Source organism: Cucurbita maxima, unplaced genomic scaffold (assembly GCF_002738345.1).
Source record: "Cucurbita maxima cultivar Rimu unplaced genomic scaffold, Cmax_1.0 Cma_Scf00008, whole genome shotgun sequence".
Taxonomy (NCBI): domain Eukaryota; kingdom Viridiplantae; phylum Streptophyta; class Magnoliopsida; order Cucurbitales; family Cucurbitaceae; genus Cucurbita; species Cucurbita maxima.
Window position 1 is genome coordinate 4,995,190 of NW_019272024.1, and position 60,948 is coordinate 5,056,137.

Consider the following 60,948-nt stretch of genomic DNA (forward strand, 5'->3'; position numbering starts at 1 on the left):
ATTAGTTTTTCATTTTGACTAATAATGAAATTTTCATTCAAATTTAAAAGAAGTGATTTGATTGGTATGATCCACGGATTAATCTTATATGCATTATAAAGTATCAAAAATTCTGGAAAGAACCAAAGTTATTGATAATTCTTCTTAAAGACTTTCTTCCCACTAAGATCAGGAACTTGAGAAAAGAATGCCTTTATAAGGATGGAACTTTCTCATCTATTGCAGATTCTCTAGTCAGTTCGCTTCTAATGGATCTTCCTCTTTAGTATGTTCCCAGATCATCAGATAAAGGAATAAGAAGAGATAGCCATTGAATCATCAATGGGAGTAGGAAAAGAATCAAAATCTTAGGCTATTGGCATTGAATCCCAGGGTGCAGGAATAGAAGATAAGGATGCAGGAATTGATTCACCGGGAAAAAGAGATCCGAGCCCCATAAGTCTTAGAATGATTATGAGTTACGGTTTGATCTGTCTTAAATAAGACGGAAGTGAGCGGGAACTAAGAGTTCTAGCTTTCCGTTATCGTATGTAACTTCTAAATAGAAAGATAACTACTTTTCCACTTTTTCTCCAGACTTGAATGCAAAATAGATAGAAAGAAGAAAATGTAAGAAAGAAGGGCATGGCTTGTATTAGAATGAGTTACCTCTGGCTGCTGACTTCGTAGTTCTTTAATTCTTTAAACTGACTTCACTCACCTGTAACTTAATAATAGACTGAGGCATCTCTCGATTCAAGATAAGCTGACCGTCTGGCATTGATTCCCTAGCTTTTGAAGATATTCCCCGTATTTTGAACAAATGAAATATGGAAGAGAATTTGTTGGACAAGGTTTTCGCAACCTCTTAGTTACGGTTCTTTGTTCTCCTTGAAGAAGCAGTAGGGAAAGAGGACTGAACTATCAAATTGAGACAGTGAGACAGGAACGAATTCAGACTCTTTGCTTTCAACTGACAACTTCTTGACTTTTGACCCTGTAACTTATATTATAACCATACATAAATTATACTTAAAAAACTGAACTCTCTAAGGCAATTAACAGTCCATTAATTTGTATCTTGATTTTCAAAGGTCTAAAGAAGAGCAAGCCGTGAACAAAATTAGTTTTTTACTAAGAATGCAATATTGAAGCATTTTTCTCTTTTCAAATTCAAATCATTATCTAATCCTCAAACTATTTCTTTTTATTGACTTTATGATTCTTTCTTTCTAACTTGAGGTTTTTTGAATGAATCGGAAAGGACATGATTGTAACAACAATAAGTGAATCTCTGGCTATCTTTCCTTCTGTTGTGTGCTTGAAGCCCTTCTATGGCTTCTCAATCATCACTTTAAGAACGGATAACTCAAAATCATGACTTGATGCTTGACTATTGGCTTGCAGTTCATACTTCCAATGCAAGAAATTCCTTACTTGTGACTTCCTTCTCCTTCAAAGGACTTTTTGGCAAGAGAAAGAGAGAGTAATTCCATCTCACTCAGAATAGACCTGTAACTCAAATCTAAATCGAAAGACAGATTTCCGGAATCAAAAGAAAGCAAATTCAATCAGTCAGGCTTTCTAACTAAAGAGATCGAGTAATCTGTGCGGCTTGAACCAAAAGATTAAAGAAAACTCGAAAAACACAAAGAACCTTTACTGGCGCTCTTTCTCCTTCTCCAGAAGAAAGTCAATCTCCCATTTCCTGAGATTTTGAATGAAATCCTTGACTTCGGCTCGACTTAAGTCAATAAATAAATGAATTAGATCCCGCGCCTGAACTCACAACTTAAGGATAAGAATCTCTTCCAAGGCATTTCTTCAGTCAGACTGACTTTCAAACCTAATAACTTCCCATTGAACCAAAATAAATAGCAATACATGCTTAAGAGATGCATGAACCTATTCTTCATCACAACTTACAACAATTTCCACCTTGTCAAAAGATCTCAAGCAGATAACAATTTTGGCTGCGATCAGATCCAAGCAATGCCAATAAATCTGTTCTTTATGACAACTTACAACAATCTCTCTTTGTCAAAAAATCCCAAGCAGATAACAGTTTTGGCTACCATTAAGTAAACAAACTACTTCTTCCCTGTAACAGTGATCAGATCCAAGCAATGACAAAACTTTTCACAAGCAATCACCTTTCTTAACACATCCACGAGATTATCAGAAATTCCGATTTTCAATAAATGAATGTTCCATTCATTGATAATTGCTCGAATAAAATAAAATCGAACATCATTGTGCTTGGTACGAGCATGATGGACTTGGTTCTTCCACGACGATCTATATGAAAGGGCAGTTTTGTTGATGCATTCCTGTTGAGAATAAAGAAGAAGAGGGAACCTCTTTTGAACAGAAAAATTTGGCCACAAAGATCTTCGATTTTGTCGGAATTTGTTGATAACTCCGTACGAATTTACAATGGAAAAACTTTTGTTCGTTGTATGATCACTGAAGGAAGGGTTGGTCATAAATTTGGAGAGTTTGCTTCGACGCGGAAACAAAGATTTTCGACAAACAAATAGCACTCTAGGTGTCACAAAACACATCTAAATGTGTTTTGCAGTGCATAGCATATGCCACATATTTATGCTTTGCAAATACTTGACTGACTTGACATATTTGTTATTTTTTTTTATTGTAAAAGTAGAGACCGTAAATAAAATAAATTATAAGTTCATGGAGCCTCTTTGACACAATATCTACCCCTAAAAAATGTGAATAAATATGAAAATATTATTAGTCTAGTAAACAATACATAGTTAAAAATGAGAAATAGAATTGAGATCGAATATTCGATCTCAATATTCAATCTTCATTGAGAATTGAGATCGAATATTCAATATTCATTGATATTCACATATACAAGCTACCAACTCATACCTAATGAAAATATAAACTAACTAAAGTTGAGAATAAAATAAAATGGAAAAAATATAACTATTAATCTTTATATATTTTATAAATATTAACTCATTAAGAATATTTTAACTAATTCAAACTTTGCACTAAATTCTGACACTGTTCAAGGGATGCTCGAGGGAGAATGAAGAAGAATAAGAGATACTCTTTTGAAGAACAAAATTTGGTCATATAGATATTAGATTTCTGTGATAATTTATTGACGGGGTGAAACATGTTGCGACGAGTGACTTATGTTGTTCGAATTGATACTCTTATTTTGTACCGAGAAATTTCAAACTAAATCTAATTAGCCAAGTTATTTGGTAAATTATTTATTTGAAAGGTAAATGTTCCTTTAGAAAACAAAAAGTAAAATATTTGGTTGGATAAATTAAATTAATGGAGCAACCTGTTTTGTTTTCCAAAATTGATTGAAGTTGGAGATTTGTTCATTCCACTCCCCAAAATAGAAATCTCTTCGTCTTCTTCTTAATTCATTCCACTCCCCAAAATAGAAATCTCTTCGTCTTCTTCTTAATTTAATGCAAAAACTTACACCAAGGGAACCATAATCATCTTTACCACTATAAATATGTTGAAACATGTCCCAATAATTCGAAGGCAGATCAAATCTTTACAAGAATCCTTCCAATTGCAGGGTTTGTTGTTTTAAGCTAAACCCATTTGAGTGTTGATCTAGTTTGGTAGAGATGAATGTGTTTGTGAAAGCTTTGTGTGATGGCATGATTTTGGCTCTAGATGTTTTGTCATCGGACACGATTGGCATTGTGAAGGCTAAGATTGAAGCCAAGATAGGCGAACCAGCTGATACGCTGAGGCTCGTTTTCGCAGGAAAAATTCTGGACGATTGTCGAACGGTTGCGTATTATAACATCCGGAATGATTCTGCAATGCACTTGGTTTTTCGTGGTCATGGTGGATTTTAACTGTGTCGCATGTGTTTAGTTTCTTTTATTATTATTATTGAAGTGGAAAGCACAGTTCATATGATATCAATATAATGTAATTTGGTTTTGCTACCATTTACTTTTTTTTTTATTTAATTTTATCGGAATTAGTATAAATCGTGTTTAAAATAAAATATGATTCGTGTTTTTTTTATTTGATTTGAATTTTAAGTAATGTTTAAAGTAAGGTTTAAGCATACTAGCTTGAGAAATATGAAATTTTCAAATAGAACTTCTTTGATCTAGAACAATTGTTCAAGGGATGAGCCCACGTTTTCTATTTAATCTTGAAATAACTCAGGTCATTGTCTGTTTGGAGAGGTTTGTAGTTTGGCATGTGTGTCAAGTCAGTCAAGTATTTGCAAAGCATAAATATTGTTTCATATGCTATGCACTGCAAAGAGCGACGGTGTAGAGGATAATCTATATGTCACTAGCTTGATCCAATCTACAATGTTAAAGGGTCCTATGATATATGGGCTTAGCTTGCCCTTCATCCGATTTTCAGTATGTCTTTCATCGAGGTCACCTTCAAGCATAAGTTGTTGCCCGGCCTGAAACCCAAACTCCTATATCTCAAGTCAATGTAATTTTGTTATCTACCTAAGGTCGTGTGCATCACTGTTCTAATCGTTTGCTAGACCTCGTTAGTAACTTAATTGACTTTGGTTCTAATAGCTCGCCCTCACCCACCTCATCCTAATATACTAAAGGACATGAAAGATTTTTTATTTTAATTTTTTATATAGGGTTCCCAATACTGTTGACGCCTAGATCTTGTGTTTCTCATGTTCATCATCATATGCTTATAATAAGATTGTACCCTTAATATATGCCAACAGGTGTGGATATGGACACTATGATTTGTACCATACATGCGGTATAATTAAATCTAATGACAAACTCGACACTATGATGGCAAACAAATACAAGTTCCCATGTAAAATTTGATTTTAGTTAGAGATTTGTTCATTCCACTCCCCAAAAAAGAAATCTCCTCGTCTTCTTCCTAATTTAATGCAAAAACTTACACCAAGGGAACCCTAATGACGTTTACCACTATAAATATGTTGAAACATGTTCCAATAATTTGAAGCCACATCAAAGCTTTATAAGAATCCTTCAAATTGCAGGGTTTGTTATTTCAAGGTAAACCCATTTGAGTGTTGATTTAGTTTGGTAGAGATGGATATCTTTGTGAAAGCTTTGAGTGATGGCAGGGCTGCGTCTCTAGATGTTTTGTCGTCGGACTTGATTGCCAAGGTTAAAAAGGGGAGTGGGAGAGAAAGGTGAGGGATGAAGGCATGAAGGGATGATTATTTGAAGGATTTAGAGAGGAATGCATGCATGGGACGTGGAAGTTTGAAGCTTGCATAGGTTGGGTTTAATGGCTGTGGCGGTTTCCATAGTGCTTTCACGTTAACCATCCCCATGCAACCTCCTCTTGTGCCATTTGTCGGAGGACGTCTTTATCGTATTGGCAAAGAGGGACAATGAAGCAAAGTTGCAGACCTTGAAGGTTGAATTTGAGGCTATCCCCATTATGGACAGTGAGTCAAAGATGACTTTGCCATGAAATTGATGACAATCGTCACCGACATCCGTTCGTTAGGTAACAAGGTGGATGAGATCTCTGTTGTTAAGAAGTTTGTTCGAGCCGTCCCTCCGAGATTCATGTAGATTGTTATCTCCATTGAGCAGTTTGACGATCTCAAGAATATGTTAGTTGAGGAGGTCGTTGGTCGTCTTAAGGTTCATGAGGAGATATTTTGTGGCTACGATGACAGAGAGGAAGAGAAACACCTCATACTCACCCACCAAGAGTTAGCTTGAATAGAAAAAGAAAAAGAAAATGAAAAAAAAAAGGTGCAACAAATTCTTCTTTTTCAAGTACGAAAGAACGCAGTGGCCACAACAAGGAAAACAAAGGTTGTGGTCATATCGTTGCGGTGGCTGCGAACATGACAGAAGATGAGGCTTGTGACAATACCTCATAAACCTATGAAGATATCAACCCCCAGAAGGACAAGAGAATGATCAATTATTACTCTCGTGAAAAATACACATTTTGGGGCGGAGTTCCACAACAAGGGGCGAGATGAGAAGGAAAACCCCACATTCGCGCATGACAGGATGAGTAACGCCCTCATTGATGTTGGTCGAGAAGAAACCTAACCTCTTGATGCCCAATGAAGAGAAGGTTATATAGTGAACCTCTTCGTAGATACAGAAGATCAAGTAGAGACCAACATCTGGTACCTAGACAACGGAGCGAGCAACCATATAAGCAGGGATCAAGGAAAGTTCAAGGAGCATGATGAAAAGCTCAATGGAAATTCGAAGGTTGGTGACAAATTAATTATACCGATCCAAGACAAATGATCCATCTTGTTTCAATGCAATAATAGAGATCAATGTCTATCGGTAGTAAGAAAGGGAAGAGGAAACTAAGAGTGGGGAGAAGAAGAAACCTAAGAATAGAGCCAAGAAGGAACCAAAGGCTACTTTAATGAGCAAAGAGCAACCTACAAGTTAGTGTGTTTCTATCAACTTTATCATCTATCAACTTTATCATCTCAACCAAGGAGGCTCAGAGGAAGCCACAAACGCGTAAGAAAAAATGAGACACCGAACAATTCTCGCTCCCCTCTCGCATACGGTCCCTCTCATACACGCTCCCCTAATGCCCACGAAATGCCAAAGAGGTTCACAACCTTTAGCCTTAACTCACAAAACCCAACTGTAAGGAAAAGAGAGAGACGAAGAGCCACATACTTCACCGCCGACCAGAGAAAAACTAAAGATTTTCGTATGTACAGAAGAATAAGACGAATCTACATGGAGAGACGATGGAGAATGAAAACAGACGACGTTTAGAAGAGAGGGAGAAAGACGTCGGAAATTCGGGTGAAGAAGAAGAGATCCGATGGATCCGAATCCGGGTCGGTCATCCACCCGCAACCCATTAGCCAACCCAATCCGACAACCCAACCTCTCTACCCGCGACCCAAAAATAGTCATATACTCTACTTTGGTGGTAGAAATGCAATATTAGATTGCAATGTTGAACGCCAACAAACAGGTCCACCAGCCATAGTGAATAAATAACCAGTACTAGATCGTCGCTTATCCAAATCATCAACGTAGTTCGAATCCACATAGCTAACTAAGAATCCATTTGATAGCCTATCAATGCTCTTTTTCAGGATTATGTATATAATGGCTCACCATGCTTATCGTGTGTGAAAGATCAGGTCGAGTATGCATCTTAGCATATGTCAAAGTACCAATTGTATAAGGAACATTCTTCATATACCTTTCGTCATCATCATAACTTGGACACATAAAAGCACTAGGCTTGAAGTGAGCACCAAGTGACATGCCAATAGGTTTAGTTGAATTATTTCAATTAAATCTTGTTGAAACACTTTGCCTAGATATTGAGACTAATCAACCAAAATGTACCTCATCTTTGATCTCACTCTATCCCCATTCAAATTATTTTCTTTGCTTTGCTTAAATCTTTCATTCAGCTTTAGAAAGCTAATTTTTTAACTTATCAATCTCCACCGTCTCTTGGAAGCAATTAATATGTCATCAACATACAAGAGAAAATAGATAAACGATCCATCATCAAGGCACCAATAATACACACAATGATCAAATTGATTGAGTGTATATATGCTCTACAATGAAGTGATCGAACTTCTTATACCATTGGCAAGAAGATTGCTTTAGCCCATCAAAGATTTCTTCAATTTGTATATAAGTGTTGTTGTCCACTTGTTACTTCCCAAACAGATCTTCCTATATGTATATATAAACGCTGATTTATTAAGAATATGCAAGAAAAGCACTTCGGATTGTTGATTCATCAAAACCAACTGGTTGTGTCATGCTTCATATTCCACAAATTCTTCCTTCTCAAGGCCTAGGCTTGTGGAGAAAGAAAATCCGAAAGGGATTGAAGAAGAATAGTTTCGAGAATTCTTCATTCTCCACAGAAAGTGGTTGATATTCGTATGTTTTTAGCTCAACCCAAAGATCCTTTGCATAGGAACTCTGGTAGAATTTTTACCAAATAATATATTTACCTATTTTATATATTAGGATATAATATCTTATACAAACATATTGGAATATTATAAATATTATAAGATATCCTAATATATTTAACTAATTTGAATTTCATCTAAATTTCAAATATATTTTTATTTAAGGTATGAAACATTAATTGATTTAATATTTAATGGTATCAAATAAATATATTTTTTTTTTAATATTGAAACCTTTCAAATTAAATATATATTTTTTATTTATTTAAATATATTTAACCAATTAAATTTATTTTTTCTTTTATATTTAATATATCTAATATATTGAATATGACTTTGAATACTTCAAATTTTCTTTCAAATAAATTGAACATTTTAGCTTACTGTGAGGTAGCAGGGGACTTTATGAACCTACTAACTATAAGCTCTAATGATACAAAATTAATTAATTAAACTCTTTAATAATCGATTTTTATTCCTTAACTATAGGTCACTCAACTATAGACTAGAGTTGCACTCTTATGCACGGACAAGTTATGTCCATTAATATAATCATTACAAGCAAGTCAATGCTTTCCGAGTTTGTTCATAATTACAGCTAGGTCAAAAGTCCATTTTACCCCTATAATTACATCTTTCACCTTGGTTCAGTACCACTGATTCTCTAATGAACAAGTTGTTTATAATCTAATTATAAACCAAGCCCCCCAATGAGAGGGTGAGGCCTATTATTCAAGTCCCAAAATAGAACAACTCATAACTTTCCTTATATGGAAATGAGTGAATTTCATCTCATAATGTTATTTCCCAATTCCCTATTTGGTCAAGTCTGCAAAATGATAGACATATTGAATCAACTAAGAGAGTCATTCTCACCCATGTAAATTAAAGGAAAAACCCTTGCAGGTAGGAGTTCATAACTCATTCAATATTAAGATTGAGTCCATATGATCATCATGTGAAATATTAATCTTCTCAATTAACGGATTTATAGAGAGAAATTAAATATTTCTTGGTTCAGTCTTATACAAACTCATTGTATTAGATACCTCACTTACATGTCTCCACATGAACGATTTGGATCAAATCATTTGTAACGGTTACAAAGTGAGCCGTATCAATAATGTTACCAGGATAAGACACCCAACTTTATCCATATACTATAGACCCTTTAGGTTATTACTTGAACACGATCCTCTTATATGTCAATCCCATATGGTTCAAGATTACAATAATAACGTTGGATTTTCATATCATGGATAACAATTAAATTACAAATAAAATAATAAAAATTATTATTAAAAACTAAATAATTAATTAGCAGGCTTTAGAGCATAAATCCCAATAATCTCCTACTTGCGCATGTCCTAAGACATACTCTTTACCTAACAATATATACTTCTTCTTCCAAATCTCCATTCAAGAAAGTAGTTTTCACACCCAATTTTCTTCTTACATTTTGGAAGTTGTACCAAGTCCCAAATTTGATTTATCTTCAATGACTCTAGCTCTTGATTCATAGCCTCTTGTCACTATAAGCAATTCGGGCTCTGAATAACATTATTGTAGCTGTTGGGAGCTCCATCAATCATAGGGAAAACATATGTTATCTTATCATTAAACCTTGCAGATTTTTGAATTTTTCTTTGTGGTCTATTCCTATCAATGGACTCAGGTTCCTCTACTCTTTCATTTACGAGGCTTTGCTCCACCTACTTTAAGACCTCAGAATTACCATCTACTTGCTCACTAGGTGTTCTTCAGTAGGAGCAACCACCTCGAGAGAGAACCACCTTCTCCACTTGCTTCGATGTCTTGTCATTATTTTCAATCACCTGGAAAATACATTCCAGGCTCATCGAATGTCACATCCCAACTATTGAAAATCTTACTTGTTTTTGACACCTTAACTGTAGCCCTTCATGCCTAAGCTAAAGCCCATAAACTTGGTTTTTTTTTTTTTTTTTTTTTTTTTTTTTTTTTTTTTTTTTTTTTTTTTTTTTTTTTTTTTTTTTTTTTTTTTTTTTTTTTTGCTCTAGGATCTAACTTTGAGTCTATCACATGATAATAAGTAGGAAAACCAAACCCATGCAAATTATCATAATCTCTTACAGGAGCATATGATCATACCTCGAGCGGAGTTTTTCCACCGTTTCTAGTAACAAGTAAACGATTCACCAAGTGAACTGCGTAACTAAGAGCCTCAGCCCAGAATGTCTTACTCAATACTGCTTGAGACAATATGAATCGAACTTTCTCTATCAATGTCTGGTTCATTCTCTCAGTAACTCCAATTTTTGTTTGGTGTATTGCAGTACCAAACTTCACATTTTTTTTGTTTACCAGATGCACAATGTTCACAAAAGTCAATCTTACCAGTTGTGGCACCTTAAGGACTCTCTAGTTTACCAATGTATAAAGCGTCTTCTCACCAGCATGACCGAGTTGCATGTGCCATAGTTTCGATATATCTTGTTCTTTCAAACTTGTCACAGCAACATGTCCCATTATCGTGGTTATATTGAGGTAGTATATGCTACCTCTTTTAGTCCCTCTAACTGCCACAAAAGCTCCACAAGCTACTTTCAAATTTATTCCTTCCAAAGTGATACGATAACCATTCGCATGCATAACACCAAGGGAGTCGATGGCAAAGAGAAAAAGGGTCAAGCTATGACTACACCTTTCACCATCTTGAGAGAGGAAAGTTCAGACATCGTGTTAGTAAGAACCTACCCTCGAATAGGTTATTTTGAAGAGTAGGACTCAGTTCCACATACAAGTGTTGATATGAACCACGACCAAGGAATTTCCATACCTGAAGGTCCAATTACAAGGACGAGAGCTAAGAAGCTACAACAAACCTTATACAGTTATATTCAAGCTATGGTGAGCTCATCAAAGGAAATTCTAGAAGACGCTGGAGACCTCCCTTATATGTTGTGCAAAGTTGAGCTTCAAGAAAGAGATGAATTAGATGCACTTTAAGTTGCATTTAATGAACTCCGCTGAATTTATGAAACTAGTCCAAGGATGAGTCAATAAGCACATTTTATTAATTGCATTATTTAATTATAGTTTAAATATTTGTTTGTCATATTTAAGCTAGTTTTAAGTAGAGGAGTTCAGGTTATATTGTAACTCACATAGGTTACTATATTCCACCATTAACTAGCCATTTTAATATGGAGGTTATGGGTATTTTTTATTTACTAGCCCATTTAATTCGGGAGTTATATATCACATAGGTTAAGGTTGTAAGGGCTATATAAAACCTTCTTTTCTTTGATTAGACATCAGATTTTGGAATTAAGAATAGAATTTCTATTTTAGCTTTGTTGAGAGATAAACTTTATTTGCAAATTCTTGTGTTTCGAACTTGCATGTAGAGTCATTCAAGTGGTATTGATCAAACCTCTTGTGGAGTGATTCGAATCACGAGTTTAGAAACGAGTTTTCTTTACTCTTGATCTTGATCATCAAGGTAATCCGTTCCATACTTTCCCTTGGGTGGATTTTTCATATCAAGTGTGATTGACATACCTATGAAGCATTATCAAATAGAGGTAGAGCCTCTAGACAACAAGATTCTTGAAACTATCTTAATGGTAGTAGTGATCGTGTCTATCAAACAGGTAAAGCCAGCAGGAGACATAGTGTGCCATATGGGATACCTAGACATAGGACTTTACGCATACTTGTAGGGGAGGAATTATCCCCAGAGCTTGAGGAAGGCTTGCCACCACACAAAGGCTTATAATAAGTTTCCTAGGATCCCGTACAAGAACCTGTAAGGTTTACATGCTCAATAGGGCTTGTGAAAGGGTATTGCTAAGAGAGGAAGCATGACAAGATGAGCCATAAAATTTTATGGGAGCTAGCCTTAAAGTAAATGCAAAGGACTTATGCAATGATCACCTACTCCTGAACAACCCATAATTAACTCAGATGAGTCTTAATACTCAAGTAAAGCTATGTGGCAGAGCGTCACGCTAGGAGAAAAGGCTTGAGTTGGTTGTGTAGGAAGTACTATGAAACTATTTTTGGTGAGACAATAAGGACTATAAGGGTCTTGACAAGATAAGGTTACCTTCAGAGGAGGGTTAGAGAGGAGGGCATAGCAAGATAAGGTTACCGTCAGAGAAGGGTTAGAGAGAAGGGCATATCGAAGACTTCTTTCAGGAGACGTTATCAGTATTAAAAGATTTTTGTATGTCGTACAACTTGATTAACGCGTTATAGAGTTTAAGGATTAGAATAATCGAGTATTCATAAGACTTTCTCGATGTCATCATCATTGTCGTCCTTGACGCTTCTAACATACACCAAAATGGAGTTCGTTCATAGGAAATCAAAGGCGCTGCAGAAGCGTGGCATTGAGCTAGGGGATCAAAGGCGCTGTAGAAGCATGACTAGAGGCTATAGAGACGACCTTGCAATATTTGAGTTGCCCTATATGGTATCTAGTATATTATGGCATGTACATGCCAAGAGACATGACACATTTTAGAAGAACATCGCCCTAAAGATACTCAATATTGAGGAAGAGCTAGAAACGTAGTCCCAGTCTAAAGGTGTCCACTTAACAAAGTTTGCACCTGAGTTGGTAAGTGCAAATAAGGTAAAGATAAACCACATCATTAAAGGTTCCAAAGACGATATCTAACGCGTGAGATAATGATATGAACCACGACCAAGGAATTTTCATACCTCAAGGTCCAATTACAAGGACGAGAGCTAAGAAGCTACAACAAACCTTATACAGTTATATTCAAGCTATGGTGAGCTCATCAAAGGAAATTCTAGAAGACGTTGGAGACCTCCCTAAGGTTAGTATAAGGTCCAATTTTTCGATTGAAGTTAATTTAAACTAAGGAATTTGATTTATTAACAAAATTAGATGGACGTTCTAATAAGAAAAAAACTACCCATGATACCTGAAGCAACTTCGAGAGGCGGAATTCAAACGTACTTGAAATTAGGGAGAACGCCTGCTAAAGCCAACCAAATAAGTGGTCTTACTATCGATTTGATTATAATTGTAAGTTGTATGATGATACATTCATGTGGCTTCGCACATGTCATACGCTCGTTATATGTGAAATGTTATGAAATAATATGTGTACAATATGATATGTGAATGAGATGATATACGTGATGGAATGATATGTTTACAATATGATATGTTTGACGACATGTTCGCGATATGATATGTGAATGTTATGATATATGTTATGATATTGTATGATTGACGATACAATGCATGTTGTGACACGACATATAATATGATATGTGTTTAACATGATATGATGCGTTAGAAAACATGAAATGTTTGTGATATGCCATGTGTTGACATGACTAGATATATGATATGATTGACATGCAAGATGATGTATTGACATAATGCACAACCACAATATATGCATGGAAAGTAATGATAAAATGATATGATATAAACGAAAGTAGGAGAAGGGTTGTTGTACATGATAATGAAAGGAAAACTGTTGGGACCTCATGCATCATTGTGTGTTCATGCATTGGGGGATACCCTTTCTTCTTTTTACGATGGTACAGACGCATACGCTACGAGACAGGAAAACAATCATTATATTTATTATAATCTTGTTGTGCGCCCAAAGCGGAACAAATGTACTCACAACACCAATGAACGAAATTACACAAAGAGACATCAAGATATTTATGTGGTTCGGAGAGAAGAAGTTCTCTTACATCCACGGGTAGCAACCAATCACTAACAAACCAAGTGTTACAAGTGAATACCTCACTATCACACTACAAAGTCTCACAAAATGCCACTCAACAAATACGATGTGACACCCAAAACTCTCCCAAATCCCAATATCACTTGTTAGGAATTGATGTTCATAATGGAGGGAGAAATCTCCGATATGACTAAGACTAAATCTAATTAAAATAACCAAATCAAATCTAATCCAAATAGCTAAATCAAATCTCATCCAAAAATCAAATCTAATCTAATCAAAATAATCAAATCAAATCTAAACTTATGACAATTTACAACAATCTCCACATTGTCATAAGATCTCCAAGTTGATAACTGAGTTGGTTGCCACCACCTCAAGCCTCAATCCGTATGTTGGGAACTCCATCAATCATAGAGAAAACATATGCTATCGTATCATCAATTCTTGCAGGTTTTCGAATTACACTTCGTGGTCTATTCTTGGCGATAGACTCAGGTTCCTCCACTTTTTCATTTACAAGGCTTTGCTCCTTCTATTCTAAGACATCAGAGTTATTATCTACTTGACCAATAGGTTCTTTAGTAGGAGCAACTATATCAGGAGATAACACCACCTTCTCCACCTGCTTCAATGCCTCGTCAATATTTTCAATTTTCTACAAAAACATTCCAGACTCATCGAATGTCACATCTCGCCTATTAACAATCTTACTTGTTTCTAGACACCATAACCTATAGCCCTTCACGCCTTTGCTAAAGCCCATAAACTTGGCTTTTTTTGCTCTAGGATTCAGATTTGAGTCTGTCACATGATAATAAGTAGGACTCCCAAACACATGCAATTTATCATAATCACTAACAAGAGTACCCGACCATACCTCAAGCGGAGTTTTCCCACCATTTTCAAAAACAAGTAAACGATTAACCAAGTGAACTGCATAACTGAGAGCCTCAGCCCAAAATGCCTCACTCAATCCTGCTTGAGACAATATGCATCGAACTTGCTCTTTCGAACTTGCCACAGTAGCATGCTCAATTATTGTGGTTCCGTTGAGGTAGTATATGCTACCTCTTCTAGTTCCTTTAATTGCCACCAAACCTCCACGAGCTACTTTCAAATTCCCTCTTTCCAAAATGATGCAATAACCACTCACATCCAAAACGCCAAGGGAAATCAAATTTTTCTTCAAGTCAGGGACATACCTCACATCATTGATTTTTCGTATAACCCCGTCAAACATCTTGATTTGTACTGAGCCGATTCCCGTCATCTTGCAAGTACTATCATTGCCCATATAAATAACTCCACCATTGAACTCTTTGAAGTCCAAAAACATCTCTCTATTGGAACACATATGATAGGAGCACCTAGAATCAAGAATCCATTCACTGGTTTGGTTGACTGATAAGGAGATCATCAAGACATTATCTGTATCAGGGTCGTCATCTCTAACCACATTGGGCTTCGACCCCTTCTCTTTTAAGATCGGGCAATCTTTCTTCCAATGGCCTTTTTGTCGACAATATGCACACTCATTTTTATCAAGTTTTCTCCAATTACCATATCTACCTCTCGACTTTGATCGGGACTCTCCATATTCGCTCCTTTTCTAAGTAGAAGTCCTTTCACGAGCAGTGAGAACATTTGAGCTAGAATCTTGATATGCTTCCTTTTCCTCCTTTCGCACCTCATTATTCATCAAGGCATTTGAAACATCTTCAAAATCAATATCATAGGCTCCATGCAGTAGAGTGGTTACTAAAAATTCGTAGGACTCCGACAAAGAATTTAATAACAACAACGCCTTGTCTTTGTCATCAATCTTAACATCAAGATTGAGCAAATCAATAATGATTTTGTTAAAAACATCCAAATTCTCAGCCATTGAGATACCTTTCTCGTAGCCAAAACGGAAAAGTTTCTTCTTCAAATAGAGTTTATTTTCCACGCTCTTTTGCATATATTTCGCCTCAAGCTTGTCCCATAGTTCTTTCGCCATGGTCACCTTCATAAATGGATATTTCTGATCCTTGCCAAGACAGGATCGAATAATTCCGCAAGCTTGCCGATTTAATTTTGTTCATTCTGCTTTTATCATGTCTTCAGGCATCACCTCTTGGGGAGAAGCATCAAGATCTTGCATGACCAGCAAATCGCTAACTTCGCCTCGCCAAACACCAAAATTATTGGTTTCATCAAATTTCTCTACTTTGAGATTAGAACTTAAAAATCTCGATCCACGCCGTGATTTAATTCCAGATCATTCTGCCATTTTCTAGAAAATAAGCATGATTGTGAGCACGTCTAGTGGTCGATGAGGCCAAAACTTTCACAATACCTCAAATACCACAATCAGGCTCTAATACCACTTGTTGTACGCCGAGAGCAGAATAAATGTACTCACAACACCAATGAACGAAATTACACAAAGAGACATCAAGATATTTACGTGGTTCGGAGAGAAGAAGTTTCCCTACATCCACGGTAGCAACCAATTACTAATAAACCAAGTGTTACAAGTGAATACCTCACTATCACACTACAAAGTCTCTCACCAAATGCCACTCAACAAATACGATGTGACACCCAAAACTCTCCCAAATTCTGATATCACTTGTTAGGAATGGATGTTCAGAATGGGGGAGAAATCTCTCATTATATAGCATTACAGAATCAAATCTACAATATGACTAAGACTAAATCTAATTCAAATAACCAAATCAAATCTTAACGAAATCAAATCTAATCCAAATAACTAAATCAAATCTAATCCAAAAGCCAAATCAAATCTAATTCAAATACCAAAATTAAATCTAAACTTACCACAATTTACAACAATAATGTTGGGAGGTCACTATTACTAACAGGTGTTGAACATCATTAGCTCCAGAAAATGCTTGTCCTACCAAGAAAGTGGCCCAATGTGTTATGTTATGCTCGGACTGCATTAAGTGACTATTATGATACCTACTATACGATTTGCACGTTATTCACTCTTATGTTGGAAGCATGAAAACCTTAGGTGATATCTTGTGAATTGCATGCATAGCATAATATGAATGACATGAAAGACGATAAATAGCATGAAATATAACTCTGGTATAAGCATGAATGATATGATGACTGATATGAGAAAGGATATGATATGATATGAATAAAATGAGAGTTATATTTAATAATGTTGAAAATGGAAATATATAGGGACCTCATGCATTAATGTGTGTTTATGCATTGGGGGATACCCCTATTCCTTCACGATAGTACGGACACGTACACTACTAGGCAAGAGAACGATCATTATGTTTTACATAATGCTGCCGTAACAACTTCTACTTCTAACGGTGTCCGGCATAGTGAGCTACCAGAGCATGCTCGCCCAACAAGGAAAGGGGTCAGTGGTATGCGAATCGACTAGTGGGTCCACACTCGCACATGTGGGTCGTGTGTACAGTATAAAGTACACATCCAAATTGCCTGTTAGGATAGTACCGTAGGAAAATAGATTGTGATAGGTCTCGTCATTGCATTTGTATGTTCTTGCATTATAACTTCGATAGGGGGTCGCTTACTGAGTATTTTTAAAATACTCAAGCTTCATGCTACTAAATTTTGCAGATAATGACAAGGCGTCCTCGTAAGGCTGACGAAGGCATCGCAACCCCGAGACTTTGGCACATGCATAGGATAGATTTGCATTTTCTTTTGTCGTATAGGTTGAGTTCTATTTTCCATTTAATAAATATAGGTTAGTTTAATACGAACTTTCATTTCCATTTGTAGAATAGGGTAGTATAGGTTGAATTGTATTTGCCTCGATAGTATATAGGTAGTATATGGCATTTTATTTTGTTTTGTTTCCTTTGTTAATTTCTTTGTATTTGTTTATTCTCAAGGTAATAAATGAGGTATGAAATTAATGTTGGATTTATAAGAAGGATGTAAGAGGAGGAAACGAAAAACAATCATAAAACTTCGCTCGAACTTTAAAATTTTACAAACGAGTACAATTCCAATTTAAAATCCAAACATGTATTTATGATGCGAAGCTCATGTAAAGAGGGAACGAAGAACGTGATACATGATGTATATTGAGATATCGACTACATATATGTGATCTAGACTGACGCCCCAGGTCGACATTCCTTTATACCTAGTGAGCTACCAAGCACCCCTCGCCTCGACCAACATGGTCAAGTATCTGAGAGGGGAAAAAAGGGTGAGTATGTAAATATTTCTATTAAGCAACCTTTTTAAAGGCGCTCATCACCTCCTTGACCCAATAGAGGATTATAGGCTTTACTCTAGGCTTAGAGATTCAACTCTTTGTTATTAATGGGCCAGGGTAGCTAGCCTAGCCTTCGCAGCGATAATTGGTATCTAAAGATGAGGCGCTACCCCAAATAACTCTGTACTAGGTAGGGGACAACATGGTGAGTGCTAATCTGTTTGTCACCCATTACGGAGTTTGTTGGCGAACCCATCCCACAGATCATGAAGTCACCCAAGGTTGAGGGCGCTACCCCCCCCCCCCCCCCCCCCCCCCCCCCCCCCCCCCCCCCCCCCCCCCCCCCCCCCCCCCCCCCCCCCCCCCCCCCCCCCCCCCCCCCCCCCCCCCCCCCCCCCCCCCCCCCAGTACGTGCCAGCTCTACTAGTTACCTGCATGATCAACGCTCTCCCATACGATTGATCCACCGTGTGCAGTAGTCTATCTATCTCTTAGTAACACAACCCTCATTAGCATCATGCCTAGCTTGAAGATACCGTACTAGAGTGGGAAAAAAAATGGCAGCTCCTCATACATTATACCAGCGGCTAACAACCTAGATGGCTACCATTGTTTATTCGGATTGCTGAGGTGGTTTCTAGGTCTGTAAGGGGGTTTGGGAGTCTCAATAGGGATTCTCGTCTCTAGGTTTATCATATTCAATTCCCTGAGTCTGTTCGATCAGGAGCACTAGAGCCCCACCCACTAATCGTCTCTCACGATTTAGCTCCACTCATAACTCTGGAGGCATTGCACCCTAGGTCATGGTCTAGCCAAACTAACGTTCTCATCCTAGGTTTAAGCTATTTCTACTGCTTACTCTCTCTATGGGGAAAATTTTCACATTCATTGACTTGAAGGTAGTGTACAAATAATAATGCAACAGTCACACATGCTGAACGGGGTGATAACATCCATCAAACACCCAAAGCGCATATACAAAAAAATTTAATCCACCATCTTAGCATAATTATGTACAAGTAGTAATAAAATATTGATAAACGGGGTACAATCTAGATAATCCAACATCAAGTGTGTCTACTTCCATAATTATTACATCTACCTAAGCATTAGGATATACGAAACAAGCCACCTATGATTGATTTTTTCTAGCATGCATAACCAAGTAATTACTACAAGCATTGCATTCTAATTTGCTTGTGGTTATTTACAGGTTGGTCGTGTACCTTTTCGAGTACGATTTCCCACCAAAGAGGTGTCCAAAATTTCTAATTTTCCTTTAGTATGACCTAATTCACATCAAATGAGATTAATATTAAAATCGAGATGAAAAATTGACAAATTGGGGGTCAAATGACAAAGAAAAGGTGATTCACATGTGGCTCATGCATTCTACACACACTGAAAGGTATCCTTATGCATGTGTATCATGAGCCAAACGAAGCTACAATCGCGGGTTCTAGGCCAGTGCACGGGTCAGGTCAGGTCAAATGGTGGGGGCTGGGTCAGCCTAATTCGCAAGTGCTAGTTTGAGTTTACACACTAGTTCTCGGGTTGAGTCGTGGATGTAGGTTGTAAGTACGGATTGGTTACCAGGTCGCAGGAATGGTTCAGGTCACACTGGGTGTCGTTGCTTGAGGGAGGATGCATTCATCTGGTTTGCATTTGACGTTATGTCCACCTCTGGCTAGGACATGCTACTACTACCGTTGATCGATGCGTGTCCTATCATCGTTCTTTGGTTCCCCTGGTTAATTTTTTCGTATTTTTCCTCAAGTTTTACATTTCAAACGTATTTCTTTGTATTTTCATAACCAATCATAGACCTTAATAAACGCGACTAAAGTTTGTAATCTATTTAATTTTGTAAATGATTATAAACAGAGAGTTTTCACCCCTTTTAAGTGGGGTGATTTTAGCAAATATTCTATGAATATCAATTTGGCCTTCAATTTTTTAATTATTTTTTTATAGTCTTCTACCACCGTTGATTATAGGTGGTCATGGGATAGTGTAGTTGTTCACCACCACTTTTAGTTGATTTCATCCTGGGAAGAATATGTCGCCTTGAGCTAGGATGGCTAGGTAAAGTAGGAGAAGGAAATCACTCAAGGAAAAATCGATATGGATCACTTCATGATCGACTCAGCTTGATTCAACTTGGTTCAATCCGTTTCATAGTTGATTCAGCCCGTTTGGGGGATAGTTTAGACCGAGAGTCATTTTTAAAATGAAATTGAATGAGTTGTTTAATTTCAAATATATCACATTTAGTTGAAATTTGAAAAGACTAGTCATTAAAAAAAAAAAAAAAAAAAAAAAAAATCCTTTATTAAAGTAATTCAACCATATTTCTTAAAAAAAATATAAATTAGGAATATTTTCTCTAATTTATAAGAATTTTGAAAGATTAAGAAAACGATATTTTAAAATTTTTGATGGTAACAAGTTTGAATGTTGGATTGACATTTAAAAAGAAAGAAAAAAATCAGCTAAATTTGTGATGATGAATTGACAATTTTGCCCTTGTCTTAAAGATATTATTTTTGAGATTCCTAGAGGACCAACAACACCATAGCCTCTTGTTTTATATATATATAGAAGGATGAAAGGAAAAATTACATTTTTGGTCTATTTTTTGATAAGTCGTCTCAGGCAGGTAGAAGGTACTATTGGGGGAGTTTTAGATGTTTTTAGTGGAGAGGCTAACTTGCACTATTCTAGTTTAGAATGGTGTAGGAATAGGGAACTTGTTGGGTGCCATTACAGTAGTTTTCAGTTAGCGTTTAGTAGTAGAGACGTACGGAGATATAGGGAGATTAAGAGGTTACCTATAGTAAGCAGCAACTCCTCCATACGAGGGCACCTCGATTTATGTGCATGAAGTGCAATGACCAAATGGACCATGAAGAGTAGAAAACGAGAGACTAAATGCACTTTGAAAAACCCAAATACACCCTAATGAGTGACCTACACCTCAGACATAGAAGTAGAATATATGAATTTTAAGAGCCTAAAAGTGATATAGGTGAACCAAAGTCATAGAACTGACCAACTTTAAGACATGTTTGCCGAATATTTTTATACTAATTCCTGTTACGTATAGATTATAGACTATTGTTTGATAATGGGGCTTGCAGAGTGTGAGTCGCCTCCTTTTATGTCGTTTTTATTATTTTTAGTGTTGTTTTGTTGAAAGGATGAATTTTCCTTTCTAAAATGATTTATTGTAGCTGAATTTATATTTAATTTGCATGTTATATAAAACAATAATGTTATTGAAGTCTTTTCATTTCTTTTTTCCTCTGTTTAAATGGCCTTTATTTAAAGTTATGATTTAATCATTAAAGATTTGATCTGAAAGTGACAAATTTTATCCAAATAGAGCCACATTTTTATATATAATAATCAATATTAAATCAAATAACAATATATACAATAATACAGAGTGAGTTTTGCCATTTTTATTATTTAAAAAGCCTGCAATTTTCCTTTTTAAATCATCAAGTTTAATTAATTATCATAAAATAATTAAAACCTTAATAAATAGAAGAAGAAAAAAAAGGAAAATGGAGATTTATAATTCAATTATTTTCAATTCTTTTTTAAATGTATCTATGGTCACGATGATAATGATATTGTCCACCTTGAGCATAAACTCTCGTGACTTTGCTTTAGATTTCTCCAAAAGGCTTCATACCGAGAGTCTTCTTTGATTATAATAAACCCATGATCATTCCCTAAATTAGTCGATGTGGGACTTTTATCATCCAACATCTGTCTTATGCTCTCGATTATTATGTTTTTATAACTAGTAACATTATACATGCATCTCCTTTTTCTTTCATAAGCTTCACCTCCCCGCTCTTCTTCAACAACCTCTTCACTCTCATCTTCATTTGATGATGCCAAGTAATGTGTTAAGCGACACAAACACAAGGTCTCGTGAACACCACACAATGACTAGCGGCAATGTACACTATTTTTTTTTTTTTAACGTGCAACAAATTCACATGAAGGATTGAAACAAGTGAAGTCGAAGAGATCGAGAGAGCGAAAAGGAAAGTAAGAAGAGTATAAATTTTTATTTAAACACAATTTTTTTTAGAACGTATATAAAATAAAAAAAAACAAAAAAAAAAAAAAACTCGAATTATAAGATTTCATCTAGTTTTAATAATAGTCAGCTCTCAAGTCGAAGAGGACGAAGAATGGTGGATGCACGAAAACAAGTTGAGATGTGATGTAGCTAATGATGGGGACGTCAATTATAAATGAGTGAGATAGGAGAAAGATCTTGTGAATTTAATAATATCGGGTAGAAAAAAATAAGTATTTTGTATCTTAATAATTTAGCATTTATTTTTGTTAAATAAAATTTGATTTTCTTTTTCCGCTCAGTTTAGAGAAATTATTTAGTAAATTAACAAATATTTATAATTAATTGACTTAAATTAGCGTTAAAAATTGGTATTAATACAAACAAATGGCGTTAAAATGAGTGGAAAAGAATTAAAGAAAAAGGAGTGGCGCATATATAAATATGTTTTGATATATAAAAATATCTCTGAGCAAACGTCAGATATTGGAAAACAAATATAATATATATATATATATTTATTTCAAGGAAAAAATAAATCACAATGGCTATCATGATGACACGTGTATAACCCACCACTCATTCTCAACCCTTCGTTTTCTATCCTCTCCCCACGTGTCCCCTCCCAGATATTTATAACTTTTTTTTTATTTTTTAAAACTTTTTTATAAACTCAGCAGGGTTCCATTTTTTTTTTTAATTATTTTAAAATTCTCATTTATTATACTTATTTATAATAAAGTTATCATCAAACTTATAACGGATTATTATAAAAATAAAATATAAAAATAAAATATTTTTCGTAATAGTTTGAATAATATAGTATTGGATTAAAGTGTAACCCTATTTTGATTTTAAGTTCATTGGATTGATTTTTCACGGTCATGAAATTAAAAAAAAAAAAATTAAATATCTAAATATAATAATTATATTTTGTAAATATTTGAAATTTAGATGTAAAATTGTGTGCGGTAGTCTTCGATATCTTCTATAAAACCCGTCTTCCGCCCATCTCCTTCACACACACTCATCCCAAAATTACATCTCCTCTGTTTTCATCTGCTTCAAAAATGGCCTCCATTGCTTCCTCTCTCCCCACCAAGCTTCACAGGCCCTCCTTGCTCGACTCCTCCTTCCATGGCTCCCCTTTGCTCCCTACTCCTTCTTTCCGCCTCAAACCCACCACCGCTGCCGCCTCCCTCTCCATCTCCGCCTCCGCCGCTCAGCCTCCCTACGATTTGAACCAATTCAAATTCAACCCCATCAGGGAGTCCATCGTCTCCCGGGAGATGACCCGCCGCTACATGACCGACATGATCACTTACGCCGACACTGACGTCATTGTCGTCGGAGCTGGATCCGCCGGTCTCTCTTGCGCTTATGAACTCAGCAAAGACCCCTCTGTTCGAGTCGCCATCATCGAACAGTCCGTCAGCCCTGGCGGCGGTGCATGGCTTGGCGGCCAGCTCTTCTCTGCTATGGTAACAAATTCATTTCCCTTTCCATTTATACCCATAACGTCTCATTTTCTTCTTTTTTTCTTCCATATTTGGATGGTTGCTCTGTTTTTGGTTCTTTCATTGGAAATACCCAAAATTTCGAAAAACCCACACAGCTTTTCATGATTTGTACTCATGCATGTCGTTTTAGAACCCCGAGATTGAATTTAATTGGGAGATTTGAAGTTCTTAGGCCTGGGAAAATGTTTGATTTTGAGTTGAATTTAACAGGTGGTGCGGAAGCCAGCCCATTACTTCTTGGACGAGCTGGAAGTGGAGTACGACGAACAAGAGGACTATGTCGTGATAAAGCACGCGGCTCTGTTCACATCAACGATCATGAGCAAGCTGTTGGCCCGGCCGAACGTGAAGCTGTTCAACGCCGTGGCGGCAGAGGATTTGATCGTTAAGGAAGGCAGAGTCGGCGGCGTGGTCACCAACTGGGCGCTGGTGTCCATGAACCACGACACACAGTCCTGCATGGACCCCAATGTGATGGAAGCTAAGGTCGTAGTCAGCTCATGCGGGCACGACGGACCATTCGGCGCCACGGGAGTGAAGCGGCTGAAGAGCATCGGGATGATTGACAGCGTGCCGGGAATGAAGGCGCTGGACATGAACACGGCTGAGGATGCCATTGTTAGATTCACCAGAGAGGTGGTTCCGGGAATGATTGTGACAGGGATGGAGGTTGCGGAGATCGACGGAGCGCCAAGAATGGTAAGAATGGGTGATGAAATTGAATAAATGAGGATGAAATTGAATGAATTGAAATGAGATATTTTGAATTGGTGGATGCAGGGGCCGACGTTCGGGGCGATGATGATATCAGGGCAGAAGGCGGCGCACTTGGCGCTGAAGGCGTTGGGGAAGGCGAACAGCATTGATGAGAAGGGGGAGAACGGAGGAAGGAAGGTGGAAGCAGCAGAGATGGTACTGGCGGCGGGAGAGACGCCGGAGGTTGCAGATGCTTGAAGTTTTTCATTTAATTTGGTTTGGGGTTGGTGTGTTTGTTCGTTTGTAGTGAGTTTTGAGTGAAGAAGAAAGGGGTTGGGTTTTTCATGTGATAGCTCTGTTGTTTTCGTAGCATGATGGGTTGGCGTTGGGGTTTGTGGCTCAGTCAAACACAATATCAGTTGCCTTTTTTCTTTTTTTGTCTCTCTTTTTGGTTAATAAATATGGGGTTTCCAAGATCTCTCTCCCATTTGGATGAAAGTTACACCTCCGAATGTTCTTCATTGCTATAAGGCCTTTTGGGATGTCCAAAGGAAGACCACCTTTTGAGATGTCGAAGACCACTAGACTTTATACTTAAAGTGAACAATATCATATTATTGTTAAAGTGCACAATATCATATCATCCTTAAGAAGGAGGCGTGTTTGTCTAACACACATAATTGTCATAATTGTCGACCCACCTATTGGTTCTTTGATAACATGTAACCATTAGTCAAAAATGAACTCCCTTAGCCAATCAAGATTTATTCTCCACACATTACGACTTAGAAGGGTAGGTTGGTTCTTTGATAACATGTAACCATTAGTCAAAAATGAACTCCCTTAGCCAATCAAGATTTATTCTCCACACATTACGACTTAGAAGGGTAGGTTGGTTCTTTGATAACATGTAACCATTAGTCAAAAATGAACTCCCTTAGCCAATCAAGATTTATTCTCCACACATTACGACTTAGAAGGGTAGGTTGGTTCTTTGATAACATGTAACCATTAGTCAAAAATGAACTCCCTTAGCCAATCAAGATTTATTCTCCACACATTACGACTTAGAAGGGTAGGTTGGTTCTTTGATAACATGTAACCATTAGTCAAAAATGAACTCCCTTAGCCAATCAAGATTTATTCTCCACACATTACGACTTAGAAGGGTAGGTTGGTTCTTTGATAACATGTAACCATTAGTCAAAAATGAACTCCCTTAGCCAATCAAGATTCATTCTCCACACATTACGACTTAGAAGGGTAGGGTAATACAAAGTTAAGATGTAATCGATCCAAGAACATCAACACTCAGTTCAAAGACTCGTTCTCATAAAAACAAGAGGTGCGTTTGAGTCTTCCATATCATCATGAAGCATTGTAAATGATTAATAGACCCTTTAAGAATTTATGAACAAGTTTATTAACTTTTTATATAAAAAAAATTACAAATTTTATCTTTTAAGTTAATATACTTTTTTTTTTCTTTTTTTCTTTTTTATTTAAATTAATAGGGTTAAGAAAATGCTTGAGAAAAGGAAGCGAAGGAAGCAGAGTCAGTTTGTGGAGGGGGCGAAAATGGCGGTAACACCAGAGGCAGAAAATGAACCTGACTCTCTCTTCTTCTTCTTCTTTCTCCTCCTCTCTTTCGTAACAATCCCTTTCCATTTCCGACTTTCCCCCACTCATTTTCCCCCACTCATTTTCCCCCCTGCACCGCCGCGTCATTGCGCGGCGCAGCTTCCCACCTTCCTTCACTATCTTTTATACCTACCAAAACAAAAATACACACACCAAACCCATTTTCAATTTCAATTTCTCTCCGCTTATCATCCTAAGTCCTTCCGGCATGCAATTTCCAATGCAAGGTTTGATCCACCTTTCCCTCCTTATTTCCCTGCTTCTTTCCCATTTTTCTATCTGTTTCGGACAAGACTACATCATCGGCGACGGAGCCGGTACCGTCGGCGGTGGCGGTGGAGGTGGCGGTGGCGGTGCTGGTGCTGGTGCTGGTGCCGGCGAAGCCGACGCGAAGGGGGCAACACCACCGCCGGAGCAGAACAACTGCAATGGCATATTCTTGTCGTACACTTTCGTTTCGCGCGAGAAGGTGTTTCCCCGACTGAAAAACGTGACGGCTCAGCCATGGGCTTTCAGGTCGGAGGCGATGATTCTAAACGCCGGATCTACGGAGCTTAAGGCATGGAAGATGTTCATCGGCTTTCAAAACCACGAGATCCTGGTGTCGGTCAACGGCGCCGTGGTGATAGATGGGTCGGATTTCCCTGTGATGGTTGGGAACGGAACCACCTTGGCTGGTTACCCAATGACGGATCTGAAAACGTCGATTGAAACTGCCGGCAATATGGATGAGATTCAGGTGAACGTGGAGATGGTCGGAACGATGTTCGGCATCAAGCCTCCTGGTTTTCCAATGCCTAAGACCATTAACCTTGTTAACGATGGGTACAAGTGCCCTGCGCCTCGCCGTCGCGGTATTCTTTCCACTTTCCTTTTAACTTTTCTACTTCTAACCTTAGGGTAGAGAAGGAATGTTAGGACTATCATTACCTCTTATGGTTTCGAACAAAGTACAATATAGATCCTCCCCGAGGCTTATGGAACCCTTGAATAACCTAGGCTCGACTTCTTCTTAGGAGCCTTTGAACAAAATACATTAGAGTCACAACTTTGGAGCCCTCGAACAAAATACATTAGTTTGACACCTGAGTCACAACTTTTTTGTTCGACATTTGTTATAGCTAAGTTAAGGGCATGACTCTAGTACCGTGTTAGGAATAAAAGACTCTACAATGGTATGATATTGTCCAGCTTTTGCTTTGGGCTCTCCCAAAAGCCTCGTAATCAATGGAGATGTATTCCTTACTTATAAATTAGTCAGTGGACTGCCTCCCAATAATCCTCAACCGAAGAAAGCTGTTCGTTACATTTTTATTGTCCTGTTTTCGTATTGGAAAGCTGTAACAATTTAGTTGTTTGTTTGAATGACTGATACATAGGAAAAAGAACAATGCATATATGCTGCACAAAGGATCCAAAATTCAAGGTGAAACCACCAGAGAAAACCAAATTTTTTCCTCGCCAAGATGGAGATCTCTCACTAACCTATGATGTAATGCAAGCTTATGGAAATAACTATCTTGCTCAAGTTACAATTGACAACAACAATCCCTTGGGCCGTCTGGATCACTGGAACTTAACATGGGAATGGATGAGAGGAGAGTTCATTCATAGCATGAGAGGAGCATATACTTATACAAGAGATATCTCTCAATGCATTTACGGTCCGACAGGCCAATTCTATCAAGATTTCGACTTCACCGGAGTCATGAGTTGTGATAAGAGGCCAGTGATCGCAGATCTCCCGGTGGAACGAAAGGACGATGACAAGATCGGAAAGTTGCCATATTGTTGTAGGAATGGAACTTTGTTACCAACCATGATGGATGAAAGCAAAGCCAGGTCTATTTTTCAACTACAAGTCTTTAAGCTTCCACCAGACATGAACAGAACAGCTCTTACTCCACCACAAAAATGGAAGATCACCGGCATTCTCAACCCGAAATACGTATGCGGGCCACCGCTCCGAGTCGATCCTACCGAGTTTCCAGACCTGAGTGGGCTTCATTCAACAAGTACAGCAATTGCAAGTTGGCAAGTTGTGTGCAACATTACAAGGCCAAAGATGAAACAATCAAAATGCTGTGTTTCATTTTCAGCATATTATAATGACTCTGTGATTCCGTGTAATACTTGTGCATGTGGGTGTGAAGACATTGATACTGATACTTGCAATCCAAATGCAAAGGCAATGATGCTACCTCCAGAAGCTCTTTTGGTGCCATTTCATAACAGGACAGCCAAGGCAAGAGCTTGGGCTAGAATCAAGCGCTACCCAAATCCTAAAAAGTTGCCTTGTCCTGATAACTGTGGTGTTAGCTTGAATTGGCATATTAACTCAGATTATGCCGGTGGATGGACTGCAAGACTAACACTTTTCAACTGGGAAGATTACCCATTTGCGGATTGGTTCACTGCTGTTCAGTTGGACAAGGCCGGCCGTGGCTATGAAAACGTTTATTCCTTCAATGGCACCCTGCTTCCCAACCTCAAGAACACCATCTTCCTTCAAGGCTTGCCTGGTTTAACATACTTGATGGGGGAGGTCAATGGGACTCATCCTGAAGCCGACCCAAGAATTCCAGGGAAGCAGCAATCTGTGATTTCTTTCAACAAGAAGGGCATTCACGACTTCGACATACTACTCGGTGATGGTTTCCCGAATAAAGTTATTTTCAACGGCGAAGAATGTTCACTTCCGAGTGAAATTCCCCTGGCAAGTTCAGGCCAACGTTCCAGCCATGCTCTTATGCCAATCATCTGCGTCTTAGCCATTACTTTCATGCATATCACACATCGCATACATTGATCCGACCAATCATGTAGGCCTAAATGATATTGGAAGACTGCTTTGAATACCTGTAGCAGATATATGGTTTATAGATAAAAGTTTGAGCTGACGATGACGACGACGACGTCGACAACCCAGCAATCTGTTAAGGGGTCCTCAATTGGAAGGACAACAATCTGCCATTGAAAATGGGAGATTTTCAGGAGTTTTTTTTTTTGTACATATGATTTTTTTGATCCGTTGGGATTAGGTTGAAAGAAATTTTAGTGTTTGAGCCAAGTTCAACGATGAATGTCATTAGTTGTAACTGGACAGTGTCTGTTTGTTTTGTTTTTGTTTATTTATATGTGAGACTTAATTTGTCTCCAGATTCAAATAATATTTAGTGTTACAATTTTTTCGAAGTCTACAGATTCATTAACCATGCATTTGGACTTTGTTTGAAAAGAAAACATGTAATTCATTCATAAATTCAGGTTTGGGGTGTTTTAATCATGTTTCTAAAGAGACAATCGCTAGAACCTGAGAGAAGAAATCTACACTCATCAAAGATATTATTGCTCAGATTCATCCGAGCATTCTAGCAGTATGACGGTATCCAGAATCTCCACATCCTATCCACTCCAAAATGCCCTTAGTGCTAGGAGAGCTCTACCAAGTGGTATTAGAACATGTATCGTCGAGCCAGGCCTAGGTCTGAAAAGTGTAGCGCGACGAGGCAACTAGGTGCCACTATCATGTGTGGAAACAGTCAAGGGTCCCTTGAACAAGCTCGTTGTACTATAAACCTGCCTTGAGAGTGGTGAGAGATCACATGGGTAGAGTGGTGAGAGATCACATGGGTAGACTGAGTAGTTGGCAGGCACACAAGGTCACTCTCCCAAATGTTGATTGTATGGTTTTTCTTGTGGAAGGGTCACCAGTTAACCTTACACAAAGGTGTTCACACGATATATCATATTGTCCTATGAGATGCGTTGAAGTCGCACCTCATCCCAGGATACCAGAGATGAGATTCGTCATTATTGGGACTATGTAAGCGTGCTAAGTGTCACGGTCATGCATGTCCAGGATGTGTTGTCCATGGTTGCATGTCTGTTCCAAACCCCTTTTACATGCTTTCATTCTAGATATGTCTTTACCATTCCATATTGGGTCAGTATGAGGGTATATGACCGTTCACCAAAAATTGTGTCTACACCTGCAAGGGCTAAAATGCCCCAAAATGTACTATATGGGGATACGACCAGTTGTCAACTTCTTCCTACCTGATAGTTATATGCAGTAAGTCGTTGTTGTTGCCTTTTTGCTTACATTCTCATATAACACCATTTCCAATTTCTTAAATCTTGCTTTCAAAACTCGCTTTCGAAATCTCTCTGCCCCGTTTTCTAAAAACCTTCTTCTTGAACCGGGGACAGAGGCTCGAGCATACGTCGCTTGGTCGTAGGTGACGCAAGAACGAATAGGCTTAACTCACTTGTTGCTGGGAAGTGAGTGCCGCACAATCACAAGTTTGCTGCCATCAAAATGCGATTGTGACAAGTGGTATCGAGCCAAGTTCGGCTCCTTGGAAAGTATTACGCAGACATGCCCACCAAGAAACAACTGGGCAAGTTCCAAGCTGATCGATTAGCTAAAATCGAAGAACAGTTACTCTGCATGAGTGAAATTCCCGATGGAATGGGGCTTTTGGAATCTCGCATGAATGAGATGTCCACTAAAGCCGACAGGTTTAACGAGATGGCACACCACTTTGAAACAATGCCTATCCTTGAATTAATGACGAGGGTCGAGGCCTTAGAAGACAAGGTCACAAGAGCTAGTATCTTTGAATGAGGGGATTGTTCGACGGGCTCTGTTGTTCGAACGGAGGAATGCGTCGAGGGCTTAGACAATGCTCAACTGGCAATTGTCCATATGGTCTCAGAATTTTCTGAAGACTTTATTTAGAGAATCCCTTAGAATGGTCAGGGCCGAAGTGGTGGATCTAGACACCAAACTAAACCTCACTATGGGAGGAGTGAGGGACCAAACCCCAACCTGGGGGTGTAGCACGATTTAACAAGATAAAGGTTCCAGAGCCCAAACCCTTATGTGGGGTTCGAGATGCCAAGGCTCTAGAGAACTTTATCTTCACCTTCAACAATACTTTCGAGCCACAAATATCGTGGCAGAGGAAGTGAAGGCTGGCGACAATGCACCTAGCCGACGACACAAAGTTATGGTGGAGGTCCAAGTACATGGACATTCAAGATGGTCGATGTATTGTGGACACTTGGGATAACTTGAAACAAGAACTCCTTTCCCAGTTTCTGTAACGCCCCTAATTTTCTCTAACCTAATTAGCGACGTTACCTTGTACTTGTATAACGAAAGAGCGAGAGTTCACGTAGGACAGTCTCAATAACGACAATACGTTCATTATTATAAGCAGTTCATACCTGGGGGAAAACAATAACGACAACCTAACATAGAAATAATCAACAGGAACAATTGCAATAACTATTAACCGAGAGAATCCAACAAGACTCCTACGACACTGCAAACCCTCCTTATGACTTCCATGGCCTTCGCAACGTTCGCCATTAACTGTACATGGGGGCCTTGCCCTTACCTAAAAATATGGGTAGCACGTGTCTTGAGTATTATATAAAATACCCAGTAAGTTACCCCACTGTTGGGGTTAAGCATATAATCATACATTAGGATACATGTGATCGCATACAATACACATACATAAGCACAAGTGTCAAAAGAAAGAAAATGAGAGAGGGGTTTGTCTTCCATTCCTTCCCATGGTCTTTGGCCCTTGCTTTGTCTGGCCAGGGTGGATGCATGGTACTTTCACACACATGGCTCACGTGTGTGACTGTGGGCCCACCAGGCGAGTTCGCATGCGAACTCCCTGGGCCTGGCTTGGTCGGGTACGTATGACATACAATACCGGACGCCACGGAAAAGGAGGGCATGCATGATATCGTAGCGAACACAATATCGAATGTACGCGTCCGTACCATCATAGGCATAACTGGGGAGTGCCCCATGTACATAACACATAGCGTGCATGAGGTCCTTAAGGTTTACCTCCATGGAATTATACATACAACATTCCATCCCCTCACCGCATTACATAGCATAATTGGGTTAAACATATCGTAGCATACTAGTCATCACATTCATGGCATGCGAGGTTCTCATTACAATCATGACATGTCAAACAAGCCCATGCATACAAGGTAGAAAACCGTGGCACAAACATCACATACATAGACATGGCATACGTCAGCGTTTCACGGCAAGAACACATAACCTAGCATACATCAACAACACACATGGTGCATGTAAGGGCCACAGGGCACTCACCATCATACATACATAACTAACACCAACAGTAAGGTTACTTACCTCCTTGGCCTTGGCCGAAGTCACTCACAACGCTAACTCCAGCGCCTAACTACCTTCTCTAAGATAACATGATACACTTAGAGCCATTTCACAACTAGCTCTTATGCCTAGCTACCAAGGTACGTCCCTATCACAAACTGTTTTATCAAAATGGAGTTATAATGACCTCAGATGGTTGAAACAATGGTGGGAATGGCTCAAGAAGGGTCGAAAACCTAGGAATTGGTATATTATTCGTACGTTGAGCCGGTAAGCCGAGCCGGTAAGCCACGTCGCCGAGCCGAGCCTGGAGTGCAACGAAGCCGCCGATGAAGCTGAAGTCGATGGGCTGCGAAGACCACTGACGACGCAAGGTTTCTAGATGCGTCTGGGCGTCACTGGTTTCAGGCCGAAATGGGACGCAGCCCAGTGGTGGTGTCGGCCGAGACGATCGCAGAATACCCGAGGACCGACTTGCGCTCGTCGCTTTGTCTTCCTCACCCGAGCCTCGACAAACCCTAATCGCAGGTCCTAGTTATTGTCGCCAGTGGAATCGTCGTCGTTCGTTCGTCCCTGATGGTGCGTCTGCCCTTCCTTGCCCTAACGTATCTCAGCGTCGGTTTGCTCCTATCTAAGGACTCACAGAAGTCCGAAGTCTCACGACGTTTTCAATTCCTCACCTAAACCTTTCGGCTCCTCCCTCACAGGTACGACAGTGACTCGAAAAGAAAAGACGACTACTAAGGTACTTAGGGTTTAATATGGGGACTCAAGGCATTAATATGCCCTTGCTTGGCAAGGCATGCCTCACCGAAAATATCGAGATAATAACCAAGATAAAACTAAGAGAGCTGAGGCATACGGGCAGTATCCGAGACTATGTTAGGCAATTTTCTAGGCTTATGTTAGATATTCGTGATATGTTCTAGACAGACAATATCTTCAATTTTATTATGGGGATGAAGCTGTGGGTGAAAACCAAACTCTACGAACAAAGAGTTCACAAAGAGTTCAATCCCTTTCCGCAACCTATGCTATTGCTGAACGATTGTTTGATCTTGATAGCGATGAAACCTTGGCAGAATCAAGCATCCACAAGTGATGAAAATGAGAATTATCGACCAAACTCCCCTAGAGGTGGGGTGATAGTCTGAAGACGAGGAGGAGGAATACGAATCCTCCCAATAGAGAGGTAGGGCTCCTTGGCGGAGACCATACAAACAGATTAGTCAGAGTCAAAGTCACGACCCCCTTCTTGCTTCATATGTAAGGGGCTCACCAAGTATCTGAATGCCCACAAAAGGAAGCATTATGTGCCTTCCAAGCAAAATTTCAAGCTAATTCAAAAGTTGAGTACGAAATAGTAGAAACAGAAACACCGTTAGATAGGACTATTGGATTTTTCCGTGTTGGGGCGCTAAAGTACTTGTCCGCTCTTTAGATGAGAGTGGAAGAGATAGAAAAGTCAGTGGTATGCGATCTTATGAATTTTGAGATTTTGGTAAATCATAGAGCAGCAAGAAACACTATTGTCAACTCTGGAGCCACTCACAACTTCATGACGGAGACCAAAGCAAAACATTTGAATATCTTTTGGCATCGGGATGTAGGGAAGATAAAGGTCGTCAATTCAACAGCCTTACCCATATTAGGAGTTGCGAAGAGAACTCCCATCAAACTGGGGACTTGGACAGGACAAACCAACTTTGTGATAGTCAAGATGGATCACTTCGACATCGTGTTAGGGATGGACTTCCTACTAGAACACAAAGTCATCCCCATGCCCCTAGCAAAAAGTTTAGTAATAACAGGGTCAAACCCGACGATTATCTAGACAAACACCCGTCAGCTAGGAAGGGTGAAAAAGATGTCAGCACTACAGTTGAGGTAGGATCTAAGCCGTGATGAACTTACACTCACTGTCATTACCGTATCGGAAGAGGGAAGCTCGAGAGAGCCAACCTCAACAAAAGTCTCGCGGTCAACTCAAAAACATTGCAACATGAGACAAGGAAGTCGGACAAAGTATTTATCTCCAGATAGGAAGATAAATAACAAGGTTGATGTCATATCAAGGGCAGAATCACCTGCCACGAACGAATGTCATACTTCTGAACCTGAGCGAGCTGATTTTACGAGCAACTAAGTGACTTACTAACAGTTGGGTCCATCAAGCCCTCAAATACCACTGTTAGTGATCACCCAAGGGTTAGATAGAGACACTTAGGCAACACTGTCGTTGAGGGAGGGAGATAGAGACAAACCTCAGAAACAACACATGGTCACGTAGAAGTACCATCAAGACAAAGAAAGAGAAGGGTCAGTCGAAAGCGTCGACCACGACAGTTTCAAGAAGGAGAGAGTGTTCTTATCAAATTGAGGTCAGATCAACTCCAAGATCAAAACAACAAGAGTCAAAGACTGGGGAGAAAATACTATGGACTAGTCGAAGTTATTCACAAGATCGAAAAGACATCGTATAGGATCCATTTGCTCCCATGGATGCGGACTAGCCCTGTTGTCCACATCAGTAACATGAAATGCTACTCTTCTAAAGTAAAAGACGTCAAGCACATATAGGTGACACGACCTCACACAAAGAAGAAGAATCCCGAAGCACAAGATGTATGAGAAACTTTGACGGAGGAGACGTCAAGAGCCAACGAACCAAGAAGCAGTTTTCAACAGCTCCTTACAGAATTGACGAGACTCTGCAACACTGAAATCAACTGGAAACACAATGAAGAACTAAAAGTCAACCTCAGCCTAGAACACACAGTTGTAACGAGTCGGTTGACAGAGACATCAACCAATTGAGTGGGGGAGGATGTCACGATCATGTTTGTCCAAAGCATGTTGCTTATGGCCGCATGACAGATGTTCTAGTCTTTCTTGATCAGGTCGGTTGACAGGGACGTCAACCAATTGAGTGAGGGAGGATGTCACAGTCATGCATGTCCAAGGCGTATTGCCGCATGACAGATATCCCGGTCTTGCTTGTCCAGGATGTGTTGTCCATGGTTGCATGCCCATTCCAAACCCCTTTTACATGCTTTACCATTCCATATTGGGTCAGTATGAGGGTGTATGACCGTTCATCAAAATCGTGTCTACACTTGCAAGGGCTAAAATTGTTAAAATAAGACTCACTAATTTGTGAAGTAAATCTCACATACACTAACGATAGAATGCTCTGATACCACTTTGTGAAAATACTACTCGGAGAGACAAGGAGACGAAGGACACTGATTTTATCAAAAAGCCTTTTCTCTCTTGTTCTCTTTTTGCTCTCGTCCTACCATCATTCATACAAATTAACTTTTTAAACCTACCTACCATAAACCTATAGGACACCCATAAACCTACCATCATTCATACAAATGCTCTCGGCCTTTTCTTTCACTTGACTTTTTAAATTAACTTTTCTAACAAATTAACTAAAGTTAACATTTAACAACGTTATTTCAACAAAACTCCCCCATAAACTTAAATGCTCCTACAATCTGTCATGCCAATCATCTTCTTGTATTTGTCGAAAAGTAATTTCTGTAGCGGTTTTGTAAAGATGTCCGCATCTTGATCCTGACTTGCCACATGCTGCAATTCCATGTTTCCTTCCTTCACATGATCTCGGATAAAGTGAAATCAAACGTCAATGTGTTTGCTTCTTTCATGGTTCACTGGGTTATTTGTCAACTTAATTGCTTATTTGTTATCAACTTGAATCATAGCTGCACCTCGTTGCTTTAGCTCCATCTTGCTCAACAAATTTATAAGCCATATCGCGTGACACACACACCAAGATGTTGCCACATACTTAGCTTCACACGTCTAGAGTGTCACGATCGGTTATTTCTTTGAAAGCCAAGTAAATATTGTGTTGCCCATAAAGATACATAACCTGATGTACTTTTCCGATCGTCTATGTCTCCACACCAATCACTATCAAAGTAACCAACTAATTTGTAATCTTCTGTTTTCGAGTAGAATAACCCAAGTGACACCATTCCTTGGATGTACCGTAGGACTCGCTTCAACGCCTTCCAATGTGAATAAATCGTCTCCTCCATGAACCTGCTTATAATGCCGACACTTAATGAAAGATATGGCCTTGTGCATGTAAGATAGTGAATGCTTCCTACTAGGCTCCAGTACCTATTTGCATCTACTCATTCTCCTTCATCGTACTTTGAGAGTTTTGCACCTGGTTCCATTGGTGTTGATACTGGGTTGCAATTTTTCATCTTGTACTTCTTCAAAATCTACTTTGTATATTTTTCCTGTGCTATAAAGATACTCGTCTCTCCTTGCTTAACCTCCAAACCAAGGAAAAACTTCAACAAGCTCAAGTTTGTCATCTCAAATTCTTGTGTCATTGTGTTTTTGAACTCTTCTATCATTTCATCATTATTTCCTGTAAAGATGAGGTCATCGACATAAAGAGCGACAAGTATCACATTACCTCCACTCTTCTTTGTGTAAAGTGCATGCTCGTGGGGACATTGTTTGTACCCATTCTCCTTGAAGTATGTATCAATACGAGTAATCCATGCTCGCACCGCCTCTTCAAAGCTGATTTTTTCAACATCTGCCAGAAGACATACAAGGTGTACCTCATTTGTTGAGTCATACAAGTCTCGCAAACTTCGCATTTTGGGTTGTCGTGGTTCATCTTCATCATTTAAAATTTCTGAGTCTGTTGGTGCACTTGTTGGTGCAACGACTGATGATTCTTCAACTTCGATATTGACTTCCGTCGAATTTGTTCCAGTCTCATTCGCTTGCTTCATTTACTCGCACATCACGACTCACTATCCCCATCTTGCTTATCAGGTCAAGTAGCTTGTATCCTTTTGTCTTCTCACCATATCCAATAAAAATATACCTTTTGCTTTTGTCTTAGAGCTTCGTTCTTCGTTGATCCGGTACGTGAGCATAAGCCACACTACCGAACACTTTGAGATGAGAGGTTGTAGGCTTTTGTCTGCTCCAAGCCTATTGTGGTGTTTGATCATCTAACTTCGCATGTGGACATCGATTTTGTACGTAGATGGTGCATTGCATGGCTTCTGCCTAAAATCTCTTTGGCATCCTTTTGCTCTTGAGCATTGATCGCATGTCGAAAATGGTCCGTTTCTTTCTCTCGGCCGCACCATTTTATTGAGGGGTGCACGGTGCGGTTAGAAATCGCCTTTTGTCTTGCTCCTCTCAATACTCCATGAACGCCGTCGAAGTATACTCGCCACCTCTATCAGATCGTACAGCTTTGATGTGTCTACCAGTTGTCTTCTCTACCATCACTTTGAACTTGGTGAACACCTCTAATGCCTCGAATTTTTCTTTCAGAACGTAAGCTCAAGTTTTTCGTGAGTAATCATCAATAAAGGAAATGAAATAACTCTTTCCGCTGAAAGACTCGGGGGTAATTGGTCCACATATATCCGTATGGATCAACTCGAGAGGTTGTTTAGCCCAAAATTCAGCATTCTTTTGAATTGAGGTTCTCGCATGTTTGCTGAGCATGCATTCTTCACAAAATTTTCCTTCAAAGTCCATATTGGATTACTCATGCACCATATTCTTCTTCGCTAATTCCTTTAGGCCGCCATGACATAGGTGACCAAAGCGGAGATGCCATGGTGATGCCTTGCCTTCTACGTCGATTCGCAAACACTTTTCTCGTATGCTTCTTAAATTCAGTTTGTACATCCGATTTCTTCCTATCTCGACTCGAGCAACCAAACGCCCTTGCTTATCCTTCAGGTGTAGCAGGCGGTCCTTTAAGAATATCGAGTAACCTTTATCTGTGAGTTGTTCCATACTCAATATGTTTGTCTTGAGGTCTGGTACGTAATAAACATCTTGGATTGACCTCATTAAACCATCCTTTTGCAAGAAATGTATCGTACCGTGGCCTTTGACCTCTACCTTTGACGCATCTCTAAATGACACATGACCATCTTCAATCTTTTGCATCTATTTGAATAGGTATTCGTGACCGAACATATGGTTACTTGCCCTTGAGTCGAGGTACCACAAAGTGTCGTTGATGTCGTCTTCATTTTAAGCCATCAAGAGAATACCTTCGTTTGTTGCGTCATCCAAAAATAGGTTGATCGTTTCTTCCACATTTTTCTCGGCTCAACAATCTCTTGCAAAATGCCCCACTATGCTACAATTGTAACATTTGTCGGAGTTACAATCATTCGCATAGTGTCCTTCATTTCTGCTGCCTTGATCACCTCGACCATTTCTGCGACTTCTTCGACCTCTACCTTGAAAATTTAGAGAGTAGAGTACCTTTTCATCTTTTATTGATGCCTTGGTTTGAAGTGCTTGATCGAGTGTTTCCTCCTTCTTCTTACGTTGCTCGTGTGCCTCGAGAGAACCGGCTAGCTCATCGACCGTGAACGTCACTAGGTCCTTTGACTCTTCTATCACACATACAACATTCTCGAAGTTGTAGGTTAATGACCTCAAGATCTTCTCCAGAACCCGCGTCTCGGATAACATTTCTCCGTTACGATTTAGTTGGTTTACCACAGTTTGTACGCACATAATGTAATCAGATACAATTTCTGACTCCTTCATCTTCATGCTCTTCAACTCGCCATGAAGAGTTTGGAGACGCACTTGCTCAACTCGGTCGGTTCCTTTGAACATCTTTTCTAAAGTGTCCCACGCTTCTTTTGAAGTAGTTGCCTTGGCAATCTTCTCAAAGCCCGACTCGTCAACGGCTCGGAACAGTATGTATAATGCCGCCTTATCCTTTGATCGCAATTCTTTTAACGTCTTGTTTTGTGCCACCGTATAACCTGTGGTATCCTTTGGTTCTTCGAAACCTTCTTCGACCTCTTCCCATGCATCTTGAGAACCGAGAAGAGCTTTCATTTGGATGCTCCAATTCTCGTAGTTCATCTTCGTTAGTTGCGGTAGCGGCATTTGACCCATCACATTCGCATCGGCTCTAATACTAATTTGTTAAAATAAGACTCACTAGTTTGTGAAGTATCTCACATTCACTAACGATAGCTCTGATACCACTTTGTGAAAATACTATCGCGTATTTGTGAAGAAGATGTTGAGAGAAGAGAGACAAGGAGAAGGACACTGATTTTATCAAAAAGCCTTTTCTATTGCTCTATATTTCTTCTCTCTTGCTCTCTTTTTGCTCTCTCACTTTACAATAGGTTTTCTAACTCTAATAATAGGTACGAGAGAGCACTCATAAACCTATCATCATTCCTACAAAGGCTCTAGGTCTTTTCTGTCATTGACTTTTCAAATTAACTTTCCTAACAAATTAATAAAGATAACATTTAGCATTTTTAAGTTTATTTCAACAAAAATGCCCCAAAATGTACTCTTGGGGATATGACTAGTTGTATGCAGCCGTAGTTGTTGCCTTTTTGCTTACATTCCCATATAACACCATTTCCAATTTCTTAAATCTTGTTTTCAAATCTCTCTTTTGAAATCTCTCTGCCCCCATTTTCTAAAATTTTCTTCTTCCACTGGGGCTAGAGGCTCAAGCATACATCATTTAGTTGTAGGCGACGCAAGAACGAATAGACTTAACTCACTAGTTACTGGGAAGTGAGTGCCGCACAATCGCAAGTTCGCTACCATTAAAGTGCAATTGTGACACTAAGCATGAGAATAAAAAATTGGTTCACCTCAAGATGAGATTCACCATCCAGAAGATATGTGGCACTAGAACGTGATGAACAACTTCCAGACTCCAAGAAGGACTACGACATTTAAGAGAATCGCTCAAAACTTCAAGACTTACTCAGAAGCTCAACTAGTTGTGAAATTAGGCATGAACTTCTTAGAGCTCGAAGAAAAGCCTATAGTACATACTAGGATGCGATGAGAACTTATAAGTAGGTTCCTTGAGAGCCTACAATTTGGATGAATAAGCTATATAAGATGTACTAAAACGCAACTAGGATGAATTTTGAGATGAATGTAATATGTGATTCATGTGATTGATGGATGTTATCTCCTTGTTAAGTTTGATGAATGTTTAGTTTACATTTTTGGGTGCCTTAGATGATTGATAGAATCATCTCCCTAATAAACGTGCACGAATATTTAGTTCATGAATATCATGCTCTAGGCGATCGATGGAATAATCTCCCTCGTAAATTATGGACAAGAAAACCAAGTTAAGACTAGGGTGCAAGAGTTAGAGTGGTTTCGAGTTGATCCAGGCCACTATATTTCAAGTAGATTGAGCACTCAAGATAACGAGCAGCAATCAAAGGTTTAAACATGTGTGCACCCAGAGAATGAATTAGCTCATCAGAGATATTTAAAGCAAATTTAAAACCGGATTCAAGATTCAAGCATATCAACAAAGTAGATGAAGAATGAAAATAGAATTCAATCGAAACAAGAAGAATGAAAATGAATTGGAGAAGTTTAAGGTGATTTTGAAATTTGAACTCGGAAGAAAAAAGATTTAAAAAATAAATAATAAATTCATGAATTGGTGTGGGAATATTTCCCGTATACAAATGATATTTACGTCCGTATCCATCAATTTGTTACAAAGAATCATAGAAGAAAATGAATTACATACAACAAATTTGAAATGTGGGAATGTATAGAGCTGGTCAGAAAACTCGGATACTTCCACTTAATTCCGCCCACCTGTTCGTGCCACAAGTATACGATAATCTCTTGCCCCGATCAACTCGATCATCGGAGAAGACATAGCTTCAGCTTTCTCTATGGCTATGGCTTCTTGGCCTGCACCACCAACAACAACAATGTTCTAACAACACAACACAACACAACACAACAGACAGTCGTTACCTTCTTTAGATATTTCTTGTGAAGCTTCATTGCTCCAGTGCATGCTTTCTTGGCATCCAGATTTCCAGTCATGTCGTTCAATATCTATCACACAACAAAACGAGACAATAAGAAACCATCAATCGATTCAACTGGAATGCTTACAGCAAATACGACAAATCTCGAACCTTCACAACATCGTCGAGACCCCGAGCTTCTGTAAGCAGCTTTGTGCTCTTATCTTTCAACACACTAGCAACAAGGAAAACAGAGATTGGAAGAGGAGCTTGCGAGTTCTTTGCTTTCAAGTTCTCCCTCTCATATTTCCCGCATTGACGTATCGCTTTTGCTTTTCCTTTCGATCCATCGCCTTTATCACTGCATACATCAGGTTCTTCATACACTGTGAACTGATCAGGATCATATTCCAGTGCCCACATCATCTGTTGCAGCAACACCAAAAGTGTCAAATATTATGCCATTTTTGATGCCATCTTCACCCAACATAGCATCATCAATACAGATATAGAAAAGTACCTCCCAGAGATACAAAGAATCGCAAAACGAAAACTCTCGACGAAACAAAACCATAAGCATCCTGAAAGCGAAAAGATAATCTCCACCACCAAGTGTCTCTGTGTTCATAGAAACCACACATTCAATTGTTACATATTCAGCTCAAATTGTAATAATATAAGTCCATGAGCAATACCCAAGTGTTGATGAAGCTTTGGATCAATCACTTGCGTGATAGCAGCCAGATTACTGAGTTGAGTCTCCACACCAACAGAGCTATCCGTGCATCGGAAGTTCCCTCGCTTTATAATTTCAAAAATAATACTTCATGAGAATCTAAAATGCAAATAAAAATGCAAATATATTTAAGACTATCTACGTAAAACAAGCTAACAAAGAACTTGATCGATTGATGAAGAAAGGTTAGTACCAATCTGCGCATCAAACGTTCAAAGCACCAAAACGCATCGCCTTCATCCTCGAGAAGCATTATCATGGGGGAACAAAGATCACTCATTCCTACTCAAAAATATTCATAAAGTCAGGTTTGAAACATGTACTTTCTCCAAAGAAATGGATAATTCCATGGCAGAGTCGTCAATCGATAATCTAGAAAACCTATCTCGTTTTTCAGAAGAGAAAGGCTTTAATGAAATTACGCACCTTGACAGTAGCCAACATCTTTATCGATCCAAGCATAAACAGCAAGAATATCCCAAAGTTTCGACAAGTTTTCTTGCTTTTCATAGAACACCAATGTTCTGTCAGTCCGAACCACATCAAGACCTGGAATGAACATTTAAATACTGATCAGCTTAACTACCAACTGAGTTATGTCACAACAAGACCACTACTTGAAGTAGATGAAGCAAAGAAGTATTAGAAGTGATGAAATTTGACCAATCTGTGAATGTATGCAATGAAAGCTTCTACTAACCTATCTGATGTAAAGTAAGCATCCACTGAATTATTTTTGGATCGGTCACAGGATCCATACTATTAGAAGAATTTGATTGTGAATTTGATTGTGGAACATTCGGATCAGCATCAGCATTGGCATTGGCATTGGCATCGGCATCAGCATTGGCATCAGCATTGGCATTGGCATTGGCATCGGCATCGGCATCGGCATCAGCCTCAGCAACAGCATCGGCATTGGCATCGGCATCGGCATCGGCATCGACATCGGCATCGGCCTCGGCAACAGCATCGGCATCGGCATCGGCAACAGCAACAGCATCGGCAACGGCATCAGCAACAGCAACAACATCAGTATCGGCAACAGCATCGGCATCGGCAACAGCATCGGCATCGGCAACCTCATCGACAACAGCATCAGCATCAGCATCAGCTTCAGCATCAGCGTCAGCATCGGCATCAGCTTCAGCATCAGCGTCAGCATCGGCATCAGCATCAGCATCAGCATCAGCATCAGCATCAGCATCAGCATCAGCATTGGCAACAGCATCGGCAACAGCAGCAACAGCATCGGCAACAGCAGCAACAGCATCGGCAATAGCATTGGCATCGGCATCAGCGTTGGCAACAGCATCAGGATTGGCAACAGCAACAGCATCAGGATTGGCAACAGCATCAGCATCGGAAACAGCGTCGGAAACAGCATCGGAAACAGCATCGGTAACAGCATCGGAAACAGCATTGGCAACAGCAACGGCAGTATCTTGGGGTATAAGCGGACCACTCCCTGGATTTGTTTCCAAAAGTACAAGCGGATCATGAATAGGCGTACCATCCTCTGTGATTACAGGAGCTGTGATGTATCTACCACTTCCAACGACAGGAAACATCTGTCGACAGTCTTCCTTAAACGTGGCATACTGTATCCTGCAAGTACAAAAGCTCACATCTAACCATTCGTGTAATTTAGAGAAGTCTTGCTACGATTTACTAGAAATTCTTAAATAATTGACAAGAAAACAACATGTTCCCACTACGTTCATGAACTATGGTCAACAAATGGTACAAGCTGCAAGGTATATTGGTTAGGATTTCATGATTACTTTATTACAAGCATTTGCCTATAACTCTCGGTTATAGGAAACTATAGAGAACGGTTAGTTCGAACGGTTTGAACTATGCAGATTATCAGAGTGGCTTCGCTCATAGTGCATCGAATTAGATTTAAATCAATGCAGTAATGTAGGAGAATTAAATAGGACTACCTTCGACGCTGGCGAATCTCTTCTCTTTCCTCATAGGTGCTGGTAGGATCATAACAACCAAGAAGAAACTCCCACACTTCTCCTCTGATTGAAGGATGGATCCCCTGTATTAGATGCAAATTTTGAAAAACAAGAACATTATCGTTGGACCTTTGATTATTGCTATCTCGATCGCATAGTTTCTTGAATATTCTAAACCTTCCCAAAGAACAAACTATTAGAAGATAAAGTTGAGCAAGAACTAAAAAACAGAATTGAACAATGAAATTGAACGTACCCCACGATGAATGCGATTTAGAGTCTTCGCAATGTCCAGTTGGCCTTCGGGATTGAATGCTCCTTGCCATTTTCTAACACTCAAGGTCTTCCCAGCCTGCATCATCAAAAGGCAAGTTTAGAGTGTCCATGAAAACTATGATCCTAGAATTGAAGATAAAGAAGAGGAAAAGGAAACAGACCCTGATCTTGAAGCGGGTTTTGGGAACATCGGTGCACTCAGGGCGAACCTCATAGAAAGAATCAGCAGGAGCTCCAGCGTCCCTCCACATTCCCTCAAGACACCAGAATCACAACCCAGAGATGATTAGAAAGAAGAGCGATTAGAAAGCAAGAAATCCGCTGACCCCCAGAGATGATGAGACCCCAGAAGAGCAAAGAAAAGAACAGAAAAAGGGAATCGAGGGAGAAGGGGAAAGAAGGAAGACCCAGAAGAGAAGAGGATGAGAAGAGGGGTCCGTGGGGGCGGGGGGTGTGAGGGCTGGGTAGCAGATCCAGCTCCAAATAAGCAGATTAAGAACCCAAAAATAAATACAGAGAGGAAGAAGAGGAAAAAGGGGCGAAGAAAAATGGAATGAACAAATTAATGGATACGAAGAAATGGAAGTTGGGGGAATGGTTGAAAATGGAGAGGAACGAACCCTCTTCCTCATTTTGTCTTACTCTGTCAAATCAAACCCTTCATGTTTTTCGCTCAAACCCCACACCATTCCCTTCCTCTAACAAATTTAACCTCCCAAATCCTTCGCCTGACTGTTTTTCTTTTTTTTTTTTTTTTTTTTTTTTTTAAGGGAAAAAACAAAATAAATTAAATCAAATTAGATATTTAAATATTGGAATGCAGAAGAAAAGACAGAGAGAGCGTGGAGCCCACGACAATGGTAGCCCCCATATTCCACGCTGTCGTTGACTCAGTCCCAGTTGAACTCGACCAGAGTTGTTGACTTTGACCACTCTGCTTTGGGCTCATGGGTTGGGCCTCACAACAGAACAAAACACTGCTTCATCCAAAATAAAAATAATAAAAAAGAGTTTTTATTTAATATAATAATGATGAAGTTTTAAGAATGGTAACATGTAATTAACAATGATAAGTTTTTATTTCCCGTTTATTAATTATTCGAGAAAACGTAAGAAAAGATATTGGGGTTAGAGGTTTATATTTTAGACGGTGCTCTGAGACTTTCCTTTCTGTATTATTTGTATGTTTTTACTTGAAGTCATTGACATAAACCTCTCTCCAATATTTTTCTTATGTTTTCTCTCTAGTTCTTTGGGTTTTTTATCTGCATTAAAGGTGTGAGTTGTGAAATCCTAATGTTTGATGATGAAAATCCCACGTCCGGCTAATTTAGGGAAATGATCATGGGTTTATAATTAAATAATACCATCTCCATTGGTTTGAGACTTTTTGGGAAGCTCACAGCAAAGTCATGAGAGTTTATGCTCAAAGTGGACAACATCATACCATTATGGTATCAAGAGTCATGCCCTAAACTTAGCCATGGTCAATAGATTGGTAAATCTTCAAATGTCGAACAAAGGACTCCAAAAGAAAAGGAGTCGAGCCTCGATTAAGGGGAGGCGTACTTTGTTCGAGGGGTGGGGTTTATTTAAGTTAGGCAATTTATCTCTTCATGTTCTATGACAAGGTTTGTCATTCTCCTTAGCTCGTATCTCATCTCTTGCGCTGAACCAATTGACTATGTCATGATCTCCTATTGAGGCTAAATATCGAGCTTTAGCCAACACACTTTGTATGCATATTGGTTGCACGAGCTATGATATAACCATTCGTGTTTTTCTTCGCATCAAATTTTGCTAACACACGAGTCAACAAATCATTGGAGTTTCTATATAGAGAGTAAAGTAGGAACATTACATTAATATTTGATGTGATAAGTTGGAGTTTCTAAGTTTGTCATTTTGTTTCCTTATATGGTTTGAGGGAATAATAATCAATTGGTGGGAGATATGTTGACTTTTTATCTTTCTTCACAACAAAGCAATTCTAAAGGGACATTAATCTATGTTTTACGCCTCTCATTATACACACTTTCCACGGTGGAAATAATTCCAAGTTTTCCCCAAAAACAATAATATAAATAAATAACGACCACGACCACCATTGATAAGGCAACTTTAATCCTCAGCCCAACGATCAAAACTTTTATTTTAGCAAGAACTCTTTGAATCAAAGTAATTAACACCTCCTAATGCGAAATTTGGATCAACCAAGAGATAAGGCTAGAATTAGATTACCTCTCTTACGATCGAAGATCTAGAAGCAAGATTTGGAACCTTATTCTAAATTGAGTCACTCTACAATCTAACTTGATCTAGGCTTGATTGAATGGCTCAGGTGCAATTCTACCACAAGAATTGCTTGAAACTTAGAAATGGCAAATATGATGTTCGGATTTCTAAGGGAAACGTTTCAATTTGAGATCTGAATTACATTCATCAACGAATCTGATTTTTACATAACATATTGTGGGTATTTATAGTCTCCCGACAAAAGACGTTTGTGGTCGGGATACAATCCCGATCCCCTTTAATCTCCACAAATGACGAAGTCAATTTTGACCAATTGACCATTGCAAAATGAAAACAAAAAAACAATAAAATTTTCCAACAAATGTTATATGTTTGAGTGGCTAAAGAAATAAACTTGAAATCTATTAGGCTTCACTTGTGTAGGGTTTGTGAAGGTCAAACCCTGTCCAGTTTCATCAACGAATCTGATTTTTACATAACATATTGTGGGTATTTATAGTCTCCCGACAAAAGACGTTTGTGGTCGGGATACAATCCTGATCCCCTTTAATCTCCACAAATGACGAAGTCAATTTTGACCAATTGACCATTGCAAAATGAAAACAAAAAAACAATAAAATTTTCCAACAAATGTTATATGTTTGAGTGGCTAAAGAAATAAACTTGAAATCTATTAGGCTTCACTTGTGTAGGGTTTGTGAAGGTCAAACCCTGTCCAGTTGGAACATTTGGAACACCGTGATTTTTTGTTAATCCTTGAAGCAACTTTGAAATTTTGGGTCTCAGCGTTACTCACAAACATATTAGAAGGAATAGGGATTAAATCCATAAGCAATTTCAAAAAGAGAACAATGAGTTGTACTATGAATTGCTCTATTATATGCAAATAATAGCCCAAGCAATGCTCCTAATGTTTTATTAACCACCTCAGTTTGTCCATCGGTCTGAGAATGACATGTAGTTGAAAACAACAATTTGGTACTCAATTTACCCCACAATACTTTCCAAAAGTGACTTAGAAATTTAGCATCCCTATCACTAACAATTATTCTACAGTTTGTCCATCCGTCTAAGGATGACATGTAGTTGAAAACACCAATTTAGTACCCAATTTACCCCATAATACTTTCGAAAAGTGACTTAGAAATTTAGCATCCCTATCACTAACAATTATTCTAGGGATTCCATGTAATTTTACTACTTCCCTAAAAAATAAGCCAGCAACATGTTTTGCAACGTCCGTCTTGTTACATGCAATAAAATGAGCCATCTTACTAAATATGTCTACCACAACAAAAATACTATCTTTACCCTTTTTTAGTGTGCGGTCAACCAAGAACAAAATCCATAGCTATATTAGTCCAAGGTTCATTAGGTACATTCAAAGGAGTGTACAATCCATTTGGTTGTGACCTAGATTTAGCTTCTTTGCATTTAAAGCATTGACTACAAAATTTATGAACATATGCTTTATTTTCGGCCAAAAGAAGTGTTCATGCAACATATTATAAGTTTTTATAATCCCAAAATGTCTCATTAAGCCACCACCATGTGCTTCTTTAACAAGCAAATCTCGGATAGAGCATTTAGGAATTCAAAACTTACTTTTCTTAAATAAGATTTCATGAAACACATAATAATCATCTACAACTGTTTTTGTAAGACAAGATGCATAAATAATTCCAAAGTCGTGGTCATCTCGATATAATTCTTTAATATGCTCAAATCCAAGAATTTTTGCATTGAGAGAAGTAAAAAGATTGTACCTTCTAGATAATGCATCAGCTACCACATTATCCTTACCTTGCTTATTTTTGATGACATACGGAAATGTTTCAATAAATTCCACCCACTTTGCATGCCTACGGTTCAGTTTGCTTTGACCCTTAAGATACTTCAAGCTTTCATGATCAGAGTGGATCACAAATTCTCTAAGCCATAAGTAATGTTGCCACACCTACAATGTGCGAACTAAAGCAAACAATTCTTTATCATAGGTAGGATAGTTCAATGCTGCCCCATTTAGTTTTTCACTAAAATACATTACGGGTTTGCCGTCTTGCATCAAAACAGCACCTATGCCCAAACCACTTGCATCACACTCAATTTCAAAAGTTTTATCAATGTTAGGCAAGACAAGTAATGGTGCATTGGTTAATTTATTCTTAAGCTCATTAAATGCATTCTCTTGCATATCTCTCCATTTAAAAACAGCATTCTTTTTCACCAAGTCATTTAATGGTGCAGCTATGGTGCTAAAATCTTTTATAAATCTCCGATAGAAGCTAGCTAACCCATGAAAACTACGAACGTCACTTGCATTTTGTGATGTTGGTCAATCCCTGATTGCTTTAACTTTCTCTTCATCTACTTCTACTCCATTTTTACCAACTATGAAGCCAAGAAAGTTAACTTTTTTCATGCAAAAAATACACTTATTAAAATTAGCATAAAGTTTCTCTTTTCTAAGTGTAATCAAAACTAACTTAACATGCTCCACATGCTCATGGAAGGTCTTTGAATAAATTAAAATATCATCAAAATACACAACAACATGTTTTCCTAAATATTCTCTCAAAACATGATTCATTAAGAGCATAAATGTACTAGGAGCATTAGTTAACCCAAAAGGCATAACAAGCCATTCATACAATTCAAACTTAGTTTTGAACGCGATTTTCCATTCGTCTCCTACATGCATTCTAATTTGATGATATCCAGATTTCAAGTCAATCTTTGTAAATAAACATGAACCATGCAATTCATCAAGCATATCGTCTAGCCTAGGAATAGGATGTCGATACTTTACCGTGATTTTGTTGATGGCTCTACAATCCACACACATGGGCCACGTTCGATCTTTCTTCGGCACCAATAAGATTGGTACAGAACATGACTCAAACTCTCTCGTATATAGCCCTTCTCCATAAGCTTCTCTACTTGCCTTCGAATTTCTTTAGTCTCAGTTGGGTTGGCTCTATAAGCTGGCTTATTAGGAATTATCGCCCCTGGAATGAAGTCTATTTTATGTTCAATACCTCTAATTGAAGGTAGTCCTTTAGGGACTTCATCTTGGAATACGTCATCAAATTCCTGTAAAAGAGATTGAAACATACTAGGCAAAGACAAATTATCATCGTTAGAGACCAAACATCCTTCCTTGTACACAAGTACAAAGATGGTTTTTTGTGAGAACATTGCCCTTCTAACCTCTCCAACTCTAGCCAAACAACTCACATTCTTTCCTTTTTCTCCAATTTCATTCTTTTTTTTCACTATGGTTTTCTCGTTGACTTTTCTCTATTTTTTCACTCAACTCTTTTTCCTCAAACTCTTTTTTTTTTTTTTTCCAACTTTAATTGATAAGCAAATACATTTGCAGAACTCAAAGGCACAAGAGTGATTTTTCTACCATCTTTTACAAAAGAATACCGATTCAAATAGCCATCATACATAACCCTCCTGTCAAATTGTCATAGTCGGCCAAGCAATATGCCTCCAACATGCATTGGTAAAACGTCACAAAGAACTTCATCTTTATATTTTCCTAAAGTAAAAGATATTAAAGCTTGAGAAGTTACCTTCATTGTTCCACTGTCATTGAGCCATTGAAGCTTGTAAGGTTTAGGATGGTGTTGGGTTGGAATTAGCAACCTTTTGATATGCATTGTACTTACGACATTGGTGCAGCTTCCACTATCAATTACAAGACTACAAGAAGTCCCCTTAACTAAACACCTTGTGTGAAATAGGTTGTCTCTTTGATCATCAATATTATTCTCTGTAACTTGAGTTTTAAGAAGTCTTCTGGTTACAAGTACCAAACGACTCCCATCTTCTAGTTCCTCCTAATGTTCTTGGATTTCCTCTTCAACTACCTCATCATGGTCACTTTCCTCACTATCTGTGACAACTTGTCCATTCTTGATGATCATGACTCTCTTGTTAGGACAATCACGACTAAGATGACCAATTCCTTGACATTTCCAACATTTGATGTCTCTATTTCTTTCTCGAATCTCCTTATATTCCTCCGCTTTCTCTTTACCCTTGGAGGTCTCAGCTTTGTTCTTTTTGTCAAGATCATACTTGCCTCCAACTTTGAAATCTATCTTTTCAATATTTGCATTCTTTTTCTAAGTGTTGAAAGTAGTAGACTTTGAAATATCATACCTCTTGGAGTTCTCCTTCTCCCAAGCTAGTTGCCCTTCAATTTTGACAGCAAGGTGTAACAATTCTTGCATATCAAAGTACGCTTGCCTATCCACTTGATGAGCAAGTTGTCGGTTTAACCCACCAAGAAATCTAGCCATTGTATCTTCCTCATCTTCATCAATACATGCTCTATTCATAAGGGTCTCCATTTCTTTATAATATTCTTCAACACTTTTGGATCCCTGTTGTAAAGTATAGAGTTTTTGCTTTAGTACTCGAGAATAATGCTTAGGAATGTACCTTTTTCTCATTAATGTCTTTAATTCCTCTCATGTTTTAATTGGTTCTTCATAATTTCTCCTCCACTCTGATTTCAAAGATGTCCACCATATAATGGCGTAATCACACAATTCAGCCACAGCAAGCTTCAACTTTCTTTCGTCACTGAAATTGTTGCAATCGAAGACATGCTCAATTTTGCTCTCATATTGCAAATACTCCTCTGGATCAGATTTCCCATAGAAAGTTGGAATTTTTAGCTTTACTCCCCCGACTTCTTTTTCTTTTTCTCTCTCATACTAGTACTCCCTCTCAATTCTTTTTGGTACTAAAATTTCTCTACCCCTTCTTCAGACTCTTCCTCTCCCTCGATCGACATCTCTCCCTTCCCTAGGACTATGTCCCGCTAAAAGAGTGACATTGTCATCTTCTTCATTTTCAACTCCTTCATTCAAGAGTACTTCCCTCCCTTGAAGATTACCTAAGACTATTTCAATTCGCTCCATCCGGTCTGTCAATGTACTAATAACTTGATTCAAACGAGTAATTGTTTCGATCTGTGCTTCTCTCCACCTAGCTTCATTGATCTCCTCTCCATTTCCTCCATCTTGGTTCATGATTGTACAAACAATAGTGGAATATGTTTAGGACCTCACGCACTCAACTCACTGATTTTACACTTAGGGACACTCAGTGTTCATGCACACAAAGGTAGGTTGTTTGGGAAAGTGACTAAATTATGATCAAGGTAGGCTAATATATCGGTAAAGCAATTCTGATATAGCAAACTATTCAAGGCAATCAAGATAAGTTAATTATGAAATAACAACAAAATAAAACAAGACGTGAACAAAAAAAAATAAGGGACACGAAGATATTTTTGGATATAATTGCACACTGGAAAAAAAAATTCCAAAAAGAAAGGACGTGAAGATTTTAAGAACAATCTAACTCTCATTTTTACAGCATTTAGGAAATTTAGAAGTTTTCTTCAAGCGTGGATTATAAGGAAAAGAAAAAAAAATATATCAAACACAATGATTCTAGATTTAGATGGATGAAGAAAAAGATGTGAATCAAAGTTTATTTGATCTTAAAATAAACATGCAAATGATCTTAAAAAAATGATAAATATCGTTTATAATCACAATCGTAAGAACAAATATGATAAGATTTTTTTTTTTTCAAGATCTCAACATGATCTTTAGGAAGAAAATGAGAAAAAAGTGAAAAGTTATGAATAATGGCTGAAATGACAGCAAGAAAATAGATGTACAAATTTAAAGAAAAGATAAACAAGAGCAAAAATGAAAGATAAAATCAATTCTAGAGTCGGTCACAAAGATGTAAGTCTAGACTCTGATACCAAATTGATAAGGCAACCCTAATCCTCAGCCCAACGATCCAAGCTTTTATTTTAGCAAGAACCCTTGAATCAGAGTAATTAATACCTCCTCATGCGAAATTTGGATCAACCAAGAGATAAGGCTAGAATTAGATTACCTTTTACGATCGAAGATCTAGAAGCAAGATTTGGAACCTTGTTCTAAATTGAGTCACTCCACAATCTAACTTGATCAAGGCTTGATTGAATGGCTCGGGTGCAATTCTACCACAAGAATTGCTTAAAAATTAGAAATGGCAAATATGATGCTCGGATTTCTAAGGGAAACGTCTCGATTTGAGATCTGAATTACATTCATCAACGAATCTGATTTTTATATAACATATTGTGGGTATTTATAGTCTCCCGACAAAAGACGTTTGTGGTCGGGATTCAATCCCGATCCCCTTTAATCTCCACAAATGACGAAGTCAATTTTGACCAATTGACCATTGCAAAATGAAAACAAAAAAACAATAAAATCTTTCAATGAAGGTTGATATGTTTGAGTGACTAAAGAAATAAACCTGAAATCTATTAGGCTTCACTTGTGTAGGTTCAAACATTTTTAATGTTTTCCAACTTCAACCGTGAAAATATTCAATTCTACAAATGATGGTTGAACAGCCGATCCAATTTTGTAGATGAAGAATGAATGTTTGTTGAATCTTCTTGAATCACCGTGATTCTTATCAACCATGAACTTGTATTTGGATACAAAGTTGTATTAGATTCCGTGTTATGAAACTCTTGAGACTTCGATCTTACACCCGTGTTGAAAAACAAAGCTTTTATATCTAAATTAAAAAAAAAAAAAAAAAAAACTAAACTAAAAAACAATAAAGAATTAACCCAATAGGAAGTTTTGGAATTGATTATTTTGATGATCATGATCTAGAGTGATAAAACTCACTTCTAAGCTTGTGACTCAAATCACTCCATAAAATACACTCACCCAGACTACTTGAATGACTATAACATGCAAATTTAAACACTTTGATCATTGTCACGTTTTTAAGAGAGACATAAATGCGAAGTACATAGAATCTATGCCACCGAACATATATATCAACAATAGACTTAAAAGCACAACGTATAAACCATCTTATTAATAAGTGTATAACAATTATAATAGTAAAAACCTCCATCACCAAATATTATGAAAATTTACATATTTATGATCAAAAGCATGAAAGTTGTTCAATTTATCCGTCTTTTCTTCCTAACGATCTATCTTTTCATACTTTATATTTCTCTCAATCTTAAAACATACGAAACTTCTTCCGATTTATTTTAAGCACTTAAATAAACGTTCCAAATTTACTTTACCAATGACATAAAATGTATTGACTTAGAAACATAATCGAGAATAATCGACTCTTGCAGCCTTAACCCAAAGGAGAAGACATGAATATTCTTGGAAATAGATTGAAGGGAAAGCATAATCCTACAACCCAAAGTTTAAAAGGGCAAAAGTATATGCTTGATTTGCAGCCAAAGCAAAAGAGAATAAACAAAAACCTCAAAACTTTGCCTATAAAAACCTGGTTTTGGGCTTCCCTTACCTTTTCAAACTTCTTGGTTTGCTTCCTTTTTGCATATCAAATGGCTCACAACAACAATTTTGGCCATTTTGCACTGAAATTGATTGGATTATTGCTATTGGTTCAAAGGGTGGTTCATGGAGTTGAGTTTCAAGTGGGCGGATCAAAGGGTTTGTGGGAAGTTCCTAATGCTCACAGCTTTAACCAATGGGCTGAATCACGAAGATTCCAAATTGGAGACTCCTTAGGTAATTAATGTGTTGTTTTTGTTTGGTTTAGACCATTTTTATAAACTGTGTTATGGTGCAGTGTTCAATTACCAAGGTGGCCAAGATTCAGTGCTATTAGTGAACCAAGACGACTACAACAATTGCCACACGGAGTCACCCATTAAGCACTTTTCTGATGGCCACACCGTCATCAAGTTTGAAAAATCTGGCCCTCATTACTTCATAAGTGGTATCAAAGACAATTGCCTTAAGAATGAGAAGTTGGTGGTTATTGTGTTGGCTGATAGAACCAAGCAATACTCTTCTCCACCCCCGGCTCCCGACACCGTTGAAGGCTCTTCTAAGCCTCCTGAAGCGTCGGTCGAGATGAACCCGACCCCGTCTCCGATCTCAGAAGAGCCACCAGCTAATGGTGCGACGTCTTCTACTTCGCCTATCGTCACCTTCTTGGGGTTGATTGGAGTGTTTGCTACTTCAATGGCTCTTGTTTTGTGATTTTATGTTCTAATTTGATGGTTAGTGGTTTTATTTTATGATTGGTTTGCATTATTATGGTGTGCATGGTTCTATCCTAATAGCACTATTGATATGATCGACTATAATTTATAATTGTTACAAATGATTTGACCCAAATGATTCGGTAGAGATAAGAGTGAGGAAACTATAATAAGTTTGTATGCATGACTATAATAGTTAATCTCTCCCTATAAATTTGTTATTTGAAATATTAATATTTTATAAGAGGATGATAGGTAATTTAATCTTAATTCCAAGTGACTTATAAACTGATTATATGTCATTTGATTTTTATGTTCGAATATCAACAATAAAATTTTATTTCGAATATTAGTAAGGAAACCTTTATGAAGGAGATTCGGTGTTGGATGATGAAAGTCCCACATCGGCTAATTTAGGGAATGATAATGGGTTTATAAGTGAGGAATACTAACTCCATTGGGCTGAAGCTTTTTGGGGAAGTCCAAAGCAAAGCCATAAGAGATTATGCTCTAAGTGGACAATATCATACAATTGTGAAAAGTCGTGTTCGTCTAACAGTTAGAAACAGGACTTTCACAATTTTTACACTTTCACACTGCTTGAATGAATTGCATATGATCATTCTAAAATGTTATTCTCAATTAACGAAATTATAAAAAGAGACTAAATATTTCATGGTTCAATTTTCTACAAACTCATTGTATAACATACATCTACTTACATGTCTTTGCATCAACAATTTAGATCAAAATCATTTGTGACAATTACAAAATAGGTCATATTAATAGTGTTATCAAAATAAGGTACTCAACATTATCTACTGTAGACCTTTTAGGTTAACTTAACTTAACATGATTTCTCGATAGGTTTGAGCCACAAAAGTACATTTAATTTAAATCGAATAAATACAACTAAACATTTCAAGTACTCCCTAATAGAGTTTGCAAAATAATTGACAAATACAAAGTATTGGGTTAAGATAAATCATAAAATCTTGGAAACGTAGACATCAATCTATGTCGACCCCTAAAACCCTGCAGCTCGTGCACGACCTCACCTCAATTGCTCTGTTTAGGGCTCATCTGAAAAATAAAAATAGTATAAATATGTGAGATCCTACAATCGGTTGGAGAGGAAACAAAGCATTTCTTGTAAGGAAAAGAGAAATTTTTTTATTAATTAAATATATATACATACCTAGATCTTTAGCAAAGCCCGTCTAGCTCAGTTGGTAGAGCGCAAGGCTCTTAACCTTGTGGTCGTGGGTTCGAGCCCCACGGTGGGCGTTTTTATAAAATTTAGCTATATGTTGTTTTTTTAAAAAATGATCAGAGGTTGTTTATGAAAATTTAGCTATATGTTGTTTTTTTAAAAAATGATCAGAGTTGTTTATGAACTTAATCAATTTAAAAGAAATATTAATTAAACCAAAGTGAATATTAAATATAATCACGCTCTTTTATCAACGGGTGTTTTTTCTTTTTTCTCTCTGAATGAATAGTCTTTATTTATTGAAAAATTAGACTCTAATATTGAGTTTGATTTGAAAGGAGACGGAGTTGAGGGCATATCCAAACACATCAACCAATAGTCTCATTTTCGAAGATCACAATATTTAAATAAAATAGGTTCTAAGAGTTTTTGAGAAATTAAAGTGAGAGTTCTACGTTAAATTAAACATTATTAATCATAGTTTAAACTTTTAAAAATATAATTCTCTAAATTTTTAATTGAAATTTAAAATTATTAAAAAATTAATTTTATATTTAGTAAATCCATATTCATTAACATATTAAATATAAATTTTAAATTTTAGGAACTTTTAGTTTAATAACAAATTTTAAAAGAGTTACATTCCATATTTGTATTTAAAAAATAATTGATAATTAAATATAAAAATAATATTGACCTGTCATTTGCTTGGCCGTATTTTATTTTAAGATATAATATTTTTAAACATTTAAAAAATTAAAAAATACTTTTATTATTTATTTTAAATGGAAATTGATAGTAGTTTATTTAATTAATTTTATAAAAAAAAATAATTTTTTTACCATTATAGTAAAAAATGGAAAATGAAATTTATCCTAAATCCAATTGAGAATGAATAAATTTGAAAATAGGTTAATCTCATTTTATATATATTCTCTTTTTTTTCCTATTTTTACAAATTTTATCAAATTTTTATTTTGGTTTCATTTTCTAAATTTAATTTATAATTTAATAGGAACCAACTCAAAAAAAATTTAGAGTTAATTGAAATTAAGTTGGATTAGTATAGAGGATGGATTATTAAATAAATTTTAAGGAATAAATAAATTTCAAACTTAGTGAAAGAATTTTCTTCTATGAAACTCGTACTCATAGAAAAAAAAGATGTGACAACCTAATGTTCAACTTTTTTTTTCCATTTTGTCGTCCGAGCAATAAACGAAGAGAAGAAGATTGTGAATATTCAGGACGAATCTTCCCGTAGTTTACCGATCCGTAGGTTGTTCATTAACCTTATTTAGTTTGTTTGACTCAAACAAGCATGAAAGGTATGTTTGCCATGAAACTACAAAAGTTGTACTTGTAAACCAACCTCATTTTAGGAGGGTTCATGTGAACCCAATCCTACTCATAAAGCTTAATTGGATTGTAACTTATTTGGTTTGGGTTTGAATAAATAAAAAACTTTAAAACTAAGTTGGTTGGGAGGATAAATTTTTAAATTAAATAACTTTTGTTTTGGATTGAATTTTTTTTTTCCTCCAAAGTTATATTTTGATTATGGATTAAACGTACACGAAAGTTTATAAACAATTTCAATTTCAAAAGCTAAAGAAAGAAAAAAAAAACAGTATATAATTTGATTTGATTTTGTGTATCACCTAATTCCAGAAAAAATGTTATATTTGAAATGGATCAAAGCCGCCACCCACCTTAATTTTTTAGAATATCCTTTGAAAATTTTCATTTGAATTCTCAATACCTTCCATGTTCTTATTATATTAAAAAAATCTTCACTACCAATCCCAAAACTGTACAGATTCATTGAAACGATCACCAAATACGCTCTGCTGCATCGGTGCCTTCCTTTTTAGACTTCCCCTTAGCTTACTTTTTTTACGATATTGCACCGTTTTTTGAACTCTTCATCTTCCTTCTCCCACCTACCCACCTTCTACCATCAATTTTCTTTCATTATTTTAATTTTCAGGAGTCTTGAGCGATTAGAGTTCTTATTTTCCGATCATGATCTCTTCGTTCACTCAATCTGCAAAACCCATTAATGGGTCTCACGTCGTTCACCGCCGGAGCTCTCCGGCGCCAATCCGGCCGTTTTCTTGCCCACCTCCATTGCCGGCGCTAAAGCCCCAAGGCTTCGTTCTCTGTATGAAAAATGCCCTTCATATCTCTTCGGTTTCTAATTTCGGGCCACTGAGAACCCGGAAGAGTGATTTGGTTACGAGGAAAGCCTACGAGGCTGACCGATCGCACCCGATTGAGTCGAACGTTGAACTGACGGTAGCCGAAGCGCGAACAGAGGCGGCGAAGAAAGTGAAGATCGGACTGTATTTCGCTCTCTGGTGGGGTTTGAATGTCGTGTTCAACATTTACAACAAGAAGGTTTTGAATGCGTTTCCATATCCATGGCTAACCTCCACGCTTTCCCTCGCTGTTGGCTCTCTCATCATGCTTGTCTCTTGGATGACAAGGATCGCCGACGCACCCAACACCGATTTTGAGTTCTGGAAATCTTTGTTCCCTGTAAGTTCTGTTCTTCTGGGTTGTGTTTGGAAGTTTTTGTTGGACTCTGATCATCATGTTGTTCTTGTATTTGATTGTTGTTTTGGAATGTTGTGTGTTCATGTTGATGATTTTGAATAGGTTGCTGTGGCCCATACGATTGGGCATGTAGCGGCCACAGTGAGCATGTCAAAGGTTGCTGTCTCATTCACTCATATCATCAAGAGTGGTGAGCCTGCATTTAGTGTATTGGTTTCAAGGTTCCTGTTGGGTGAGACTTTCCCTGTTCCTGTCTACCTTTCTCTTCTACCGATCATTGGCGGTTGCGCGCTTGCTGCCGTGACCGAGCTTAACTTCAACATGACTGGTAATTCAACTCTTACTTTTGTTCAATCACTATCACTACACTTCCATGTTGTGTCTGTTAGGGATCACGACTCTCCACAATAGTATGATATTATCCACTTTGAACATAAGCTCTCATGGTTTTGATTTGGACTTCCCCAAAGGCCTCGTACCAATGGAGATGTATTTCTTGCTTATAAACCCATGATCATTCCCTATTAGCCAAATGTGGGACTCCCTTCCAACAATCTTCAACCGTGTCCACTATTGAGAATTGTTGGGAGAGGAGTCTCACATCGACTAATCATGGGTTTATAAGTAAGGAATACATTTTCATTGGAACGAGACCTTTTGGGGAAACTAAAAGCAAAGCCATGAGAGCTTATGCTCAAAGTGGACAATATTATATCATTGTGGAGCGTCGTGATTTCTAACATCGGCTAGTATTCTTGCATGACGTTTCGTGAACTTCTGCACTAAATCACATGTATTTAGTTCGATTTGTAAGTGGATACCCGAGATTGTAGTTACTTTTGAGAGAATTGGTTCGTTTATCATGTTCCCAAGATGTTCTTAACATTCTTGTTCCATATGATTGTTGAGAGCTCTGTTGGATGTGTTGACCTCTTCAGGATTCATGGGAGCTATGATATCAAACTTGGCATTTGTGTTCAGAAACATATTTTCCAAGAAAGGCATGAAGGGGAAGGCTGTTAGCGGGATGAACTACTACGCCTGTTTGTCTATTCTGTCCCTTTTGATTCTTACCCCATTTGCTATTGCTGTCGAAGGACCGCAGATGTGGGCTGCAGGATGGAAAACTGCTGTCTCTCAGAATGGACCTAACTTTGTTTGGTAAGCAGATTTTACTCTTAATTTTCTCCTATTTAACAGAGTTATCCTATGAACCTTACGTAAACTCAACGATCTATGGGCATCGACAAACCTTACAAATCACATGGTTGGTTAGAGAGGAGAACAAAGCATTCCTTATAAGGGTGTAGAAAACTCTCCTTAGCAAATGTGTATTTAAAACCGAGAGGCCGACAACAATACGTAACGGGCCAAAGCGGACAATATCTGCTAGCGGTGGGCTTGAGCTGTTACAAATGGTATTAGAGCCAAACACTGGGCGTTATGCCAACGAGGACGCTAGACCCTTAAGGGGGGTGGATTGTGAGATCCCACGTCGGTTGGAGAGGAGAACGAAACATTCCTTACAAGGGTGTGGAAACCTCTCCCTAGCAAATGCGTTTTAAAACCGACGATGATACGTAACAGGCCAAAGTGGACAATATCTGTTAATGGTGGCCTTGAACTATTACAAATGGTATTAGAGCCAGACACTGGGTGGTGTACTAGCTAGGACGTTGGGCCACCAAGGGAGTGGATTGTGAGATCCCACATTGGTTGGAGAGGAGAACGAAACATTCCTTATAAGGGTGTGGAAACCTTTCCCTAACAGACGTGTTTTAAAATCATGAGGCTAACGGCGATACGTTATCGGTCAAAGCAGACAATATACGCTAGTGGTGGGCTTGAACGGTTAGAGTTGGTAACTTGACTTCTGCATTTCATTTTCTGCTAAAAAATGTGTTCAGTGGGATGTCTTAGATTCAGTTAAAACTATGCGCCTGCTATCTCGATAACTTGAATGTTAACTCGAGTCCAACCGTCATCAATCCTGTGTGTAGTTTACTGTTGTGAGCCTTGAAGAGCTCAAATCTTTTATGGTTTCATATGAAGATATCTCATTTTGGTTTTGAAAGGGTACTGTTTTTGTGTTAATGGTAGGTGGGTAGCAGCTCAAAGTGTGTTCTATCATCTCTATAACCAAGTATCCTACATGTCTCTGGACGAAATTTCTCCCTTGACATTCAGCATTGGTAACACCATGAAACGTATATCGGTCATAGTTTCTGCAATCATCATCTTCCGCACACCTGTCCAACCCGTCAATGCTCTCGGAGCTGCAATCGCTGTTCTCGGGACCTTCTTATATTCACAGGTAACAGACCTCGTTCATCATTCAGTTGGTTATCTGCTTGCCTTACGCCTTCAATCTCACTAAATCTTATCAATGCAGGCAAAACAATGAGAAGAAGACTCTTAGAACTTATGCAATTATATCAAAAAGAGATCGGAGCAAAGCATTCAAGAAGTGTCGGGATTTTCGATATGGCAGCGAGGAGATTGATTCGAGTTGATCAGTTTTTGATGTTGTGTTTAATCATTGAGAGATGAACAAGTAGTGATTTTCTGTGCATCTAAATGGTCATACATGAATAAAGTGAGTTGGGAAGGTAAATTGTGTAATTCTTAACTAAAAGTTGCCTTAATATGAAATTAACACAAAATATAAAAATTAAAATTAATAAAGATTAGCAAATAATTCATGAATCATGATTTTTCTTCTACGCAGGAGATGTATAACACTTATCTACATTTATAGTAGCTAAAATAACCTTTGTCGGTTTTAATTTGGTAAAAAAGAACGTTTGAAACGATCCAATGTTGGTTTTAATTAGGTAAAAAAGAACTTTTGAAACGATCCAAACACTCTTTGAACGCCTCGGAATAGATAAGGATGACATCTATGAATATAATAACAAATGTGTTCGGGCGCTCTTTGAAGACCTTGTTCATCAAACTTATAAATATTGGAGATGCATTTGTTTGACCAAAAGACATATCAATGAATTCATAAGGGTCATACCTTGA

General features: G+C 38.0%; 5 protein-coding genes, 1 long non-coding RNA gene and 1 other non-coding gene across 8 annotated transcripts; 6 read left to right on the forward strand and 1 right to left on the reverse strand.

The window, feature by feature from the left end:
• Window positions 1–22,973: 22,973 nt before the first annotated feature.
• Window positions 22,974–24,663, forward strand: LOC111483293 (thiamine thiazole synthase, chloroplastic-like). The gene is made up of 3 exons (XM_023129473.1): window positions 22,974–23,452; window positions 23,702–24,190; window positions 24,272–24,663. Exons 1-3 carry the CDS (start codon window positions 23,042–23,044, stop codon window positions 24,443–24,445), a joined length of 1,074 nt encoding a protein of 357 aa, XP_022985241.1. The 5' UTR covers window positions 22,974–23,041; the 3' UTR covers window positions 24,446–24,663.
• Window positions 24,664–25,724: 1,061 nt separating this feature from the next.
• LOC111483265 (COBRA-like protein 10) lies at window positions 25,725–28,984 on the forward strand. The gene is made up of 2 exons (XM_023129419.1): window positions 25,725–26,682; window positions 27,208–28,984. Exons 1-2 carry the CDS (start codon window positions 26,037–26,039, stop codon window positions 28,635–28,637), a joined length of 2,076 nt encoding a protein of 691 aa, XP_022985187.1. The 5' UTR covers window positions 25,725–26,036; the 3' UTR covers window positions 28,638–28,984.
• An 813-nt stretch (window positions 28,985–29,797) lies between these two features.
• LOC111483331 lies at window positions 29,798–39,561 on the forward strand. Its single transcript, XR_002718341.1, has 3 exons — window positions 29,798–29,907; window positions 36,702–36,708; window positions 39,405–39,561. It is a non-coding gene; the product is annotated as an uncharacterized LOC111483331 (long non-coding RNA).
• Window positions 39,562–40,467: 906 nt separating this feature from the next.
• On the reverse strand, window positions 40,468–44,484 carry LOC111483266 (small G protein signaling modulator 1-like). The gene is made up of 11 exons (XM_023129420.1): window positions 43,966–44,484; window positions 43,785–43,880; window positions 43,508–43,611; window positions 42,262–43,169; window positions 41,988–42,110; window positions 41,755–41,843; window positions 41,521–41,626; window positions 41,346–41,443; window positions 40,997–41,251; window positions 40,830–40,913; window positions 40,468–40,763 (listed from the first exon to the last, which is right to left on the reverse strand). Exons 1-11 carry the CDS (start codon window positions 44,053–44,055, stop codon window positions 40,749–40,751), a joined length of 1,968 nt encoding a protein of 655 aa, XP_022985188.1. The 5' UTR covers window positions 44,056–44,484; the 3' UTR covers window positions 40,468–40,748.
• An 8,946-nt stretch (window positions 44,485–53,430) lies between these two features.
• LOC111483308 (early nodulin-like protein 3) lies at window positions 53,431–54,297 on the forward strand. The gene is made up of 2 exons (XM_023129497.1): window positions 53,431–53,670; window positions 53,732–54,297. The coding sequence occupies exons 1-2, from the start codon at window positions 53,484–53,486 to the stop codon at window positions 54,145–54,147; spliced, it is 603 nt and encodes a 200-aa protein (XP_022985265.1). The 5' UTR covers window positions 53,431–53,483; the 3' UTR covers window positions 54,148–54,297.
• A 1,066-nt stretch (window positions 54,298–55,363) lies between these two features.
• TRNAK-CUU lies at window positions 55,364–55,436 on the forward strand. Its single transcript has one exon. It is a non-coding gene; the product is annotated as a tRNA-Lys (tRNA).
• Window positions 55,437–57,087: 1,651 nt separating this feature from the next.
• Window positions 57,088–60,536, forward strand: LOC111483284 (glucose-6-phosphate/phosphate translocator 2, chloroplastic-like). 2 transcript variants are annotated; one of them, XM_023129456.1, is made up of 6 exons: window positions 57,198–57,234; window positions 57,332–57,903; window positions 58,024–58,249; window positions 58,860–59,082; window positions 60,022–60,235; window positions 60,314–60,536. In XM_023129456.1, the coding sequence occupies exons 2-6, from the start codon at window positions 57,388–57,390 to the stop codon at window positions 60,323–60,325; spliced, it is 1,191 nt and encodes a 396-aa protein (XP_022985224.1). In that variant the 5' UTR covers window positions 57,198–57,234; window positions 57,332–57,387; the 3' UTR covers window positions 60,326–60,536. The 2 variants fall into 2 exon arrangements, with proteins under 2 accessions (XP_022985223.1, XP_022985224.1); XM_023129455.1 differs by having other exon boundaries at window positions 57,088–57,903.
• Window positions 60,537–60,948: the final 412 nt, after the last annotated feature.

Excerpts from the sequence above, each read along its gene's own strand:
- LOC111483308 (XM_023129497.1), top strand. The coding sequence starts at position 53,484 with ATGGCTCACAACAACAATTTTGGCCATTTTGCACTGAAATTGATTGGA. Across the intron at positions 53,671-53,731 it reads CCAAATTGGAGACTCCTTAG|TGTTCAATTACCAAGGTGGC; the intron begins GTAATTAATGTG and ends GTTATGGTGCAG.
- LOC111483293 (XM_023129473.1), top strand. The coding sequence starts at position 23,042 with ATGGCCTCCATTGCTTCCTCTCTCCCCACCAAGCTTCACAGGCCCTCC. Across the intron at positions 23,453-23,701 it reads GCCAGCTCTTCTCTGCTATG|GTGGTGCGGAAGCCAGCCCA; the intron begins GTAACAAATTCA and ends TGAATTTAACAG. Across the intron at positions 24,191-24,271 it reads TCGACGGAGCGCCAAGAATG|GGGCCGACGTTCGGGGCGAT; the intron begins GTAAGAATGGGT and ends TGGTGGATGCAG.
- LOC111483284 (XM_023129455.1), top strand. The coding sequence starts at position 57,388 with ATGATCTCTTCGTTCACTCAATCTGCAAAACCCATTAATGGGTCTCAC. Across the intron at positions 57,904-58,023 it reads TCTGGAAATCTTTGTTCCCT|GTTGCTGTGGCCCATACGAT; the intron begins GTAAGTTCTGTT and ends GATTTTGAATAG. Across the intron at positions 59,083-60,021 it reads AATGGACCTAACTTTGTTTG|GTGGGTAGCAGCTCAAAGTG; the intron begins GTAAGCAGATTT and ends TGTTAATGGTAG.
- LOC111483265 (XM_023129419.1), top strand. The coding sequence starts at position 26,037 with ATGCAATTTCCAATGCAAGGTTTGATCCACCTTTCCCTCCTTATTTCC. Across the intron at positions 26,683-27,207 it reads CCCTGCGCCTCGCCGTCGCG|GAAAAAGAACAATGCATATA; the intron begins GTATTCTTTCCA and ends ACTGATACATAG.
- LOC111483266 (XM_023129420.1), bottom strand. The coding sequence starts at position 44,055 with ATGTGGAGGGACGCTGGAGCTCCTGCTGATTCTTTCTATGAGGTTCGC. Across the intron at positions 41,844-41,987 it reads AGATGTTGGCTACTGTCAAG|GAATGAGTGATCTTTGTTCC; the intron begins GTGCGTAATTTC and ends ATTTTTGAGTAG. Across the intron at positions 41,252-41,345 it reads ATTCTTTGTATCTCTGGGAG|ATGATGTGGGCACTGGAATA; the intron begins GTACTTTTCTAT and ends TTGCTGCAACAG.